Raw genomic sequence first — 60,948 nt, forward strand, 5'->3', positions numbered from 1 at the left:
ACCCCTTGGCAATTGGTTTCCTTCCTGGAGGGATATCTGGCTATTTCAATGTTTTGGGGCTCCACTGACTTTTTTTTTTTTTGCACTTTCCTTAGTTATAAAGATTTTAGGAAAAGTGGGTGCTAACCAATATGGTGCCCTTGACACGGTCACAGAGGTTGTCACAAAGACTTAAGCTAGAGCTACACATTGTCAAACAACCAAAATATTTGTGCAACTATTATACTTGTGATCTAGCAGGTGTTTGACGCAGGCCCGAGACGCGACGTCTCAGGTCCACTCAGCCACTCAGTGAAAGAGGCGGGATCTGAGCGGACTTGAAACGGATCCCGCCTCCTTCACTGTGTGGCTGAGCGGACCTGAGACGTCACATCTCAGGCCCGCGTCAGACACCCGGAAGCAGCACTGTAACAGATGGGAGATGCTGGTGCCTGATATGCACTCCAGCAGTCTTATACAGTACAGGATGGGAGATGGTGGTGCACTGACTGTGCTACCATTGTACTGTATTTGCACTCCAGCATTCTTATACAGTGCTGTACTGTATGTGAAGCCTCCCCAGTGCTAAACTCACCAGGTACAACCCACCATCCACGCTCGCAAAAACGTTCAGTACGTCAAGACTGGGGACCAAAAGAGTCTTTGAAAACCGAGCAAGAGTTTGAGAACCAAAGCAAACTCTCCTTGAAAATACAGTTCGAGTTCCAAGCAGTTTAAGAACCGAGCAGTATGAGAACCGAGGTACCACTGTAGAAGTAAATTACAAATCTATATAAAACTTTCTGAAACCAGTTGATTTGAAAGAAAAAGATGTTCGCCGGAGTGTCCCTTTAATTACGGTATGGACTAGCACCCCAGCTATGAGACACGTTTCACCCAGAGTGCTAATAGGTAGAGGGAGTATTTATCTTTTGCTGCAGCTTGGCTTAACAGCTGAATGGGGAGAAAAGTTCGGGATGTAGATAGTATAACCTGATACACACATTTATGGTAGGTTGTGTCTGGCACTGCAAAATTTCAATAAAAAGTACCAAACCACAATACCAGATTCAGACAAAATGGACGATTGCAAATTAATTGTACAAGAAATGCAATGTCTTCATTTAGCAGATTAAGAGTAATGCAAAACCAACAGATTAAAAAAATCCAGTTTAAGGGTGGGTTCACATGTAATGGATTTGCAGCGGATTTCACATTGCAAGTTCGCAACAAAATCCGCTGCGAATCTCTTACAGTCATCTTCAATAGGATTACATACTTACATAACTTTAATCCCACTGAGAGTATGTAAACACCGTACCGGTGTCCCAGCATCCTGCTCAGCCATTCAGTGGCTGTGGCAGGGCAGCGCACTGATTGGCTGAGCGGGACATCAGGATGTCGGGACTCCCCGAAGCAAGCCAGAGCGTGGACTGGTAACGCATACACAGGGCTTCCAGGGGTTAAGGAGGGTGGCATTTACATATTTGCAGGGGGATGAAAATTCTGCTGCGAGTATGTAATCCTGATCAGACTGACAGTAAGGGATTTGCAGCGGATCCGTTACGTGTGAACCCACCCTTAAAGAGACTGTGTTCTCCACATGTCCAACCCCCACCCCAAAGATATTATTAAATTATTTCAGATGCTAATTCTGAATCTGCACTTTTTACCTTTTAAATACTTTAGTTTAGGGCTGTTACATTGCAAACTGCTGACACTGGTCAAGAAGACAAGTTACCTTTTAAATATCCAGATGATGGAGAATGTGAGAAAATTCTTTTATTCTCCAGTGCAGAGTGTCAGAGCGGCTTTCCCAAGCTCCTGATCTTCTAAGGGCTGTAACATCTCCTCCCCTCCCTTCCCTTACCCTGCTTGTTTGATTGACAGTTAGCTGCAAGCTGAGCCCCAAGCAAAGTAAAGGAATGGGAGAGGAGCACTTTGGACTATGGAATAAAATCATTTTTATACATTATGAAAGATCTAACAGTGTCAGCAGTTTAAAAGGTGGATTGCAGCTGACAGATTCATTTTGGAGCCTATGTCCATCTTCACAACCATTTGTGTATTGCTTCTTTATATCTCCTGTGCGTCTATAGCCTTTTAATGAATAAATTCATCTCATGTTAAATTATTCCTAGAACTTCAACTGTAAAAGCTTGTAGGACCTTACAATGGGTTATTCCGGTCTGTGAAGGCCTGTTCACATCACATTCAATTTTATTTTCAAGCACTTATTTATTTATATTAACAGTTTGGTTAACAGATCCACACATTTTCAATAGACAACCCCAAGACGGCACAATTATGTTCTACTATTCTGTCACTACACACATTTTGAATGTGTTGTTCAATGTAGGTTCCAACATGGAAAACCATGGTATGGACAGTGTTGCTGTGACATTAAAACTTTATTGCTTAAATCAGAAATAGTTTTACCGCACGAAAGGAGTTTAGGATTGCTTTTATATTAAACATTATATAAAATATTCTCTGTGCAGTATGACTAAGTAACTTGATTCAATACCTCTCAGCCAAGATGGAAAGCATGGTTCTCAAATTCAACATAATAGCAAAGTGGCATTAGTAAAGGGGTATTCCCATTTTGTTAGGTGGGCTTTCTTGGCACTTGCTTGCTGCTGATAAAGGGGGCCAGGAACCTGAAAACCAGGGCAGCAGTTTTACATAACTTGCATAACTCCCATGAAAGTTAACAGGAGTTACACAAATTGTGTAAAACAGCCAGCAGTTTCCTCCTTCACAAACTCCTCTGACAGCCACAAGCAGGTCGGAGGGGGATGGGAGCCCACCTAAGGAGAGGGGACCACCGCTTTAAATGTAGATTATGACAAACACTATTTACCACTTGTAATTTTGCTGCTATTTTCCTTCAAGACGTTTGACAGATAAATCAATAAAAAGTATAAAACTCTGTATATACATAGTCTTACCAAGGAGTTTTCAACAAATGCATATATAGATACATTAGAAGCAGAGTATCAAAGCACTTTTACACTTTGTAAGGGCAAAGAAAAGGGAATTGTCTTTACACAGGATCTTCAGTTAAGTCAAGTGACTGAACCTTGAATTTCAGCCTCCTAAACTTCTGCTGGGTGATCTTCAGCCTCCTTTTCACATTGTGAAGGCTGTTTAAAGCTTCATCGAGCCTCTTTTTTAGAGCCTTAGGACTGTCTGTAATACAATAGTCATGTTCCACTGTAACACGTTTGTCAGCCGACTCTGGAGTAGGGATCTTCTCTGGAAGCAAAGGAGGTGGAATGGAAAACTTGTCCTCAACATCTTCAAACACTGGAGCACAGATGTGCGATTTTCGATCCTGCAAGGGGTAAACACATATACAGTGTCTGTGTGTCAAGTCCAGAAACCAGAATGCATATTACAATGCTTAAAGTGGTACAGTCACTTTATACTTTGAAGTTTTAATTGGTCAGGGTCTCACTCCCTTGCTTGCTGCTCGATCTGGCCTGTTGCAGGGTACAGGCTCTAGCTCATCTGCAATTCTGCAAGTCAGCCACATGCTTCTTCTAGCTACGGTATATCGTGTAATTGGTGAGGGTCTCAGCAGAGAAAACTTTAAACGTGTGACATGTCAAAAAGTAACAGTAAGGCTTTAAGGTTAGCAAAAGATTATCATTTTCTATACATAGGACAAATAGCTTTTTAAAGTATCTCTCCTTTTTTTAATATACCTAACAGTTTGTACATGTATATGTGTATTAAATGGGCTGTTGGCATTACTACCAACATACTTTACTTCATTAGCAAGAAAATATTAAACAGGTACATTAATGGGGTTGTCCAATGTAGAAAATTTAGTTTCGTACATTCTTTTTAGGTATTTTGGGTTAATAGGAAAGGGTCCCTTGTTCAGGATCCATATATCTTGGTAGGTAAACATAGGCATACACCTTCAGCTAAACATTATCTCTCCAATCTTCTCCCCATCCTACCCATGTATAAGCACGTTCAGCATGGTTAAGTGTGCCTGTATTCTCTATGGGGAGGACTAAGCAACAGCCAGACAGCTCTGGTTGCAGCTTACCTCTCCAAGAATAAAGGCGTGGTTTGTGCAGATGGGTCGTTCCAGGCCTAAAACTATGCTGATACTTTCTGTTCTGTTTGTGATGATAAGGAGGAGACTGCTGGCAAGTGATCTGTACAGCAATAGGTCAAAAGGTCACACCAGTAGATAGAGATTTCAATACAGGATGCTCACCCTCCTCGTACCTGTGTAATGAACTCTTTAATGGTCACAGAGCATGCTAAGTAATGTTTCCTATTCATGTAAATGGGACAGGTTATGTCTATCTTACTCTTTGTACATGAGGCTAGCCAAAAAGCATATCTTTAAAGGAGACCTGTCACCCCCCCGTTACAGCCCCCTATACTCACCTGATCCCGCCGGGTCCCGCTTCCTGATCCGGCCGTGTCATGGAGATATGAGCGCTCGAACCCCGGCGCGCACGCTCATAGAGAATGAATGGGGAGTCCGATGCTCCATCATTCTCTATGGGCATCGGACTCTCCTGTGAGTGCGCGCCGGGCTTCGGGCGCTCATATCTCCGTGACCCGACCGAATCAGGAAGCGGGACCCGGCGGGATCAGGTGAGTATAGGGGTCTGTAGCGGTGGGGGGTCGGGAGCCTCTTTAAGTGGCTGTACAATTGTGCAGCTCCCAACACAAACATTGGTGGCAGCAGAGAGGCCCGTGTTGCCCCTTACTGCTGTCACTCAAAAAATTTATAAAGGAAATAAATATATAAAGGAAAAAGGACCCAATTTTTCCCTGCACTTCATACTGCATCAAGGCTTCACTTCCTGGATAACATGGTGATGTCATGACCCGACTCCCAGAGCTGTGCGGGCTGTGGCTGCTGGAGAGGATGATGGCAGGGGGACACTGAGGGACACAGGGCACTGGAGGGACACTGAGCATCCCTCTGCCATCATCTTCTCCAGCAGCCACAGCCCACACAGCTCTGGGAGTCGGGTAGTGACCTCACCATTTTATCCAGGAAGTGAAGCCTTGATGCAGGAATAAGTGCAGGGAAAAAAGCACTTTATAAGCATTTCCTGTAATAAGTGAATGTTGGTGATTTGTATAACTTTTGAGGGGCAATACAATACTTTAATAAAAATTTTTTACCGGACTTCTCCTTTGAGGGGATGGAGATCATAATATTTTAGAAATACACACCTTTCTTGTTTTCCCAGGAAAAGCAAACACTGTTGGCACAGCATCTACCCTCAGCCGAATAGTCTGACCAGTCCGGTCGAAGCAGCATTCCTCAAAATGGTCAGAGCACAGCACTGCTTTAGAAGATGGTTTAAAGGTATCACGACGCATGTTTGTTACCCATTTTTTCAGAATTTCTGGTCGTCCATGTGGAAACCTTTAAAAAAATAAAAAAATTATTAATAAAAATAATATTATTATTGTTTAGTCACAGAAGTATAGAGGTTCTGCAGATTTAAAAGACAAAAAAAACAGACAACATATTAAAATAGACTACAGCTTTGAAAACTGAGCTTAAAGGGAACCATTCACCCCGTGGCCCCCGGCAGAAACTGACATACAGTGACATAAAGGTCAATATACTTACCACATCGCTCCTGGTCCCGTCCCGGATCCCGTTGTTGACACGGAGAAATCGCCGATTCTTCTTCTAGCGCCCATTATGGTAATGAGCGCTGCCGGGCCCGAAGTCCAGCCTTCTCCCCACCTCAGACACTTGATTGACGCCGGGTCCTCTTTCTCCTCGTCTTCTTTCTTCTTGCCGGGTCCCGCGCAGGCGCCGTGACAGTCGTTTTCGGCGCATGCGCAGTTCACAATTGAAGCCGCTCCGCAGCTTCACTGTTTACTGCGCGTGCGCCGATTGTCCCGATCAGGTATCCTGTTTACCGCTCAGGCGCAGAAGAGGTGACGAGACCATCGCAACAGCGCCTGCGCGGGAATTCGTCAGAAGACTGAAGACGTCAATCAAGTTCCAGGAGGCGTGGATGGGCGGCAACGAGAAGAGGACCTCATGAATAAGTTGGACTCGTCCGTCGTTTCCTATGGACGTTGGACTCATCTCAGCTCATTACCATAATGGGCGGAGAAGAAGAATCAGCCATTTCTCCGTGTCAACAACGGGATCCGGGTATGTCAGTTTCTGCCGGGGCCACGGGGTGAATGGTTCCCTTTAAGGGCCCATTCACACTACGGAATCAGCCCCAAAATTCTGTGCCGCACGCAGACTCTGCGCCAAATCCTGCTTGCTATCTGTTTGAATGGGAGGGCTTGCCCCTCTCCGCTCAAAGAGTCGACAAGTCAGGAGCTGATGCCATAGTGTGAACAGGCCCTAAGGGTGGACGTTTAAGAAAAATAAATTAAATTTGGCGCATGTCATTTTGTGGGTCACAAATGCTGCAGCCAGATCTTAGTTAATGGGGGAAAAATACAATACTGACAGGACGTTTTGGCTATGGTATTTTTTCCCACAGAAATGTTGGTGCTTATCCCCCAGAGACTTCTATAAGGGGGTATAAATGCCAAAAAAAAATTTCATGTTTATATGTATATTGCTGTTTATTCTGCCCATTTTTTCGCCCAATTCATCATAAGAAAACCTGGAATCACATGAATCAAAGAATCATGACAGTACACCATTTTATCCAGGAAGTAAAGCCTTGATACAGTAGTAAGTGCAGGGAAAAAAGCACTTCATGTGCATTTCCCGTAATAAGTGTATATTGATGATTTGTATAACTTTTGGGGGGCAATACAATACTTTTATAAACATTTTCACTGAACTTCTCCTTTAAAACTGGCATACAGATGTGTTTTGATAAGACCTCCTCCATTCTTTGTGTTTTACAATGTTCAGAAACACAGTAATATATTCATAGAAAATAGTCATTTTGCATGAATGCTACACATACCGGTGAAACGACTTTCCACATCCACGTGTTTGTCGGCTTGTGCAGTTGATGGCAGCACACGCGGGCATTGCTAGATGCCATATAAAGCAACCTGCAGTGTGAATAAAAAACACACTCATCATTTAGGTAACTATTTTTCTTTTTGTATTTGCAAGAATTAACAGTAAAGAAGCTCGTATCAAGGGAAGGCAGCATAACAATAAGCTTGATAAAATGAAAGCTGAGCTGTTATTGGTTGCTATGGGCAACAAAGAACACCCCTACTGTTAAGGTCTCTACTACATAGACAGATTACCGGGCAGATTAATTGCCAGAAACATTCCTTTGGCCAATGTAAACGTGACAGTGATTGGTCGAAGAGCAGGAAAACACCAGATCTTCGGCTGATCACATCTTCTGCACTATAGTACTACATCTAAATGGCTGCACGAATGATGCAGTGATCGTTTGCGTGGCCCGGCCATTTGATTGATCATGCCATCTAAAAAGGCACTAAAAACAAGTGCCGATTTCGCTGATCGGAACTCATTTGTGGCCAAGGACGGGCAAAGATTGATTAATGTAAAAAAGGGACCATAAGACTACTCTATTTACTAGGCGTATAAGATAACCCCCACCTTTTCTAGTTAAAATATAGAGTTTGGGATATACTCGCCAAATAGGACTACCCCTCTTCCAACGCACACCAAATAAAAATTAATTAAAAACACCAGGCAGCAGCAAGATCTGCAAGGGAGAGAAGGAGGTCGGATACAAGGGCGAGAGCCAGACGGGTAAGAGGCGCAGCGCCACACTACCGTATCTCTTTTTTCCATACCCCAGATGTCTGTTCTTCATACGGTTGCCGCATACAGCGGGGATACATCCATTTTTTTAGCTCCCCCTATCGTATGAAGCGAACACAGATTCACCAGTCCGGTTCCAAAGTTTTTCAGCACCCACCCTATAAGAAGACACCTGGCGTATAAGACAACCCCTGACTTTTAAGAAGATCTTCTTGGGTTAAAAAGTATATAGTCTTATACGCAGTAAAATACTTTAATTGATAAATCTTTTCTGGAGTCCATACATGCAGATAATGGCAATGAAGGAGAATAGCTAATGAGGTTAAGACATACTGTCCAGGCCACATAACATGTCTGTAATAAGGTTTACAGACAGAAGGAAGGTAGGTAGCACAGGTCAAAACATGCAACACTGTTACATTTGTCGGTTCAGGGAAGAAAAAGAGTGCTGCACCTCACACCTATGGCTGATACTAGTACCTCTCGGCTGCATAAAAAACATCAGAATTCTGTATGTGAATTGATCAAGCCACACTGCCCCATGTACCTCGTGCAGGTATCTGATACACATGGGTCCCTACACTAAGTCCACACTGTGCCGGTCAGTGACCACCACCCCCGCAGGCGTGCACAGTCAGGGAAGGGAGGCCATGGAACGGCCCTGCAACCCCCATGCCACAGGACCAGACCCAAAAATGCCACACCAAAACCCAGCCAGCACCACCGGCGGAGGAAGCTGCCCCCAAACAGCACAAGTCTGGATAAGGTATTGCACTCACCATAGCTATCAAAGATAGAATGGGACAGACAGGAGGGATTAAAACCATGAGCACTCAGGTGTCTCCTGCTAATTGCGGTCATGTTACATTTGTGACGATTTGCACCAACTACTAAAATCCACTAAAATCCAAAGAATATCTGAAATGGGACCAAGTAGCCCCTATCAAACTCAAAGGTGTTTATTCCTGATGCTATCCATCCTGATGATACTATTAAATGTACTGGCTTACTGGGGGCTCCTTAAAGTAACTCTGTCAGCAGGTTTATGGTGTCCTATCTAAGGCCCCGTTCCCACTGAGCAAAACTATCGGAATTCCGCGGCAGACATGCCGTTAGCCTCCCGCTCATAATGGGAGTCTATGGGAGGCGCGCGCTCCTGCCCTGTCCGCACTGAAGAATGAACATGTTCATTCTACAGCGCGTACAGAGCAGGAGCGCGCGCCTCCCATAGACTGCCATTATGAGCGGGAGGCTAACGGCATTCCGCGGCGGACAATTCCGCCGCGGAATTCCGCTACTTTTGCTCAGTGGGAACGGGGCCTAAGGGTAACAAAGTAGTGTCAAAGAAGCTGAACAGAATGATATATAATTTACATTGTTCTGTGCAGCTGATTCGGAGATCTCCTCCTGAATAACATGGACAATAAGTAGTCCTCTCCATTATGTCCGTGAGCCCAGTAGTCCTGGATATTCATGAGCAGAAAAAAACTCCGCCCACCAGCTGCTGATTGGCAGTTAAATATCCATCCTGTGTATAGAAAGTCAACTATCAATCAGCAGCTGGAAGGCGGGGGAGGGGTGTGCCGAGAATCCTATTCTCCTGCATGTTAGGAGGACGGCTGGACAGAATGATGTAAGTAATACACCGATCTGTTCAGCATTTCTGTCACTAGTTTATGCTGCTCTCATATGCCTAGTGACAGATTCCCTATAAACTCTGCAGCCACAAAATTTAATCAGCCATCATATCACAGTAAGCCCTTCTTACTCTGTTTTATGGGACCAGGAGCCTGAACTGCAATGCTATCTCAAGTAAGCTTTGGACTTGTGAGTGCATGAAGTCATTGTACATCAAATATGGCCCATTGTGCCTATTTTAGAGAGGTAATGAGAAAACCCATGAATCTTGGGTTGTCCATCATCTGGCTATGAGTTCAACAACTGCCTCCTGATGGGTGTAGCACTGTGAGAGCCAATGACTCACTGAATCACTGCTTTCTTCCCATTTATCTTTGACAATTTACAAACTGCACTCCCCCAAATCTAATGCCAGAAACGTCTGTGATAGAAAGTCCATTACACAAACCTCAATGGGGTTGTTGCTGCATCAAACCCCTTTAAGATGTACAGACCAGTCACACAGATTTCTGCAACTTGTGTACTAAACTCTGTGAGACTCTGTAAATTGATATATGACTAAATGAGGTTATTTGACAAATCTATTGTCTTTATAAAGATCAAATACAGCAGTACTAACCTGTAATCTAAGTATTTATCAGTCCCCCTGCTCCTTCCCGAGGCCAGTCATATCTTTTACTACTTCTTTGTTGTTGCGGATAGGCCTGGAAGCTCAGAGCTCATAGAATACTTAAATCATCATCAACAAGTAGGAAAGGTGAAACTTTACAGCACCTGCCAAAATAAAATGCAGACATATAGGGGAAATCCTATCAGAACCAGTACCAAGAAAACGAGGAGGAATTCCCAAACCAACCACATTGCTTCTTTGCTGTTTAAAACAGTCTCTAACATAGAAGTTACCCACTTCCCCTTCCATATCGCAGGTACAACTGAACATTTAGGGGGAGATTTATCAAACATGGTGTAAAGTGAAACTGGCTCATTTGCCCCTAGCAACCAGTGGTGGATTAAATGTACCCTGGGCCCCGGGCTGTCCATCCAACCTGGGCCCCCCCCCCCCCCCCCCCCAATCCTCCCAAACCGCCCACATTATAATCCCCCTCCCCCCGCTGTCCCCAATAAACACTGCCTGCCTCCCCTCCCTGCTGGCCCCAATAAACATAATGTTTGATCCCTTGCTGCTACCCCCAGTAAGCATTGTCCACCCCACCTCCACTGCCCCCAATAAACATATTGCCACCTGGTTTCCTGCTGTTGCCCCCCCCCTCAAGGTCACAGCTGCACAAAGGTTGTCAGGAGAGGAGGGGGATGATCTTAAATGGGAAGTCACAGGGTCACAGCAGCAGAGAGGATGTCAGGAGAGGAGGGTGCTGATCTTATAGGGAAGGTCACAGCAGCACAGAGGATGTCAGGATAGAAGGGTGCTAATCCTATAGGAGAGGTTCCAGCAGCACAGAGGATGTCAGGAGAGGAGGGTGCTGATCTATAGGGGAGGTCACAGCAGCACAGAGGATGTCAGGAGAGGAGGGCGCTGATCTTATAGCTGAGGTCGCAGGGTCCCAGCAGCACAGAGGATGTCAGAAGAGGAGGGTGCTTATCTTATAGGGGAAGTCGCAGGGTCTCAGCAGCGCAGAGGATGTCAGGAGAGGAGGGTGCTGATCTATAGGGGAGGTCACAGCAGCACAGAGGATGTCAGCTGGCCCCCTCTTTCCCCCTTATAGATGGTCCCCCTCTTCCCTATTTCCCTCTTATAGATGGTCCCCCTCTTCACTATTCCCCCTTATAGATGGTCCCCCTCTTCACTATTCCCCCCTTATAGATGGTCCCCCTCTTCACTATTCCCCCCTTATAGATGGTCCCCCTCTTCCCTATTCCCCCCTTATAGATGGTCCCCCTCTGCCCCCCTTATAGATGGTCCCCCTCTGCCCTCCCTTATAGATGGTCCCCCTCTGCCCTCCCTTATAGATGGTCCCCCTCTTCCCCCTTTATAGATGGTCCCCCTCTTCCCCCCTTATAGATGGTCCCCCTCTTCCCCCCTTATAGATGATCCCCCTCTTCCTCCCCTTATAGATGGTCCTCCTCTGCCCCCCCTTATAGATGCCCCCTCTCCCCCCATTATAGATGGTCCCCCTCTTCCCTCTTATAGATGGTCCCCCTCTGCCCCCCCTTATAGATGGTCCTCCTCTTCCCCCCCTGTGCAGATAACACACAAAAAAACACAAAACAACTCACCTGCCATCCGTTCCCCTCTCGCCTCCTGGTCTGTCCCGTCCTATCCCCGGCAGCGCGCGCATCAGAGAGCTCCCCGTGCGCCGGAAGTCACAGCCACAGGCGCACGGGGAGCTCTCTGATGCGTGCGCTGCCGGGGATAGGACGGGACACCCCTGGCTGCTGCGCATTAGCCGTGGCAGTGCAGTGGTGGATTATAATGTGGGCGGCGCGGCATGGGCCCCGGGCGGCCGCCCAAACCACCCATATTATAATCTGCCACTGCTAGCAACCAATCAGATTGCACCTTTCATTTTCCAAAGAGTCTGTGAGGAATGAAAGGTGGAATCTGATTGGGATAAAAATATATCTACCCTAAAGGTAAGACTATGAGGGCAGATTATATAGAACAAGTGATATATATATATATACACATACATACATACATATACACACACACTGTATATATTCCTACGGTGCCCCCATGGGTCCATATTGGGGTACTGCTGAATGTCCCCCCCCCCCTCACTAACACACACTTAGGCCATGATCCAGTGGCGTATTATTTACTGTAAGCCTGGCTGCTTTCCTTGATGAATCTAGTATAGCAAGTTATGGGCACTAGATTACATGTGATAGGACCTTATTCTGACTGTCATATTAGGAGTTGAGAAGGAATTGGTCCCATCACAAACCTGATGGTCTTTACCATGTACCCATCACATCCATTGGACTGCACCTCCATTCACATGTACAGGATCTGCAGCAGATTTGATTTGCTACAGATTTATATGGCATACAGTATGAAACCCGCAGCTTATCCTGGCCATGTGAATGGACCCTTGTAAAGGAGCCACCATAGAAGATGCACTGATGCCCTTCTCCCCTCCACAGACACATGCAGAACTCCTGCTATTGTACAGCTGTCCTACCAGCCATATTACATTGTGTCACTGGCATACATAGAACTTCATGTACAATATTCCCAATGTTATGGCTGCATCCCCCACAGATCCCACTACACAGTGCCTACTTGGCGCCCGCACCTGCCCTCCCCCCGCCACAATAACTCACCTTCGCCACAGCCGCCCCTAATGCAACTCCCGATTTCCTCCTATAATATGACAAGAGGTTACATTTTGGGGAGCCTCGCAGAAGGGTCAGGGTGTACCAAAATGGCGCCCGAGATCAACTAAAAAAGACCTAAACGAGACGGCAATGGCGTTTTCACGTCACTAAAAGAGAACAGCCAATCAGCTTGTTGAAGCGTCGAATGACGTTCCTAAGCAAAATACAACTTTTTTTTTCACCAAACTTTATTTACAAGCACACTACTGGAGTAACGCCCTCCTGATGACGTCAGTAAGCCCTGGGATGGGAACGAGGCTTTGGTGGGCAGTGAGCAGAGGTGAGTCTGTAACATGTAATATGTGAGGGCGCTGACACTAGAGGTTATAGGACTAAGCGTTCTGGGTGTATGCACCGTGTATGTGCGGCGCTGCCGCTGCTCTTAGGGGTCGGAGCTATGTACATACAGTGGTATACTTATACAGGATTTTCTCTGAATAACACCATGTTTAGGGATTCAGTCATGTGAGAATATTATAGCCTTATGGTGCGTTCACACCTACAGGATCTGCAGCTGATTTTCTGCAGCAGATTTCAGTTAAATAACTGAACACAGCATCAGATTTGATGCTGTGTTCAGTTATTTAACTGAAATCTGCTGCAGAAAATCAGCTGCAGATCCTGTAGGTGTGAACGCACCCTTAAAGGGTTATTTCACTGCACGTGTCTGTGTTATAGTAGGCTATGTGTGTCGTGCTTCCTGTGGGGAAACCATAGAGTATCCCTACAACCAATCAGATTCCAGCTCTTGTTTTCAGGGGCAGGTTGGCAAGTGAAAGTTTCAACCTGATTGGTTGATTTTAGCCACTCCTTCAGGTGACCTCAGTGGTAATACACAAGACCAGTGTGTCACCATGTATGGAGCAAGGACACCTGCTCCCCAAATGGAGGGCACCTAGCAGGGAGGGAGAGAGGTGCCAGTGCATCTAACTACCTCCTCCCGCCCTCCTTGCTTGCTGCAGTGGGACAGACACTACTACTCCTCCCATCATCTGCTCATAGTATGAGCAGATGATGGGAGGAGTAGTACCAGCGAGATCTCCAGCACCAAGACCCCCCCCCCCCCCCCTCAGCAGACATCCGCCACACACCTGCCACCGCCGGTAACATCCCGGGGGGGCGGCAGTGAAGTAAGTAGGACGTACGGCGGTGGGGTAGGCTGGGGCATTGCTTAAACTTGTACTAGTGCATACATTTACACTTTGTTATTACAACTATTGTTATAATTGTTATAATAACATTTAATTACATACTTCTGCACAAAATCTTATGTGGCAGACGTGTGGCACCTTGAGGGTACGTTCACACGTACCAGATCTGCTGCGGATCCTCAGCAGATTTCATCTAAATAACTGAACACAGTATCAAATCTGCACCGTCAGATCTGCTGCGGATCCTGTACGTGTGAACGCACCCTGAAGGAGAAGTCCCACAGAAGTACAGAAAATGCAGGCAGACTGGTGGGGGCAGGAAAATAATGAACAACTAAACTCAACCCACCTCTTGCCATTCCAGGGTCTTGTTCACATCAGCCGGTGACTTGCAGCTCTTCTAGCTGCAACGCCACGTCCCCCGCTAAGTGATTGCCCGCCCAGTCACTCAATGGCTGAGCGGGCAATCGCTTAGCTGGGCTGTGACGTTTCAGCTGGAGAAGCCTGGTATGTGACGTACCTGGTTTCCATCTGAATATTACAGCCGGCTGATGTGATCGGGTCCTAGGAGCGGCGCATCAGAGGCATGAGGAGGAGTGAGTTCAGCTGTTTATTATTTTCCTGCCCCCCACCAGCCTGCCTGCAGTTTTTGGACTTCCATTGGACTTTCCTTTAAACTATAAATATGGTGTGATATTTAGTAACCATGCAGCTACCGGAACAGTTTGGAAAGCGTATTTTCACTATGTTTATAAGTTGTACAACAACTCCCACTACTATGGCTACTACTACTCCCAATACTTCTACTCCTATTATCTACACCTCATCTTCTATACCTCTTCTATTACTACACTCTTTATCCACCAAGCCTCTACTACTACAACCATCATAATTAGCAAAAAAAAAATAAATCAAGATTTAATTTTTTGGCCATATAGTCCAGCCTTATGCTGTTGATATGCGAGGGGAGCTGCATCCTAGATCTGTAGGATGCAACTGGGAGCCATATTAGCACAATTGTGCTGATTGGTTCCCTTTAACAATGGGTATAAAGAAAGAAGACAGAATGCTTCAGATGACATAAGGAACAATGACAGAATACTTCCTTAGGCCACGACCACACTGCATATTTTTTGGCCGTTTGGTGGCTGTTTTTTGGACGGTTGCCATTTCACAGCCAAGCAGCGGATGTTATTTCAAAACAGCAGCCGTTGTTTGGCCACAAAATGACAACCGTCTAACAGCCAGTACAGTAAATGCAAGAGGTATTTATTACAGGCGATTGTGGGACATAATACATAGGTAAAAACAGAAGGACTCATTAAAGTGACTGTACCACCAGGCCCAGGCTGAAGCACTGGAGGCGGGCCGACCCACCCTTAGTGGGAGGAAACCCTAGCCCCTCTATGATAGGGTTCCATTGATTCTAATGGAGTCATCTAATGGAGGGGCTGGGGTTTCTTCCCACTGGGGGTGGGTCGGCCCGCCTCCAGTGCTTCTGCCTGGGCCTGGTGGTACAGTCACTTTAACCCCTTGCCTCTAAAGCCTGTCTTGGCCTTAATAACCAAGCCCATTTTTTAAAATCTGACCTGTCTCACTTTATGTGCTTATAGCTCAGTGATGCTTTAACATATGCTAGCGATTCTGAGATTGTTTTTTGTCACATATGGCACTTAATATTATTGGCAAAATTTGGTCACTACTTTATGTATTTTTTGTGAAAAACATCAAAATATCATGAAAAATTTGCATTTTATGAACTTTGAAATTCTCTGCTTCTAAAAAAAGGAAGTCATAGCACATAAATTAGTTACTAAGTCACATTACCAATATGTCCTCTTTATTCTGGCATAATTTGGTAAACATATTTTACTTTTTTAGGGTGTTATTGGGCTTAGAAATTTATTAGCAAATTATCACATTTATGTGAAAGTTTCTAAAACTGATTTTTTTTTAGGGACCAGTTCTTTTTTTTTAAGTGGATTTAGGAGGCTTGTATACTGGAAACCCCCATAAGTGACCCCATTTTGGAAACTAGACACCTGAAAGAATTAATCTAGGGGTATAATGAGCATTTTGACACTACAGGGGCTGGAGGAAAGTATTCACAATTAGGCCGTAAAAAAATGGAAAATTAAAATTTTCCAATAATGTATACGTTTAGATTAAAGTTTCTCATTTTCAAAAGGAACATGAGAAAAAAAGCACTGCAAATTTTGTAACGCAGGTTCTCCTGAGTATAATGGTACCCCATATGTGGGCGTAAACCACTGTATGGGCACACAGAAGGGCTCAGAAGGGAAGGAGCGCCTATTAGCTTTTTAAATGCAGATTTTGCTGAAGAAGTTTCTGAGCACCAGGTGCGTTTGCAGTGCCCCTATAGTGCCAGCAGAGTAAAACCCCCTCATAAGTCACCCCATTTTTGAAAGTACACCCCTCAAAGAATTCATCTTGGGGTAGGATGAGTATTTTGACCACAGGTATTAGAGGAAAGTATTCAAAATTAGACAGCAAAAATGAAAAACCCAAATTTTTCCAATATGTTCGTTTAGTTTTAAATTTCTCAATTTCACGAGAAACAGGAGAAAAAAATTAGCCCAATATATGTAACGCAGGTTCTCCTGAGTAGAACGGTACCCCATATATGGGCATAATCCACTGCATGGGCACACAGCAGGGCTCAGAACGGAAGGAGCGCCAATTAGCATTTTCAGTGCAGATTTTGCTGAAGAAGTTTCTGAGCACCAGGTGCGTTTGCAGCGCCCCTGTAGTGTCAGCAGAATAGAACCCCCCCAAAATTCATCCCATTTTAGAAAGTAAATCCCTCAAAGAAAACATATTGGGGTGTGGTGACCATTTTGACCCCACAGGTATTAGAGGAAAGTATTCAAAAGAAGACAGTAAAAATTAAAAACCCAAATTTTTCCAATAATATGTTAGTTTAGTTTGAAATTTCTCAATTTCACGAGGAACAGGAGAGAAAACGTACCCCAAAATTTTTAACGCAGGTTCTCCTGAGTACAACGGTACCTCATATGTGGGCATAAACCACTGTATGGGCACACAGCAGGGCTCAGAATGGAAGGAGCGCCAATTAGCTTATAACAGTGCAGATTTTGCTGAAGAAGTTTCTGAGCACCAGGTGCGTTTGCAGTGTCCCTGTAGTGCCAGCGGAGTTAAAAAAAAAAAAAAAAAAAAAACAAGTCACCCCATTTTAAAAAGTACACCCTTCAAAGAATTCATCTTGGGGTAGGATGAGCATTTTGACCACACAGGTATTAGAGGAAAGTATTCAAAAGAAGACAGTAAAAATGAGATGGGGGGAGATGAAAGCTGTCGGCGGCGCTGGTAATACCCGTTACCGGCGAATCGCCGCTATAACGGTAATAGCGGCGATCCGCCGGTATCGGGGGAAGGGGGCCGGGGGACATAGGAGAAGTGGCGGCGGGAGGAGGCAACGGAGACACCGAATCTCCCCATAGACGCTGCGGTCGCATTGACCGCAGCGTTTATGGGGTTAACTGCCCTCGGGGAGCACGGCACCCCTCCAGGCAGATGCAGCGTGCTGTGTGACATAGCCTCCTCCCGGATCGGCCCCATTTTGCCCGATTCGGCCGATTATCGTTCGGTGAAATAGAGAGAACTATCAGCCAATGATCGTGTCATCGGCTGATCGTTCATTTAGGGCCAGACCTAAAATCATCGTTCCCCCACCGCGCATCGCTACGGTTGAGTAGCGGTGCGTGGCGGGCGACCGACGATTTGACAAGCAGCAGCATCATACATTACCTGTCCAGGCTTCTTCTCCGCGCTGTCTTCCTCCCCGGGTCCCGCGCGCTCTATCTTCATAATGGCCGGTCAGCTGACGGAGCGCTCAGCTAATCACAGGCCGGGACCGCCGCGAGTGTGGCCTGTCAGCTGACCGGCCATTCTGAAGATAGAGTGCGCGGGACCTGGGGAGGAAGACAGCGCGGAGAAGAAGCCTGGACAGGTAATGTATGATGCTGCAAGGACATCGGTAACGATGTCCCTGCAGCCCTTGCTCAACGATCATCGGGCCGTGGAATAGGCCCAGTAAACGAGGCGCGATCTAGCAGATCGCCGCTTGCTTACATCGTTGATCGGGCCCTCCTCGGCCCGTGGAATAGGGCCCTTAGGGAGAGAGGTGTATGATTACAGTGTGCCTGCCTTGTAATGAATGATGCTACAGAAACAGGAGCTGACGGGAGAGTATATTGCAGCAGGTGCCTTACTGATGTGCAATAGTCTGCAGAGTAATAAGCTTACAGCTGATTAGCCCCCAAGACCTAGATTGACATAAACAGAATAATTTTAAAAAAATTATGAAATTATGGAAAAAAAGAGAGGAAAATCACCTTAGCCACCTGATTTTAGAGTTATCAAGTCATGGGAACTGGTAGCTTGTGAACACCCTACTGGTGGGTGAGGACAAACTTATGCCTTGGTGTAAGTATATAACAGTTTTAAACTTGGGTTTCTTTGGGTCTCCTGTTGTCCCCCCTTTTTGGAATCTCACTCTCCCTACCATATATCACTTACCTGTTTTCATTGTTTCAAATACAGGGAAGATGTTTTCTTTGTGCCTCTCTTATCTGTTTGACTTAGGTACTAGTGACACCTGTTTTCTGATTAAATATACCAAATATAGATATAAGTTAAAGGGGTAGTGCGGCGGTAAAGAATTATTCACAGAATAACACACATTACAAAGTTATACAACTTTGTAATGTATGTTATGTCTGTGAATGGCCCCCTTCCCCGTGTCCCACCATCCCCACCCTTGTACCCGGAAGTGTGGTGCGCTATACATACCTGATCCGTGTCGCGCCCGTCCACCATCTTGTGCCACAACGTCATCTTCGGGCAGCCGGCCGAACATCTCCGACTGTCCCGAGTGCCGGCCGCCCTCTTCAGCATCATCAGATGCTCAGCCGCGATTGGCTGAGCACAGTTTGGCTCAGCCAATCGCGGCTGAGCAGCTGATGACGCGGCCGCGTCATCGGCTGCTCAGCCGCGATTGACTGAGCACAGTTATACTTCCAGGTACACGGGTGGGGGTGGTGGAACACGGGGAAGGGGGCCATTCACAGACATAACATACATTACAAAGTTGTATAACTTTGTAATGTGTGTTATTCTGTGAATAATTCTTTACCGCCGCACTACCCCTTTAATATACTGGTCATGATAAGGTTTTGTCATTATACAAAATAGATTCCACATAAGACGTCAAGTAGCCACACATTTGTTCTAGCTTTACAGATATATGTATCATGATGCCCTAAAATTATTCCAGCAAAATGTACACTAAAATGGTTGTCCTTCCCTCCTGAGCCCTGCTGTGTGTTTATGGTCACATATGGGGTACTGCTGTACTGAGGATAAATTGCATAACAAATTTTGGTGAGCATATACCCATGTATTCTTAAAATTATTTTAGCTAAATGTACGTATTGCTTTCCTTAAACACATGTGGGGTGTAAATGCTCACTCCAAATGTTTTGAGGGTGTAGTTTCCAAAATGGGGTCACCTGTCAGGTGTTTTAACTGTGCTTGTTCCTCAGGGATAATACATATGGGAGATGGTGGCCTAAAACTACTCTAGACAAAGCTGCATTAGAAATTTTGCTCCTTCCCTTCTGAGCTCTACTGTGTGCCCAAACATCAGTATATGGTCACATGGGGTACTGCTGTACTTAGGAGAAAGTGCATAAAGAGTTTTGGGCTGCATATACCCTGTATTTATTCTAAGAGAGTAATTTTGAGATAAATGTACATATTCGAAAAAAAACTTAAAGGGATACTCCTATCTTTCTTACCTTCCTCCTCTGCGCAGTTCCTGTGCCATTAGCAGTACAATCCTCGGTCCAGAGCACATTTAGAAGCACTGCCTCGTCTCCATCATGCAAGCCGGTCCACCACCTCTATTGATTATCATTAGAAAGAGCGGGCTTGCTCACATGATGGGGGTTGGGCAGTGCACCTAATGGTGCTCCGGACGGGAATTACAGTGTTAACAGCACAGAAACTGCGCCCAGGAGCAAGGTAAGAGACCCTCGGCCACAAACATTTTTGACAACACTTTGCTTTGTGAGGGTGAATTTACATGTAGCAGATTTCCTGTAGAAATTTCTGCAACTGAAAATCAGTTTGAAGATATTTCAGATGAATATGACAGCTGCAGTTGCCCCCTCCATGGTGGTACACTGCAATGAGGAAACAGATTGAGGAGCAGTAGAACGGACAGAATGATTTGTAAGTCACATGCCCCTTTATAAGAGGCCATCTTATCAATGGAGGAGCTGTCTAGCCAGCAATGGGTAATAAAGAATGACGCATAGTTAGCAATACTCTTTTAATTATGAAATTTAATTTATTAAAAACAAATAGAAGTTGTATAGCCACCCCCTTTAAGACTGCAATCTGTGGCTTACATGGTGGAGGAAATTGTACAGTATATCTGATATAGCATAAATCCCATTGCACCTCCAAAGAAATCTATATTCCTTTTTCAGCGCTTTTACCTGTTTAGGGAAAAATGTAATAATATAATTCACAGACAAAATATTAATCCAAATATTTCTAATATTTGTGTCCAGTTTAGAGATTCTTACAAAGTGTCTGTGTTAGAAGATGAGTGAGAAAGCAGCAGTGTGATGAAGTGCAGCAGTCTATCACTGTGTATGTGTGAAGTTATAGTTTTGCAACATTTGATATTTTTGGATTGATATGAATATTTTGTCTGTGATTTCTTGTTCTTTTTAAATAGATTTCTTATAAGAGGGTTTTAAAGGGTATTAACCAACAAAACACAGCAATCACTGAGTTCAGGATCTTTTTTTTCACTGATCTCCTTAAGCTCAGTGATTACGGTGTTTTGTTGGTTGATTTGTCATTGCCCCAACTAGCCAGAATCCTGCTCCACACTGACGAAGGGCAAATACCCCGAAACAGCTGTCTGTGGACACAAAAGGGGCCACCCTGTTGTTTCCCTATTTATGTTTCAATACTTGCAACCGAGTGGAACTTAAGAGGTTACGTATCAGGGTGGTTTGGTGTTCTCCCCATCTGGAGGCACCCCGTGGCAACAGGCTAGGGATATCTGGCTATCCCTGTGTTTTGAGACTCGCAACTGAGGCTCCACAGACTCTTTTTTTATTTTTTTTATTTTTTTTATTTGCATGTTTTAAAGGGTATTCCCATATTAGTTTGTTACCCTCTATACACTACATAGGAAAGAGGATAATAAGCTCCTATGCATAGGATAGGGGATAATAAAATGATTGCCGAGGGTCCAACCTATCCTAAGAACAGGGAGGCATTTGTATCTGGTATGAATGGGGCCCGATTGCCATAGAGAATGAATAGAGCACAGGTACAGGCAAGGTAAGCACTCCATTCATTACATGGACGATTGCATCTCCATTCCCTGGATAGGTAGAAGTCCTAGTGGTTGGACCCCCCCCCGCCTGTGATCAGCTTTTCAGTTTTATATAATAAGATAAGATGGGAATATGTCTTTAGCAGTGAAGCGGTAAAAACAGACTATGGAATTCTTTGTCTCACTGTTGAAACCTATGATAACATTAAAATATGTGTTTTGTTTACTACAACAAAGGTATATGATGTATAATATTGCTTATGTAACAAAAATATCTAAATTGTAAATCTTTGCTTTTTTGTAGGTCTTGTGCTTCAAATTTGGGTTCATCTAACTCATTCTCTTAAAATCCGACAAAAACAGTATGGATCCTATGTCTCCAGAAGCACATGGGTGGTCTATTCTGCAGAAACTAAATGAACAGAAATCAATGGGGCTTTTTTGTGATGTTTCCTTGATGGTTGAGGGTAAAATATTTCTTGCCCATAAGAACGTGCTATCAGCTTGTAGTGAGTATTTCTATGCGGCTCTGAGCAGAAATGAGCAGCAACAGTTTTTAGTTCTTGACAATGTTAGCTTGGAGGGTTTTAGTCATCTTCTAGATTTTATATATACATACAAAATCCCTACTTGTCATGTGCAAGACTTTATGCAAGCTGCCCAGCTGTTACAGGTTAGCCTCCCGCTCACGGTTCAAGTGGTCAATGTATCCAGCAGTCCACATAACAATAGTCCAAAAGAAGAAATCTTCATCCCAGATGATGATGATTATAATGTGTCCAATCGGGACTCAGAGTTGAGAGAAATTGAGAGCCAACCAAGACATGAAAGAAGCCGACAGGATAACCTTCAGAATATTAATAACGGACTGTATAAGGGGGACATAAGACTGTTAGACAGCATGACGCAGATAAAAGACAAAGCAAAGATACAGAAAAGGCCTACGTTTTATAAAGAAGCTTATGTTGCTCGAAAGCCTGGATACTTTATGAGGAAACAACTTTCAAAGAATGGAAACTTGGGGAGAGAAAGTCCTGTGGATAACTGTACAGATAACTCCTTTGTACACACTGGTTATTCCAGACAGGTGCCTATCACAATTCACAATGATGGCTCTTCAGAAGAAGCAGATGATGAAGCAGCAGATATTTGCATCAATTTATGTGATGAACCTGACACACCTGATAGTTCAGAACCTATGAATGACTTGACATTACATGGAGACTCACTCAAAGCTAAGATGTATTCAAGTATGGTTGGGTTGGAGAATACTAATGGAATAAAAAGAGTAGATGAGAGTGAAAACCTTGCTGAATTAGTACACAAATGTGACAGATGTGAATTACTATTGACATATCCAGAGTTTCTTAATCACCAGGATGATCCAGGAGTAAATGTCCTCCAGTGCAGCTTTTGTGATAAGCAGTTCATCTACAGGTGAGACCCATGATTATTATTGATTATGTTTTCACACAGTTTTTCATGTTTTTTTTTCTTGGTATTTGTTTCTTTTTTCATGGTTTTTTTTTTTTTTTATCCCAAAAGGCTGCAGCCAGACATTACGTAAAAGTCACTTGTAAAATTTTAAACATGCTACAAACTTTTTTTCTTTGCAACGTACTTTAAATTTTTTGAGTATTTCCTCAAAACTCTGAATGTGTGATCTATGGCGTTTTCCCATTGGCTTCTCTACAGCCTTAGGCTAAGTCCACACAATGCATTTTTTCATTTAATATTTAACCTCTTAAGGACATATGACGTACCCCTACGTCATATGTCCTCACTTGCACTTCAAAGCGGGGCCGCGCGGCGGCCCCGCTTTGAAGTGCCGCGATCCCGGGTGCCACGTGTAGCCCGGGACCGCTGCTATTAGAGGGCACGGTCTGATCGCCGTGCCCGCTAATTAGCTAATCGGAGGCAGCTGTCAAAGTTGACAGCTGCCTCCGATTACCGGAGGCAACGTTTCCCTGGGGTCTAGTGGGGGAGATCGCTCCTCCGGGACCTTGTCCCGGAGGAGCGATCTCCGTTACTGATGCCGGCCGGGGACGCGTCCAAGATGGCGCCGTCCTCGGCTCGGCACTCGTTCGTTTTCGGCTGCAGCAGCCGAAAGCAAACGAGTGCCGATCTCATGGATCTCTGCAGCATATCTATGCTGCAGAGATCTCAATGAGAGATCACAGTGTATATACTAGAAGTCCCCCAGGGGGGCTTCTAGTATATGTGTAAAAAAAAAAAAAAAGTGTTGTTTATAGTAAAAAGCCCCCTCCCCTAATAAAAGTCTGAATCACCCCCCTTTTCCCAGGTTTTAAATAAAAGTAAACAAATAAATAAATAAATAAACATGTTTGCTATCGCCGCGTGCGTAATCGCCCAAACTATTAATTAATCACATTCCTGATCTCGTACGGTAAACGGCGTCAGCGCAAAAAAATCCCAAAGTGCAAAATTGCGCATTTTTGGTCGCATCAAATCCAGAAAAAATTTAATAAAAAGCGATCAAAAAGACGTATATGGGCAATCAAGGTACCGATAGAAAGATCACATCATGGCGCAAAAAATGACACCTCACACAGACCCATAGACCAAAGGATAAAAGCGCTATAAGCCTGGGAATGGAGCGATTTTAAGGAACGTATATTGGTTAACAACGGTTTGAATTTTTTACAGGCCATCAGATACAATATAAGTTATACATGTTATATATCGTTTTAATCGTAACAACTTGAGGAACATGCATAACAAGTCAGTTTTACCCCAGGGCGAATGGCGTAAAAACACATTTCCCCCAAATAAAAGAAATGCTTTTTTTTTTTCAATTTCACCACACTTTGAATTTTTTTCTGGTTTCGCAGTGTACTTTATGCCAAAATTCAGCCTGTAATTGCAAAGTACAATTAGTGACGCAAAAAATAAGGGGTCATGTGGGTTTCTAGGTGGAAAAATGCAAGTGCTATGACCTTTTAAACACAAGGAGGAAAAACCGAAAACGTAAAAACGAAAATGGGCCCCGTCCTTAAAGGGTTAAAGCGTAACTGTCATTTCAGGGTCATTTTTCTGAAAACATTAAATATCAACAGTTCAAGCGATTTTAAGAAACTTTGTAATAGGTTTTATAAACCAAAAGAGTTTCCTTCTGTAGTGAAAAAGCAATCTCCCAGCCTTCCCCCTCACATCAGAAGAAGCAGGATTTCTGTGTCCATTATGTGGCTATGGAGAGGGGAGGGGCTGTTAGGAGTGACTGAGCACGGAGCAGTCCTGCACAGCACAACACCCTGCAATCTTCTCTCAGTAAGTTCATAGATAAGCCCTGACCTTTCTGACACCTGAATTTAGCATTTTAGGTGCCCAGAGAGTCTACAAACAGCTGACCTTCATGTCACCTCTTCCTGCTCCCTCATCTCCCTCGGCCCCTCCCCCCGTCATAGGCTTACAATGGAGAGAGCAGAACCCGTCTTCACTGGCTTCTCTGTAATGAAGACGTGTTTGCCTGATAATGCACAGATAAGAAGTCAGGGGGGGAGGCTGGGAGATTGCTTCTTGAGTACAGAAGGAGGCTTTTTTGGCTGATGAAACCTATTACAGAGTTTTTTAAAATTGCTTATACTACTGATTTCTGCAATAAAAAAAAAACATGACCGTTATGCTTTAAATTTTAACATTTAAATGATAAAATACATTGCATTGATTTCAATAGAATCCCGGCTGGAGTGTACAAAAAATTGACAGTGCTCAGGCCACACTTTACATTGACGGCTGTGGTGAATTAGAACGCGGACACACCCGTATATGCCCACATTCCAATTCAAAAGAAATTAAGTTCATCTGGCCAGTACTCGCCGGGATGAACGTCACCGACAGCGGCTGTTCTGTAAGACACGGCCGCTGTCATACATAGTTTTGAACCCGGCCTATGACTGTATCCATGTTTTCCAGCCAGGCAGCCTTAGGGCCCTATTCCACAGGAACGATAATCTCTATTCCACCAAGTGATAATCGGCCGAATCGGGCCGATTATCGCTCGGTGGAATAGAGAGAACGATCAGCCGATGATCGTGTCATCAGCTGATCGTTCATTTAGGGCCAGGTCTGTGATTGGCTGAGCGCTCCATCACAGGCCGGGACCGCCGCGGCCTGAGATTGGCTGAGTGGCCTGTTAGCTGACAGGCCATTCTGAAGCTAGAGAGTGTGGGACCCGGGGAGGAAGACAGAGCGGAGGAGAAGACCTGACAGGTAATGTATGCTGCAAGGACATCGGTAACTATGTCCCTGCAGCCCTCGCTCAACGATCATCGGGCCGTGAAATAGGCCCAGTAAACTAGCGGCGATCTAGCAGATCGGCACTCATTTACACCATTAATCGGGCCCTTAGGGCTGCATCCAACCTGTTAAGATAACGGAAATTAAATGCCGCATGCTTGGGTTTGTGCTCGAGGCTTGCTCATCTCTAATTATAATCTATGTTATGCTTCCCATATTGTAAAGTGGCCACAATATGAGGGAAAAAAGCTATTTTTTGGGTGTTACAAAGATGCTATAGTTGTAACATTTACTGCCTTTTTTTAGGTACTATGGAGAAACCAATAGGAAAAAAGCCATAGCTTGTGCATTCTGAGTTTTGAGGAAATATTAGTGTCCCCAAAAATACAAAATACTCCACAAACAAAACCAGCATAGTTTGTAGTATGTTAAAAATACTTAGGTTCTCATCTCTAATTAAAACAAATGTTACCTATATTGTAAGCTGAATCAGTACTAGTATTAGTGATCACCTCCAACTTCGCTCCCCTCTAAAGTGCTAGGGTGGCAGGTACTGTCATTCTGTGGACAATGTTAGTAAGTATACCAATGATGTTTTGTGTTCTTATGAACCTACAACTCTGCTGATTTTTGGTTTGAGCTTAGAAAAAGTGGCTATAAAATAAAAATGAAAACATACATGTTGCTTCTTATAGAACCAATCAAAACAAAGTAACCATGTCTGTGGTGGTAAAAATAAAATTATAAACAGCTAATTTACGATGGTGACGGGGCTATGGGAAAATAATAGTGGTGTGTACTTGCCTGTCCTGCTCCACCACAGCTGTTGGTTCCTAGACTGCCCCGTGTCTGCACGTGTCCTCTTCTTTAAAAAGTCAACAGAAGTGCCATGCGGACAGGAAATGACCGCTCAGAATACTGTCAACAATTGTTATGATTCTGCATTTCCTTCCAGTCTTTGTCATATTTTTGGATAAAATATCCATAGCCTTGGGTAACTAATTCTTAATCATACAGTTCCTGAGCGGAGTGACTGAGACTGATTCGGTTACTAAATGTTATTATGGAGTTTAGATGGTAATGGAAAAGTTTATATTGAAGATTTATATTGAAAAATGTATGACGTAATATCTGACCGTGTGGCATACATCATGCACATCTATAAAGTGTTTCTTTTCTTCCCCACTTAAGTTGCCAGCTTTCTTTGCACCAGTCAAGCCACCATGACAAGAAATTTTACCAATGTGACCAATGTGGGAAGGAGCTGTCTACTCTGAAGAAGTTACATGACCACATTGCTTACCACTCTGATGATAGACCTCACAAATGTCATCTTTGTGACAAAGCGTATAAAGTAAAAAGTATGTATACAAAGAGAGCTATATTTATATTTCTGTGGTTGATTACTTGAATCTGGAAGGAGAAATATACAAACAATAGTAAATACATTATTTTGCTGACATATTATTATGTTACAATGATTAACTTTCCACTGATGTTTGGATTATGGAATAGTAATTGACTATTGATTCAAGTGATTCTAGTTTGGGTATTGCTATAGGATGAAAGTTAGATTGTTAGCCATGCATTTATTCCTGTGCTCTGTCTTTATGAAGCCACACAAATCATATTATTATGACCAATTTCTACTTTTGAAGTTGGCAGCACATAGCTCATAAAAGAAGTCACGTTTTGTATATAAGGTGTGAGAGAGGCTTTCTGAACATATTGCTGTCATGGCTAAAAGGGGCCATTTATGAGACTTGCAAAAAGGGATGGTTATTGGCTTTTGGAACTGGCCATTTTGTGAACTATTCGCATACTGATATGGTGAAAGCGTATCATGAGTGGACAAACTATACCATTGTGAGTAACAACTTAGAAACCGCAGAGCACCACATGCTTTTAATAGAGAGGTGAACGTTAGCTACAATGTGAGCGAGAACAGACAGACATGCTACAGTGGAACATCTTAAAACCAGAAATGACCAAGAGGCTAGCAAATGGGTGTCTAAAGCAGTTCAGCAAACCTTACAGCTTATGGATCTCTAAAGCAGACTGATGGTTACTGCACCTCCGCTAATGAAGTTGGAAAAGGCTTAAATTGGCAGTATCGAAATTACAATTATTCCGGTGCAGTTTTGATTGGCAAAGATCCGCCATTTCTGATTAGTCACATTTTGTCCTTCATTGAACAGAGGAATGTTGGTGTATCAACCAAGAAACATCAAAAAACAAACACCTTGCAACCATTGCTGAAAGAACACAGGCTGTCGGAGGCAGCATTATGGTCTGGGGAATGTTATTGCGGCATTCTCTGGGCCCACTCATCCATGTGGACGGCACAATGAATCCATCCTTAAAGGGGTAGTGCGCCAAAAATTTTTTTCTTTCAAATCAACTGCTGCCATGAAGTGTCAGAGATTTGTAATTTATTTCTGTTAAAAAATCTCAAGCCTTCCAGTACTTATCAGCTGCTGTGTGTCCAGCAGGAAGTGGTGTTTTCTTTCCTGTCTGACACAGTGCTCTCTGTTGCCTCCTCTGTCCATGTCAGGAACTGTCCAGAGAAGGAGCAAATCCCCCCCCAAAAAAAACACTGCTCTCCAGGCTGGAAATAATACCACTTCCTGCTGGGCATACAGCAGCTGATAAGTACTGGAAGGCTTGAGATTTTTTAATAGAAGTAAATTACAAATCTCTGGCACTTCATGGCAGCAGTTGATTTGAAAGAATTTTTTTTTGGGTGCACTACCCCTTTAAAGATCCTGTACACCATTCATGCCGATTGTCTTCATTGGGGTTCAGGTCAGATCTTCCAGCAAAACAATGTCACAGAGCTAGTAATGTCTGACATTGTTTGTTTGAAAGAGCATAACCAAGACTTCAAAGTACTACCCTGGTCTTCTAATTCCCCAGTCTTGAACCCAATTAAGCATCTATGGGATCATCTTGATCATTGTGTTCACTCTATCACTCTTCCCCCACACACCCTCCAGCAGCTGTGGGATTCACTTCAGTCAGCATAGCTCCAGATACCTGCGGCAACCTACCAATACCTTATCGAGTCACTTCTAGCTTGTCTACATGGTGTTTGTGCTGCATATGGTGGATATTAGCTGGAGATCATAATAATGTGATTTGACTGCATAGTTAAAGCAACACTATCAGCAGGTTCTTCCTACAGAACCTGCTAATATGCCACAGTAGCAGAGGACCTCAGTAGCAGATTGCCGATAATTACGTTTCTCAGCTCCCCCGCACTGTTTGTTAAATCGGTAATTGCTCTTATGCAAATTACTTGCTTAAGAGCTTTTGGGGCGTTGCTGGCAGGCTCCGAGCACTGAGCACAAGGGAAGGGGACAGAGCCTTAAATGGCCTTAAGGACCGTGACAATTTTCAGTTTAGCATTTTTGTTTTTTCCTCCTCGCCTACTAAGAGCTATAACTCTTATTTTTCCAGCTACAGGGCCATGTGAAATCTTGTTTTCTTTTCAGGAACAACTGTACTTTGTAATGGCACCTGTCAATCTACCATAAAATTAATGACAAAACCCCCCCCCCCAAAAAAAATTTTTTTTTTTTTGGGGGGGGGGGGGGGGGGGGGTGATTCCGCGTTTACGTAATGCACTTTACAGTAAAACTGTCATTTTATCTTTGTTCTATAGGTCGGTCTGATTACAGGGGTATACATGTTTACATAGCTTTACTACTAATAACTACTTAACAGTAAACCTTTTTTTTTGCAAATAGGTATGATTACAATGGCCCTATTGTGACTCTTATAGCGCTTTTATCACCTAAGGGTGTAATTTTTTGCGTCATGATCTCCAGTTTTGATTAGTACCACATTTGTGTAGATGGGACGTATTGATCACTTATTATTAACTTTTTTTATATAAAATGTACTAAAAAAAATTAACAATCCTTGCGTTTTTTTACCACTTTTTGGTCACTGTGCAGAAATAATATTGGTTTATTTTAATAGATCAGACAATTATGCACGCTACGGTATATATAATATGTTAATTAATTCTATTATTTATGTGTGTTTTATTTATAAAATGGGAAGGGGGGGTGATTTTCGACTTTTATTGGGGGAGGGGCTTGGGGCATTTTTAAGAAACTTATTTATTATTTTTTTCACACATTTTTAATCACCATATTGGATTTTTACATACATGCAATATATTGCATTCACTGATCACTGCTATGCCATAGCATAGCAGGGATCGGTGTTATCTGTGATCTTCTGATAATGGGGTTAATGGCGGCTGGCTGCGCGATTGTGGCTGATAGCAGCCAGTTCTCACCCGCTATGAAGCAAGCTCGGCTCCTGAGCTTGATTTACAGCACGGCCCCCCCCGGCAGGGCGTTTGCTTATGCCCTCTTGCGCCAAGGCCTAGGCTGTGGGGGTGTAAATTTACGCCCCTGGTCGTTAAGGGGTTAAAAGGGTTTTCTGAGAATAATGTGTACATTGCCTCCCCATGCATTAAAACAATACATTCTTACCTCTATTTCTTCCAATCCTATGGTTGCTCACCCTATGTGATATTTTGGTCCTAGCTGCAGTCCTTTTCTTCCAGCTTCCACTGATGTCACATTCCCCCACCCAGCAGGGAGCAGGATGTCTTTGGAAGCTGGCTGAACAGGATTGCAGCGGAAGCATCAGGGAAACTTCAGGTAAATTTGAGCCCTGTTATATGTACATTTAAATCTCCCACCACTCCAGCCAACATTCTCCAGTGGTCGCCTTTAGTCTTATTTTCCTGAATTGATGATGAGCCGTACATCACCGGCCATGGGATACTAGCATGTTTGGCGTATGACTGCTGAGGCAAGTTATGGGCTGTAGTGTTTGTGTGGATGTAAGGCATGTCATTGATCAAAATAAAAAAAACAAAGCAAAGACTGTCATGCTTATGTATTAGGGCTAAGGGGAGGTCATCAGTTTTAAAAACATGGATAACCCCTTTTACACATGTAATGCAGTACATGTCACAGTTTATAACAGAAGCTGGAATTTATTTTGCTCATCGAAATCGTCAATAAAATAAAGGGGAAAATATATGTTTATTTATCTGAATTAAGAAAGCATTGAAAGTAAAAGTATTTATATTTTAAAGACTTTTAAGAAATACATAAAATATATTGCACAATATTCAAAATCTGCTATGTCCTTCTGAAGCATAAAGTTGGCATATTAGACTGAAAGACTGGGAATCTTGGGAGATGTCTTGGAGTTTAAGGATTAGTTAAAATGATTTTATAATTAAATTGCCATTCTCTAATGACCGAAGTTTAATTTAGTTCCACTGCATCCCAATAGAACATCTGTGCGATGTTATGAGAAACTCTGTGGCAGTCAGTTCAGTTCTTTCATTTCCATGTAAAAGGATTGCAATGATGGGGAGGCATGATATTGTTGAAATCTTATATTCAAATAATAAAGCAGAGCAATAAAATTGGCTTACTCCACCTCCCCTTCCCTCTGTATGCTGTTTATTTTAATGGGTCTGGTTGACATTTTTTTTTCTGTATAAATGGGGTGGTATAATTTTTCCCCACAACCACTTAATCCATATGTTGTTCTACCCCACTTTGAAGACTAAAGATCCAATAATTAGTTCACACACTTTACTTCTTTGGGTCTTATGCAGTCAACTGGCCCATTCTGCCCAGACTTTTTTTTTCTTTCTGTGCCAAATAAAAAAAATCTGACCTTTACAACCAACAGCAACTTTTTACAGATGAGTGGTCATTCCAATATAGTCCCTGAATAGTCAAATGCGTGAGGACTTCTCCTTTTCTTTTTGATTTGTGCTTTTTGTTGGGAAAGTTTATTTGTTCCAAAAAAACTTTAACAAAAATGCGTGAGGACCCTGTTGCAAAATTGGGGCAATGGGTGGGGGGGGGAGGGTGGATACTAGGCCCAGGGATGTGAGAAGCTTTATAGTAACACCCCCACCCATCCACTGAACATAATTCATATCAATCATATCTCATTTTGCACAACGATTGTTCAGTAAAAAGTCCAGTCAACCAAACTGCAAGCAAACAGTGCCTTTAAAAAGTATTCAGACTCCTTGAACTTTTCCACATTTTTTTAATGTTACACTCACAGACTTAAATGTATTTTATTTGGATGTTATGTGACAGACCAACACAAAGTAGCAAGTCCAATCACAGTAGAGAGATAGTATACCGCGGCACTCACCAGATGCTAATCCTCATGCTTTATTGTAGCCAAAAATACAGGAATTCAATCCGACATTACAGACAGGTGAGGGTGGACGTACATATGGTGCATATCAGGCGACGGACCGTTTTGTGCGCAAGCGTTAACAGTGTTAGCCGTGACGAAGTGCGCTTGCGCACGAAACGGTCCGTCGCCTGATATGCACCATATGTACGTCCTCCCTCACCTGTCTGTAATGTCGGATTGAATTCCTGTATTTTTGGCTACAATAAAGCATGAGGATTAGCATCTGGTGAGTGCCGCGGTATACTATCTCTCTACTGTGATTGCACTTATTGTTTATTTCTCTGCCATTTCCGATCGAGCACCACTCTATTTGCTGCATGACTTCCAGCTTCCAAGAGTCCATCGTAGAGGTGAGCTAAATAGTCTGTGACTTCAGTAGTGCTTACCGCTATTGCTGTTCTATTTTGCTGGACTTTGTACAAAGTAGCAAGTATTTGTGAAGTATAAAAAAAAACGATTCATGCTTTTTAAAATGTTAGTAAAAAAATCTTGTGATGTATATTTGTATTCAGCCCCCTGTACTCTGATATGCATAAATAAAATCCAGTGTGACCAGTCCCCTTTAGAAGTCACCTAATTAGTACATATAGTGCACCTGTGTGTCATTTCTTCTCAGTACAACTACAGCTGTTCTGTGAGGCCTCAGAGGTTTGTTAGAGAACAGTAGTGATCAAACAGTATCCTGAAAACCAAGGAAGACACCAGGCATAAAGTTGTTGAGTAGCTTAAAACAGGGTTAGGTTATACATACAAGGCACTGTATAACTTTCAAACTACTGAGCCTAACAAGAAAGTAAAAACACTGTTAGAATCAGGACACCGTAGACTATAAAATTATATTAGATGACCCATGATGTACTGTTATGGCAAAGGCACCTGTTGTACCGGTATCCCATAGGGTGAGGACTGTGCTGCTGCGATTGTGGCGTTTAAGTGTGGGTGACAGGAGCCGCTTCTGTCACTATCCAATCGGAATGCTGTTGGGTGTCCCGATTGATTTCCATGACTATCGGAGGTATACTGCTTACCTTTGTGCCCTCGGATCCCTGATCTGACTTTGTCAGACTCTATAAGAAGATCACAGGTAAAAAGTGATAACGCCCCAGCTACACAAATTTGATACCAATAAAAACTAGAGATCGTGGCACAAAAAATAACATCTCATACAGCCCCATAGGTGAAAAAATAAGCCATATGGCCATTTTGTTCATAATTATGTGCAAAAAAAGTTTTACTGTAAGAAAAATAGTAAAACATAAAAAAATGATGTAAACATGCATATTGTTGTATTCAGATTGATGTATAGAATTAATATATGATGTCGATTTTACTGTAAAGTGCATTATGGAGATACTGGAACACCCCCCTCCCCTTTTTTTAATTTTACCCCATTAATAATTTATTATTAATGTCATAAATTTATTGGTATATTGAAATACGCCATTACAAAGTACACTTGTTCTTTGGTAAGAGTTATAACTCTTAGAAGGCGAGGAGGAAAAAAACGAAAATGCTAAACTGAAAATTGGGCTGGTCATTTCGACGATTTTGGGCTATTAAGGGTTAAATCAAAACCTCTGTGTCTTTTTTTTTTTTTTTTTTTTTAATCAATAGCTAAACACCAAGTCCAATTTATTGTTTTCTTGGCAGGGATGTAGCAGCACTATAATATATTAAAAAATGGGGTGCAAAATAAAATAAAAAGAGAAAGGAATGAGTGTATAAAATACAGAGAGCAAACAGCTGAGCTTTATGCACACCTAGAATTCCATTTCCTTTCTTCTCTGGATAATCACAGTACAGCATCTACTCCTTTCTGCTATGCCATGGCAAGGTTGGAGGGACGGGGAAGGACATGTTAGTGCAGTGTCCCAGCACATAGGTTCTTTTCTTTATAAGAGTACTCTGTTAGTTTAAGTGCTGGAAAGAGTAATGGACACTGAAAAAGCCTGTCTCATGTTGTGGTTAAGTATGGTATTGTATCTTACTGCTCATGTATATTGATTTAATTATTTTTTAGTCATGTGGTGAAGTGATGCAAGAGGCCTAGTGTCACGTGATCCCCTGCTGCCATAGCAACTCCAATAGCCATCAAGTTTTTGGCTTGGGGCTTAGTTCAGTTCCTCTCTAGTCTTGAAGAGAGAAGGTCGCTTTCTCGCTGTCCTGTGAAGAGAAGGTCCGGTACCGCCAGCCTCGTGGTGCAGACTCTTCGCTACCACTCCTCTGTCAGATATATCTATATACCCGTTCCGGTCCAGTCAAGACCCGCTGTAAACTCCTGTCTACTCCAAGATCTGGGTTCCTTGTCCAATTCTCCATATTCTCCTCATCATCGCTAACTGCAAGTATTCTCCTCATAACCACTATATCCAGCATCTGTATCTCAAGGGAACTATTACTCCCATCCTCAGTAAAGATTCTTCCTAACAAAAGGGACACTTATAGATCACGGCCTATTGCAACATCACCCATCTCTTCAGTTATAACTAATTCTGTCTACTGCCAAGTTGATTATTCCTGGTTGCATCCAGAGACTGTTGCTACTAGAGTTGCAGTTTAAATAAACATACAACTACCGTTGTTTCCCAACCCTGGCATTGGTCTCGTCATTGGTGCCTTGACTAGGGACAACGAAGAATTGGGCTGCGTGATCAGGCTCCCATGGACTAGCCACATACCCTCGTGCCATAACCGTGACCATACCACCTTGCAAGTGGCAACCCGGAGCCTGCTCACCGCATAGCCTTTCGTGGTGCTGAAGCGACCTCTCTTCAAGACTAGAGAGGAACTGAACTGAACCCCAAGCCAAAAACTTGATGGCTATTGGAGTTGCCATGGCAGCAGGGGATCACGTGACACTAGGCCTCTTGCATCACTACACCACATGACTAACAAATAAGTAAATCAATATACATGAGCAGTAAGATACAATACCATACTTAACCACTGGGGGGGGCAACATGAGACAGGCTTTTGCAGTGTCCATTACTCTTTCCAGCACTTAAACTAACAGAATACTCTTATAAAGAAAAGAACCTATGTGCTGGGACACTGCATTAGTACTGACCTTTCCTGTTCCACAGCAGCTGCCAGCTCCCAGGCTGCCTGCTCTCTGCTGCTGTCAGTAATTTCTAAACATCCATTGATGTGCCATTCCCTCTGAAAATAGTAGCACAGCATAGACAGTATAGAATTGATGCCGAGGTTCTATTTCCAGTTGGAGTGGCAAGCAACCGAATGTTTCCAAATCGCTGAAAGCAGCAGAAAGCGGAGGGCCTGGGACCCAGCAGCTGCACTGGAGTAGATAACGATGGATGATGGGTGTCCTTTAAAACCAGACCAGGATCTAAGTTCAAGCTATTGTGCTGCAGAGCTCAAGTTAATTTAAAGGGGAACTAACTGCCAGTTAGAAGCATCTAACCTGCTATGTTCCCATAGTGCATGGGGCACTAAAGATGAAGGTACTTTTCTTACCTCTGTGCTGTTTTCTGGAAATCTTGACTTAATTCAGTAGGCAAATTAGGCACTTTGGTGCACTTGGGGTCGACTACCACCCTCAGCGCACCTATACACCCTCTTAATGAAAATTGGGTTCATAGGGACATAATTCAGGTTAGAGACTCAGTGGTTAGCACTGTAGCCTTGCAGTGGTGCTGGGTTCAAATCCCACCAAGGGCAACTTCTAAAAAGCGTCTGTATGTTCTCTGATAAGTGAATTTAGAATTTTAAGTTTGAGCTGCATATACTTGCCTTTCTCACTTCATCCCATGTAAAGGGCAGAGAAGAGGCCAGCAAGGGAAACGCTTGAAGTGTGCATAGAAAGGATGAGTATCTGTGATGCTTCTTAGGTCCTTGTGACTTAGACATCAGGTGGATGAGTGACATAGACTTTTGTTCACCCGTCTCCCTTACATAGATGTATAGCTGACTAAATATGTACTTAACTGTTAGGTAACAATCAATTGTAAATTACTACAGTTTTATCAGACCATGCCTGAGAACAATGTATATCTATAGTTAGAAAGGAGACTAGAGGTCACGTAGGGTAGCCAGGTTGGGAGCAGCGGTCAGAGAGAGCTTAGATTGATTCCTTGTCATTTGCTTACCCATTACTCTAGATTAAAACAAATAGGGGAAGGGTCCAGAAGTTTTCAATTTCTTTATGCTAGTCTGTGTATTTGGGTTTTCATGGTTCCTTGTTTGCATCTGAGGATGCGGTAGACATGGTTCTGCAGATGATTATCTACTGGCAGAGTTTTAAGGAACTGTCTGTCTTGAAAGCTATGCCAATCACCAGAGAAGCCCTGAAGGGGAAGCATTTTCTGGACTTTGTTTTTAATAGTTACCGTTCGTTAAATTATTTTTCTCTTTGGGAATTTAAGCTTAAATGTCTGATTGTCTATCTATCTACCTACCTATCCTATCATAATTATCCATCTTTACTGATATATCTACAAGTATATATCTGTAAGATGTCAGCAAAGCTTCTCAGTTCTTCTTTTTCTTATGTATAACCTGACAGAAAATGAATAAACATTTGTGGTAATGTGTTAAGACTTCCTCTAAAACTCCCAGTGATTTTGATTTAATGTCTCTGTACTTGTTCTCTGTTCAAGGATTCCCAGGATGCAGAATTGTAATAGATTCGCAGACACACACAGAAAAAACTATTTTACATTGCTTTGGAAAAGCAGTCCAGCTTTACATGGCAAAGGGCAATTAGACACAGTCAAATATTGTCCAGGTTAAAGACTATTTATTTTCCCACATCTGTCACAGTGTAATCTATTTTTTCCCTGCCTATTTAAACAATAATTCATTGTTATACTCCGACTGCTTTTTGATATTTAAGAATTAAATTTGCTTTGGTAATGAACTGAGAAGTTAATAATCATTTTGCATTGCAAAAAAAGGCAATTACAGGCTGTCAAGATGTTTAGTGTCGGAGTTCATCTGAGTACTGCAGATGTCTTAGAAGAACATTTGGTAGGTGAAAGGGTGAATTCTAATTAGAAATAAAAAAGGGGTTTTGCTACAGACATTATAGAGTCACGAAGACAAAGAAAGCTCCTACCCCTCCCCAGTCCATTTGTCAATTGCATGGTATATTCACTTGCCATGAAAGCAGTTTCTTTAAACCTGCAGTTTTGGCATAGGAAGGAATCCAGGCTCAGTGAATTCAGTGTAAATTGTAAAAAGAGCTACCATTCACATGAACTGCCCTTTCTGGTTTTATATGCGCTTCTCATGGGACTTTATGCGACAGCCTCTTCCCGTATTAGGAATGTAAGTTGTTGTTTACATTCTTGAAGATACAACACCCAAATGAAATGCCAAGTGTTTTCTCAATAGCCCAATCTGGATATGTTACTACAAGACTGGGAAAGTTGCCAGCTTTTTGACCCCTTAATACTGGGCAGCTGCCACTAAGAGCCAAGTCTTTTATTGGTACATCTTTGGCATCAAATTTTTAAGTCGAACTATTGTTTTAATAAATAATGGTAAAAGGATGAAGCACGTGTCTCATCACAATTCAGTCTGTGTGTACTGGTCCTGAGAATAGGGTAGAGATGGGGCCTTGTTTACTTACATAGCTGTTACATAGTAGAGTTGAAAAAAGGCACTTGTCCTTCAAGTTCAGCCATGGAAGGGGAGAAGATGTGTGAGAAGAGAAAGGGTATAGGTAACCTTAGACAAAAATTATATACCTCTACATACACAAAAAATAGCACTGCTCCCTTTACTGCTTTTGCTGAGCAGCTCCCTAGGTAGACTGTTCCCAAAGTGACAGTTCTGGGAAGGGGGGCACAAATTTAAACAAGGCTTAGGGCCTTAGGATCACTATAGTAAAGAGCACCGATTTGTTAGATCGGCGGTCTTTTACTGAGCCTATTACACAGCTCTATTATCACGCAGCAATGACGATGTCTGTGCAGCCCTTCATTGAAAATTGTAAAATAATAAAGTTCACACACAACCTCTCCATGTTTCCCAGTGTCTTCCTGTTTTCTCCCGGAAGCCACTGATGCAACTACAGAGACGGTCTCTGAAGTGACAGGCAGCTATTTGCTGGCCGCGGCGTTCCTATCCCAGCCAGTGATTGGCTAAGTGGCTTGTCACTTCAGAGACTGGCTCTGAAGTTGCATCGGCGGCTGACGGGAGAAGACAGGAAGACACCAGGGAGAGTGTGGAGGAGTAATGTATGAACTTTATTATTTTCTTTACAGATTCATCAGCTGCGCACCACTACCATTACATGTAGCGATCCACGATTGGCTGATCATTGTCTTTATTACACTGAACAATAATTTGACGAATTGGCCTGTTGGAGACTTAGTGTGCTTTCTCTATATTTTGGCCTCAGCCTGTGAACTCTACCTGTGCATTCTGCTGTGTTCCTGCCTGCTTCCCACTGCACTTCCCCCACCACACTAGGGGTAGCAACTAGAGATGAGCGAACCTCGAGCATGCTCGAGTCGATCCGAACCCGAACTTTCAGCATTTGATTAGTGGTGGCTGCTGAAGTTGGATAAAGCCCTAAGGCTATGTGGAAATCATGGATATAGTCATTGGCTGTATCCATGTTTTCCAGACAACCTTAGAGCTTTATCCAAGGTCAGCAGCCCCCGCTAATCAAATGCTGATCGTTCGGGTTCAGATCGACTCGAACCCGAACTCTGTTCGCTCATCTCTAGTAGCAACCTGTGGGTTTCCTGCTTCAGAAAACCTAAAGCCTTGCAGTGGGCTCTGGTAACGACCAGCGCCCACTTAGATTCCACTCCCTGGTGCGGCTTACACCATCGCTAGCAGCGAGTCCAATGGATCCATTTTTGTTTTAACTTGTAAGCTCAAGACCGTATGGTAAAACTACTGTAAAGAAGCATATTCAGGAGTTGGGGGCGTCAGGTATTGGAATTAGGTGAAACCTTTTGGGTTAAAAAGTTATATACTGTGATTCAGAAATGTTTAAACCAAATAGGTTGCATTAAAGCGTATTTGCTGTTTCAGGTGACTTAGTGTGTGTACATCAGGATTAGCACTATATGTGACAATATTATCATATCTCACATATGGCATTTTTCTGCAGATTTCTGTTCTGCAAGCTAAATCTGTGATTTTCAGGACTCCCAGAACTGATGGACTTAGCCTAACATTTATGGTTTCTGTACACACAGAGGAGGAGATCCTGTACTGTTTTGTCAGCAGCAGCAGTATGAAAGCCATGATAAAGCTATAGTGAGCACTCTAAAGCCCTGGGTCGAGGTGTTTACAGAGCTGTCTCATAGATGTCTCTCCGCCTGTATACCCAGGCACTACCTCTCCTATCTCCCTCCACCATATCTCCCTCTCCCTCCACCACTTGTCTTGCTTATAACTTGATGCCTGAGCTAGCTGCAGAACAGTATTGGGCTGATTTTTCTAGAAGACTAGAAGGGAGAGGGAAGAAGCTTGATAACAGGTGTAGGAATAATTTTTGTCTGAGATTTATTACAAAATGTTATATATTCTCTTGTGCTATTGATCTATGCAAAGTTTGCTTAAATCTTATTGAATGTCTGTTTATAGTGAAGTGTATTTATAGATTGTTTAGGTACATGCCTTCTGTATGCTACTATTATATAATAGAATGAAGTTATATATTATATGTGTTTTTAATTAGAATAAAAAATAGCAGCACATCTATGCCTCTATTCACACTGCAGGTGGCTTAAGTACAAATAAAAAAACAAAGTGCAACTGCAACCTACAGGTGCAAATGCTTACCGTATATACTCCCCCCGGTGTATACACGATAAAAACTCACTCTGTAGATATTTAAAAATGAGGATCTTGACAAACTATTTGATCAAACAGGGTGTACCATGCCACAACGTTAGGGTGTCCGCAGAGAAAGGGCCCTACTCTAGCATTTTCACTAACAAGCTGAACAAGCCTACAACTGGGCAGATAGGATCCGAATAATCTCTTTTTATAGCACCCTTGGGACATGGGTGGTTTTTATGTTTTTAAATTAGTTTGATGCATCTGACTCTGCATATATAGCTTGACCGATGTTCAATGCTTGTGCGCATGACTAAGGGCACATGACCTCTGAAATGTTACGTGACCCAGCGGTACTATTGAGCGTGTGTTGGTTAACCTCAGCCTATTTTGATGTTACTGTGCTGTAGTGTGGACTCTTAAGAACTAACACAAAAGAAGCACTTTTGAATGAGAAAGAGCATGTATGTCATAAGTTCTTCTTAAGTCTATACAGAATTGATGCAAATCAGGTCAGTTTTCCAGTTTACTCATTACTTGGTTTTTAAAGACATGAAATTTCCTTGGCCTCCTATTAAAAGCCCACAGACATAGCATTTATATCTCTTTGTGTGAACTAAAGTATATGACAGTTCAGTAAAAATGTGTGTGTGTGTGCGTGTGTGTGTGTGTGTATATATATATATATATATATATATATATATATATATATATATATATATATATATCTCTATATCCATCCAAATATGAATATATCTATATCTCAGAAAGAGGGAGAGGGTCTTAGTAACAAATTGAAACCAGGGTTAGAAGTGCAATAGAGACTACAAAAGAGGATTCTCTAGAAGAGGATTTGTGAGGACAGACATGGATGTTAAACAAGAGGGCCTGGCTGTTATTTGTTAATTGGGCTTGAGCTTTGCGTGGGACCGCCAAGTTTTTACACATCAAACTTGCCCAACCTTGCCATGTCCATATACACTTTACTATGTGTATTGGGTACAGTCATTTCAGAACAGAAAAAGGTGTTTTCCAAACTGTTGCTATAATATTGAAAGTGTACCATTGTCCAAAATGTTTTGGCATGCTAAAGCATTAAGATTTCCCTGAACTAAAAGGCCTAGCCTAACCATTGAAAAACGACCCCATAGCAGTTGGCAGTATGCAGTCAGGCGAGCAGAGGTTTCACTACATTTTTTCCAGCAGTAGTTAAAACACTCTGACTCCAGTAAGTATAAAATTTGCAATAAGGCAAATAATACATTGGCATACATATTGTTAAGAGGTCACTATTTTATGTAGGGAAACCATTTCTAGTTTTCCATGCACTAATAGCAAATTTAGGCATTTTCTAAAGAAAGTGCCCTACACATGTTAAGATATTACCAACAATACTACTACATTATGCCTAAATAATACCACCAGACCAGGACCAATATAATTAGCACCAAAGACCATATCGACCTGATAAAAAATTGAAGTGCAGCTACATCCAGTGACTTACAGGGGGTGTCTTATCTGATCTAAGTTCGCTTTTCCTTTCTTCTCCATCCAGCCCAGGCGATTTCTTCCAGCCAAAATTCATCTCTCCAGAATCTGCTAAACATCTTAGACTCTGCATTTTTTCAGCTCCTTACTTATCGGACCCCATCTAAAGTGACCCTAATGATAATAATGTCCCCTTGGTGTCACACACATTAAAGTGGGTAGGTAAGTGGGCTGGGGGGTCCCCCTATAAGGTCGGTAAGTTGGTCACTCCAGTAGATAAGTGCACCTAGAAGCCAATTTTCCCTATTATGGAGGTCCCCCAGGAGCTAGACTTCCTTGGTAGCTAGGTGTCCCCTGAAGGTAATTTCCCTAATGAATAAGGTCCCTTCTTGCGTAATTTCCCCATTAGCAAGGTCCTCCGTAGTGAGTGACGTCACCATGTGTATCTCTGCTGGAGCAGGGGAAGGAAGAGATACTCCTGGCAGCTCACGCAGGATACATTTTTTCACAGCTCCAGAGTACAGTGGTAAGATGCTTTACACAACTCCATTCAGGTTTTTGTGCTGATTTTAATGCCAGATGAGGTTTGGAATTCTGCAGTCGAGTCAGCAGAGGTTGAATTGCTGTAGTTTCTAAATGCTTCCATTTTTTAGTAAGGGCTCAGCTACACTAGCGTTTTTCTTTGTTTCGAACGGATCCGTCCATATTAATTTAAACGGATGAGCATAAACTGATGAGCAGACTGATGCAAACTGATTGCAAAATGTTCATTTTTTTTAATGGTCCGTTTGTATTTTGGCTTTAAAAAACTGACTTTTGTACATCAGTTTGCATCCGTTTGCATCAGTCAGCATCCGTTTTTCTATCCATTTATTTTTCTTCTTTGGCTTCTTGTGATCAGTGCAGAAACGGATGAAAAAAAACCCCGATGTGAACGGAAATACCTTCCGTTTTAGATCCGCTCTCATTGACTACAATGTAAAAAAAAAAAAAAAAAAACCGGAAGTGCACTTTCCGTTAGTGATCCGTTTTTTTAAGCGGAAAGAAAAATACTGCAAACACTATTTTTTCTGTAGAAGCTTAGTAAAGCGAAACAGCTGTCACCTGTTATCATCATGAAGTGTTGGCGTCTTACCTGCTAAGAAAATTTGTTTGCCATTTATGGACGAATAAAAAAGCACCGATTTTTTTTGCACGTATACAGTGGTGAGTGCCGCTTCATTTCTACTTTTCTATGTATGAATTGTGACTATTTTTTCTTCCGTTCATAAAAACGGATCTTGAACGGATTGCATGCAAACGGAGCACAATTAGGGCAAACGGAGCACACTTAAATATCATGGGAATCTATGGGGATTTTAACGGATCCGACAGTTTCCGTTTTGCTTACTCCAAAACGGAAAAGGTAGACGGAATGGTGCCAGATGGTCAAACGCTGATGTGAACGTAGCCTAATACTGTTAATCATGGAAGGGCAAAATTTCTAACTTGACTTGTTGCAACAGTCACATCCTATTACAGTACCCTACCACACTTGAAATCATTGCAAAAAGTCAGTTCATAAAGTGTTGCATTTGCTGCACTGCACTTTACAAGATTACAGACTATAATTTATTTTTATAAAAATTAGCTGTAATTTGTGTATAATATTTTTTTTCATGTTTTTATTTGTCCAGATGATCTCACTCAACATATTCGAGCAAAGCACATGGAGGCCTCAACTGGAAAACCACCACTGCTCCAACTTTGTGAATTTTGTGGCCAAGCTGTGAAGCATTACAAAAGCCACAAAATCTTTTGCAGGTACTGGTCAATAGTAGGGATGAGCGAACCGGCCGAGGTTCGGGTTTGTATGAACCTGAACTATCGGCTTCTGATTCCCACTCCACGGAGCGGGCAGACATCGGGAATCAAAAGCAGATAGTTCAGGTTCATACGAACCAGAACCTTGGCCGGTTCGCTCATCCCTAGTCAATAAGTTAAATTGTATTTAGTGTATTGTGTGAATATAGAATATAATATACAATTGTAAAACAATGTATACCACTGAATGAAAAAAATATACATATGCACACATAATGGTGTCAGGTGATAATTATGGCCCTTATTTAAAGAAGGAGGGTAGCAAATGTTGTACCTGCTGGCTTTAGCCCTTGTAACGAAGAAGTAAGAACTTGGATCAAGAAGTTAATTGGAGAGTGAAAAAGCTGTGTGTGGTAGCTCAACCCCATTTAATTCATTACTGATCTGCAGTACAATGCATAACCCGCTGACAGGTGTAGCACTGTTTCTGGAAGAAAATAGCCCCCAAAAAGTAGCAATGTTATTCAAACCCTGAACATCCCAGGGGTGGCCTGACATCTGATAGTCCCGCCAAACAGCAAAAGGGCATTGGCATTCCATAGAATGTGCAGAGGATGTAGAATGCACAGATTATGTTACCCTGGAACCTGGTAGGGTTACGTCATGGAAGTCTGTCCCCAGACGACCCATGACGTAACCTTACGTCCTGGGTGTTTTTCCCGCTATGAAGCGCGCTCCGGAGCGGAGCGCGCTTCATAGCAGGTGGGGGCCGGCTGCAATCAGCAGCCGGGACCTCACCGGTAATGACACGCTGCAGCGATCGCGCTGCCGCGTGTCATTAACCCCTTAAACGCCGCGATCGCGGCGTTTAAGTGTAAGTGACAGGGGGAGTCCCCTGTCACTTACCGATCGGGACCCCCGCAGTGTGACTGCGGGGGTCCCGATCGTTGAAACGGACTGCTGGAGGTCTCTTACCTGCCTCCGTGCGGTCCGATCGGCGATCTGCTACACTGAGCCTGCACAGGCAGGCTCAATGAGCAGATCGCCGATAACACTGATCAATGCTATGCCTATGGCATAGCATTCATCAGTGTAGAAATCAAAGTACTGTATGTAGAAGTCCCCCAAAGGGACTTCAAAAGTGTAAAAAAAAAAAAGTTCAAAACACTAACACACTACCCCAAAACCCCGCCCCCAATAAAAGTCTAAATCACCCCCCTTTCCCATTATATAAATAAAACATATAAAAATGAATAAATAGATAAACATATAATATACCGTAGCGTGCGTAATTGTCCGATCTATTAAAATATAACAAGCGTCATTGCGACCGGTAAACGGCGTACACGAAAAGAGGGGAAAAAGTGTGCAGATTACCGATTTTGTTACATTATATATTTAAAAAAATCAATAAAAAGTGATCAAAACGTCCGATCTTCACAAATATGATATTAATAAAAACTAGAGATCATGGCGGAAAAAATTACACCCCATACAGCCCCGTAGGTGAAAAAATAAAACCGTTATAAGCGTCACAATAGGCCCATTTTATTAATATTTAATTGCCAAAAAAAAGGATTTCATAAAAAAGATACATATATAACATTAGAGAATCTGTGTAACCTGCATATGGTTGTGTTCGGACTGACCTATAGAATAATAGTGTCATGTCGCTGTTACCATATAGTGCATTACGTAGACACAGGAACCCCCCAAACGTTACCATATTGCATTCTTTCTTACGATTTCACCTATTTATATCTTCATAAATAATATATTTGGAATTCCATCATACATGTTATGGTAAAATGAAAGACGCCATTACACAGTACAACTATTCCTGTAAAAAACAAGCACTTACATGGCTTGTAGATAGAAAACTGAGTGTGCTGGAGCTCTTAGAAGGGGAGGAGGGAAAAACGAAAGCACTAAGATCAAAATTTGCGCGGTCCACTGGGTCATTTTGGGCCTGGTCCTCAAAGGGTTAACCCCTAGACGACCCTGGACGTAGGGTTACGTCATGGAAGTCTGTCCCCAGACGACCCATGACGTAACCTTACGTCATGGGTGTTATTCCCGCTATGAAGCGCGCTCCGGAGCGGAGCGCGCTTCATAGGAGGTGGGGGCCGGCTGCAGTGAACAGCCGGGACCTCACCGGTAATGACACGCTGCAGCGATCGCGCTGCCGCGTGTCATTAACCCCTTAAACGCCGCAATGGCGGCGCGACCGCAGCGTTTAAGTGTAAGTGACAGGGGGAGTCCCCTGTCACTTACCGATCGGGACCCCCGCAGTGTGACTGCGGGGGTCCCGATCGTTGAAACGGACTGCTGGAGGTCTCTTACCTGCCTCCATGCGGTCCGATCGGCGATCTGCTGCACTGAGCCTGCACAGGCAGGCTCAATGAGCAGATCGCCGATAACACTGATCAATGCTATGCCTATGGCATAGCATTCATCAGTGTATAAATCAAAGTAATGTATGTACAAGTCCCCCAAAGGGACTTCAAATGTGTAAAAAAAAAAAAAAGTTCAAAACACTATTACACTACCCCAAAGCCCCTCCCCCAATAAAAGTCTAAATCACCCCCCTTTCCCATTATATAAATAAAACATATAAAAATGAATAAATAGATAAACATATAATATACCATAGCGTGCGTAATTGTCCGATCTATTAAAATATAACAAGCGTCATTGCGACCGGTAAACGGCGTACACGAAAAGAGAGGAAAAAGTGAGCAGATTACCGATTTTATGTTACATTATATATTTAAAAAAATCAATAAAAAGTGATCAAAACGTCCGATCTTCACAAATATGGTATTAATAAAAACTAGAGATCATGGCGGAAAAAATGACACCCCATACAGCCCCGTAGGTGAAAAAATAAAACTGTTATAAGCGTCACAATAGGCCCATTTTATTAATATTTAATTGCCAAAAAAAAAGGATTTCATAAAAAAGATACATATATAACATTAGAGAATCTGTGTAACCTGCATATGGTTGTGTTCGGGCTGACCTATAGAATAATAGTGTCATGTCGCTGTTACCATATAGTGCATTACGTAGACACAGGAACCCCCCAAACGTTACCATATTGCATTCTTTCTTACGATTTCACCTATTTATATCTTCATAAATAATATATTTGGAATTCCATCATACATGTTATGGTAAAATGAATGACGCCATTACAAAGTACAACTATTCCTGTAAAAAACAAGCACTTACATGGCTTGTAGATAGAAAACTGAAAGTGCTAGAGCTCTTAGAAGGGGAGGAGGGAAAAACGGAAACACTAAGATCAAAATTTGCGCGGTCCACTGGGTCATTTTGGGCCTGGTCCTCAAAGGGTTAAAGTGTCACGGTCGTTAAAATCTTTTTTTGCAGAAATCAATAGTCCAGGCGATTTTAAGAAACTTTGTAATTGGGTTTATTAGCCAAATCTGCCATTATCTGCATGTAAAAAGCCTTTTCCCAGGTCCCCCCCTCCTCTCCTTTCTGCTGTCCACTCCTCAGAATCAGGAAATCTCGACTGTTTTTTCATCTCTTTCATCAGTCCGATCCTGTCTGGTCTATGAAGAGGGGAGGGGGAAGGAGTAGTGGGCAGCTGAGAGCCAAGAACAAAGGATTGCTCAGCGGGGGAGCTATTCAGAACCCTAATTAGAGGTCAGATAGCTCAGTGTTGATGTCAGAGGAGAGAGCCCGGGATGTGAATGTAAGTTAAGTCCTGTTTTGATTCTTTTACTTTCTTCATAGGAAAACCATTAAGACAGGGGGGAGAGCTTCAAACTGCTTTTTCATGATAAAAATTCATTTTTCGGCTAATAAACCCAATTACAAAGTTTCTTAAAATTGCCTGTACTATTGATTTATGCAATAAAACTTTTACAACAGTGACCCTTTAACCTCTTAAGGACATATGACGTACCCCTACGTCATATGTCCTCACTTGCACTTCAAAGCGGGGCCGCGCGGCGGCCCCGCTTTGAAGTGCCGCGATCCCGGGTGCCGCGTGTAGCGGTCTGATCGCCGTGCCCGCTAATTAGCTAATCGGAGGCAGCTGTCAAAGTTGACAGCTGCCTCCGATTACCGGAGGCAACGTTTCCCTGGTGTCTATTGGGGGAGATCGCTCCTCCGGGACCTTGTCCCGGAGGAGCGATCTCCGTTACTGATGCCGGCCGGGGACGCGTCCAAGATGGCGCCGTCCTCGGCTCGGCACTCATTCGTTTTCGGCTGCAGCAGCCGAAAGCAAACGAGTGCCGATCTCATGGATCTCTGCAGCATATCTATGCTGCAGAGATCTCAATGAGAGATCCAAGTGTATATACTAGAAGTCCCCTAGGGGGGCTTCTAGTATATGAGTAAAAAAAAAAAAAAAAAGTGTTGTTAATAGTAAAAAGCCCCCTCCCCTAATAAAAGTCTGAATCACCCCCCTTTTCCCAGGTTTTAAATAAAAGTAAACAAATAAATAAATAAATAAACATGTTTGCTATCGCCGCATGCGTAATCGCCCGAACTATTAATTAATCACATTCCTGATCTCGTACGGTAAACGGCGTCAGCGCAAAAAAATCCCAAAGTGCAAAATTGCGCATTTTTGGTCGCATCAAATCCAGAAAAAATGTAATATAAAGCGATCAAAAAGTCGTATATGCGCAATCAAGGTACCGATAGAAAGATCACATCATGGCGCAAAAAATGACACCTCGCACAGCCCCATAGACCAAAGGATAAAAGTGCTATAAGCCTGGGAATGGAGCGATTTTAAGGCACGTATATTGGTTAACAACGGTTTGAATTTTTTACAGGCCATCAGATACAATATAAGTTATACATGTTATATATCGTTTTAATCGTAACGACTTGAGGAACATGCATAACAAGTCAGTTTTACCACAGGGCGAATGGCGTAAAAACACATTTCCCCCAAATAAAAGAAATGCGTTTTTTTTTTTCAATTTCACCACACTTTGAATTTTTTTCTGGTTTCGCAGTGTACTTTATGCAAAAATTCAGCCTGTAATTGCAAAGTACAATTAGTGAAGCAAAAAATAAGGGGTCATGTGGGTTTCTAGGTGGAAAAATGCAAGTGCTATGACCTTTTAAACACAAGGAGGAAAAACCGAAAACGTAAAAACGAAAATGGGCCATGTCCTTAAAGGGTTAAACCCTTTCACATTTTTCACATTTAATGTTGCAGCCTTATGCTAACATAAAAAGTCATGTTTCTCATCATTCTGTGTTAAGTATCCCATTGTGAGAATGGGATAACAGAATGTAAAAAAAAAAAAAAAAACTTTGTTAAATTAAAGGGGTTGGCCACTTTATAGTAAAATAGTTCAGTGTACAGTATTAGTAAGTGTACTCATTGCACTTAAGGCTCTATTCCACGGAATGATAATCGTTCATAAACTCGCTCCAACGACCGCTCGTTAACTATCACTAACCAATTTTTTTTTTAAGCGAACGATAACACAACACATGTGGGAACGTGAGCGATATATGTAGTGTAACGATTATTTTGCGGTCGTTACATTGTCGTTTAAAACGTTCGGCGCGGTGATCATGACTATATGACACACCTACTTTTTTTAAACCTTTTTACGAATGACTGAAAGATTTCTAATTTTACGAACTGATTAGCTAATTATCTTTCAAAGACCAATGATTTTTTTTCGACATGCTGAAAAACAATTTTGATCGACAATATAGCGATTTCGCCTTTGTCGTTCGCTCGTTTACACCAATTCCACAAAGTGATTATCGTTAACGAGCGGATGTTGGAGCGAGTTTATGAACGATAATCGTTCCGTGGAATAGGGCCTTTACTGACAGCAGCTCCCTGTGTACCTCACAGAGCTAAAATCAGACTCCCTCCTCCAGGGTGCGCTGCCCTGCTCTGGTGAGTCTGTCCATAAGATGGCCGACATGGAGGAGCATGTTACTATGCCCCACCCCTCAGTGTCCACCGCTTAGCTTGTGTAACAAATATATTATTGTTATTGTATAGGCTGAATGAATTGCTGTCATCGTTTTTGGAAGCTTATTTATTTTTTTCTTTTGATCTGCTATACAGTGGTGTGAAGAAATTTAAGTGTGACTTTTGTGTACAGTCATTCCATCGAATCTCAGAGTTAAAACGTCACACATGGACACACACTGGGGAACTTCCATATCGCTGTAAAGTAAGTAAGCTAAGTAGAGAACATTGACAACATTATGTGCAAATTTGTCTTCTGTTAAACATTTTAAGTGGTAAGAGGTCAGAATTCTGTTTATCTGATAAACATTAGTGTACCTGTCACAGTGTATGCACTGCCCTTACATAGGAAGGACACATTCATTCACACACTGTCACAGATCTAGCTTGCTTTTCATTATGCTGACAGACTTTAATAATATTGACTTACCACGCAGAATGGAAAGAGTGGAATCTATAGTCACCTTCCACCCACTACCGGCTGGCACCACACAACATACAGTATGATGAAACCAGTAGATCTTCTGACTGATTCCTCCACCTTGTCACCAGAGGATCTGACCTTGCCCAAGTACTGCATCAATTCCTTAGCACGCTCAACAAAGGCTCCACTAAATAATAACAATGTAACAAGACCTGGCGAAACACTTAAAAAATCATGCCCAACAAGTTAATCTCAGGATTAGGAGCTGCCTTAACACTTACAGACTTAACAGACTTACAGGCCACGGTCACAGCCTTTTTGCAAGAATTGGAACCAAACGCTGCTTTGAGTACATCTGGTGCGATTCTTTTATGTATTGAAAACCTCCACCCTGCCTAATAACACTATCTTGCTAGCTGCAATATTGGGGATCCCTAAACCAGCAGATCATAGGCAAATCTTGGAAGAAACAACCCCTCTTACATCTACATCCAGCAGCAAGTGAACAACTGCATGTTCATGAAAAGCTAACTGCTCCATCATGGGGCATCCTTAAAGGGACTCTGTCATCTCCGAAACCCCCTTAAAACATGTACAATAGTTCAAAAGATGTGATTTTAAATCTATAATTTTTATGTTTCTACTCGCATTTCTATGCTATAGGCCCAGAAACTTAGTAGTCTAAATAGTTCTCTACATTGTGTCGCTGAGCTTTGTATGCTTCATGTATCTACATGAAAAATTAACCCTGGATACGATTGACTAGAGGGATAAAAACACATTAAATGAGTGTTTTTTCAACTATTTATGGATTACTGTATTTTGGAGGGTTTTGGAGGTTCTTAAATTAATCCTTGGTTGGCCATGTTTTTATATGATGTTTTACAAAAGTATAGCAGTGAGAGTCTCTGACGCTGTTATAATAATAGTAATGCCTACTTGGTCCCTGCAGTTGGATGGCTTCTCCATCCATACATTGCTGCTTGTGGAGGAGCAGGTGACTGTATACATAACTCTACCTCCTCTTTAGCGGTACACTGTGCTTAACCAAAGAATGCAGGTACAGTGGAGGAGGCACAGTGACGTGTATTATCACCCACTCCTCCATCGGCAGCCATATATAAACAGAAATGCTGCATTCAGAGCTCAGACAAAGTGGGGTGGATTGGCATAATTATTGTGAGAGGTAAAGATGAGCGAGTAGTAAAATATTCGAAAGCTTGAAATTCGATCTGAATAGACCTTGATGTTCGACTATTTGATCGAATATCAAACCCCATTAAAGTCAATGGGAAAAAAAAAATGCTTGTTTCTTGGAAACCTAAATTCGACCAGTTGGAGGTCACCAAGTCCATAATGACACCTTATGAAAATGATGCAAACAATATATATTTAAAATAGCAAATTTACGTTCTAATATTGATATTTTTCATTTTCAATAGCAAAATTAGCCCCCAACAGGCTATAAGTTTGTTTAGATTAAAATTTTCGATCGGATACTCGGATCGAAAACAAATCTTTCGAGTAGTGCAATACTCGATCAAATCGCTACTTAATCGAGTATTGCTCGCTCATCTCTAGTAAATGGTAATAATGCAGTAAGTTAGCAGTTGTAAAAAAAAACAAAAAAACTAACACCTGGCTACATCTGTATAACAATATTTGAGAAACATGAAGAACCTACATCTTTCTAGTCACTTGCAAGTCCTTCTCACTCAGGGGTAATATTAACAACTCTGATAGCGTGGCCTGAGTGCCTTTCCACTACCCCCACTTTGTGAATCAACACTGGTTTTTAAACCCCAACACATCCAACCATGGCAGTGGATAGATAAATAACCTAGTTTGTATGTATTTTAATATTGCAGATCTGCGGGAAGGGATGCAGACATCCAAGTAACATGAAGAAGCACATTCGTACTGTGCACAAAGCAGATATGCGGGTGCAAATCAACAGAGAGCATGCATCTCCGCGATTCTTCAAGAATAGGAGACCAGCAGTAAAATTTCCAGGGCATGTACTATCACAGGGTCTGCCATCTAATCATTCCTTGCCAAATTCTGTATCTACTGGAGAGCGCAGCATCCAAACAGACTCCTCAGTATCTCCTGTATCACTTTCCTTCATCTCCATCGCTACAGGTGATGAACCAGCAACTAATGATTTTACTTTGCATGATTTACAGAATACATCCCCTCAGACTGGCAGGTCTCAGTAACCTTACTGTAAATTTCTGATTGCTTATGTCTATGAAAAATGTTTATTTGGAGGACGTCTTTTTACATTGATTAGAGGACATTACCCTGCTGCTCACTTTCAAAGGAAGTGTTTTTATTGTGGTTAAAGAGAAAGGATACTACCAAATAATATGTGCACCTTTGTGATAGAAATTTTATTTCTGCTAATGACTGTTACAGTAAGTATGTGGTGGTGGTGAACTTTCTTAATCAGGTTATATCATCCACGGTGTATGTAAACTGCTAAATAGTTTTCAATGGTGAACATAAGTGACTGTAAAATTATACATGTTCAAGTTTTATTGAACCTCAAAGAAGTTTTATTTTGGTTTAATTTTCATACTCATTAAAGTGTTCCAACCCAAAGGCTGGGTTTACAGTGCAGTATTTTGGTAACCAAAACCAGAAGTAGGTCTAAAACAGGGAAGAGGTACAAATCTTTCTATTTTAGTGTTTCTCTGTGTAGGTTCCACTCCTACCTAATACTGATGTAAAATACTGCTGTGTAAAACCAGTCTAATAGAACTTCTCATCAGAAGTTGAGGATCTGTGAACCTGGACTATTACACTGATCCATTGCCTCTCTTGGCTTCATTTAAAAAATAATAATGTTTTTTATAATTAAAATCTGGTGGCATGCATGTGTATTTAGCCCATTTTACTCTGATCCCCCTAATAAAATCCAGTGTCCATCAAGTTCAACCTACAGAAACCCTACCGTGTTGAATCAGAGGAAGGCAAAACCCTCATGAGACAGATGCCAATTGCCCCATCACAGGGATAAAATTCCTTCCTGACTCCAGTATGGCAATCAGAATAAATCTCTGGATCAATGTCCTATCACATGAAATCTAGTGCCTAGAACTTGTAATCTTGTTTTCAAGAAAAGCATCCAGACCTCCCTTGAATGTATTTAATGAATTGGCCATGACAACATCATGTGGCAGAGAGTTCCACAGTCTTACCGCTCGTACAGTAAAGAATCTGCGTCGATGCTGATGGTGAAATCTTCTTTCCTCTAGAAGTAGTGGATGCCCCTTCGTCATGGTTACAGGAGTAGGAGTCTTTTTACCTAGGAGTAAAAAGATCACTACAAACATCTCCGTACTGTCCATTCATATATTTGTACATTGTGATCAGATCGCCCTTAAGACGTCATTTTTCTAAGCTTTATACTAAGCTTTGGTACTGTAACCCACCCATTCCCTTAATGACCTTTGTTGCCCTCCTCTGTACTTGCTCAAGTTCCCCTATATCCTTTTTATATACCGGTACCCAAAATTATAAATAGTATTCCATGTGTGGTGGATCTCACATGTGGTGCGGTCCGACCAGTGATTTGTAAAGAGGCAAAACTATGGGGAGAGTTATCAAAGCGTGTAAAATATATAGTGGCATAAACTGCCCAGAGCAACCAATTACATTTAGGCTTTAAGGTCTGGTAAAATGAAAAAGTAGCTGTGATGCCCTTTTGATGCATTCCATAATTTTATTAGCCTTGGAAGCCCCTGCCTGGCACTTATCACTAAAGTTGAGATTACTGTCCTTTTCAGAAGCAGTTTTACCCACTGTTTTATTATAGCACATACTTGTACGTATTATTTCATTTTTCCGCATTAAACTTAATTTGTAATTTCTCTGCCCAAGCGTCCAGCTTCCCCAAATCCCTCTGTAATATTATTTTATGCTCCTTTTTGGTAATTACTTTACCCAGTTTAGTATCATCTGCAAGTACAGAAATTCTAGTCTGTAGCCCCCCTACAAATTAATTAATAAACTTTATAAGAAGTGGACCCAATACTAAGACCTGCAGTACCCCACTTGCAACTGAGACCCAATAGGCGTGTGTTCTGTCAATAACTGTTCCTATCACACAGCCAGTTACTTAAACAATTTACATATATTTTCCCCTAGTCCCATCATCCTAATTTTATAGACCAACCTTACATGTGGCACATTATCAAATGCCTTTAAAAAGTCCAGATACACAACGTCCACAGTGTCACCAAGGTCCAGTCTATAACCACCACTGATCAGATTAGTCTGGCAGGACTGATCCCTCATAAACCCATAATGGTTTTGTGTTATGTTTAAGGCGGTACCGCAGAAGGCATTTAGTAGATTCGCCTTTTCCTCATCCCCCTCCACCATTACACCCAAATTATTATTAGGGAACCAACATTTTTAGTTTTATGTAGGTGAAAACTATTTTACTTTTTACTCTCTGTGGCAATTCTTCTTTCTGTTGCAGATTTTTGCTTCTTTTATTACATTTTTTTTACACAATTTATTCTTCTGTCTTTAATTGTTCAATTCTTTCCCACTACCACCTTGTTTTAGTAGACTGAATGCCTGTGTTTTTTTTAATCATTTATTGCATTCATGACAGTTGTAGTTAACCATATTGGTTTTCTCCTGATTCTACTATGTTTATTCCCATAGTGTAGATCTTGTGTCATTCACAAGATCTACCTACGATTCTCTCAAAGGGGTTGTCCAGCAAAAATCTTTTTCTTTCAAATCAACTGGTGTCAGAAAGTTTTATATAGATTTGGAATTTACTTCTATTTAAAAATCTCTAATTTTTCCATACTTATAAGCTACTATATATCCTGCAGGAAGTGTTGTTTTATTTTCAGTCTGACACAGTACTCTTTGCTGGCATCTCCGGCCCAGACAGGAACTCTCTAATGTAGGAAAGGTTTTTTATGGGGATTCTTGCTGGAAAACCCCTTTAAAAAGTCCAATTTCTCTTGTGTATTTTTTATTTCTGAGGGCAATGTTAAAATCAGGTCCAGAAGTGCCCCCCCCTCTTGTTGGTTCCTGTACTAGTTGGGAAAGGTAATTGAAACCTGCTTAATTTGCCTAAGCTGCAGGTTTCTGCTTTCCAGTTTATATTGGGGTACTTAAAGTCCCCTTTTATAATGAGTTCACTCTGCTTCGCTGCCTTATCTATTGGTCTTATCTAGGGATTATCATCTGATGCCATTATACTTGGAAACTTATAACAAACTTAAATCAGTAGTTATCACTCCTACTCTCTCCCCTTATTTCCACTCAAAGAGACTCCACTTTATCATCACATATATCTTTTCGCAGAATGGGCTTAAGACAGGATTTAACGTAAAGGCAGATCTCCTCCCCCTTTTCTTATTTGTGCAGTCATTTTTGAAATGGTTATAACCCTACAGATTGACCACCTAGTCATAGCTATCATCCAGCCTTATCCTGCTTATCCCACTATATGATAGTTCTCTTCCACCTTAATTAGTTCTAATTCGTTTGTTTTATTAGTGAGGCTTCTTGCATTAGTATACTTACACAAATCTTATCGCCTTTCCTCTTATCACTAGTAACTGTTCTATTTCCACCCGAAGCTCCACCCTGAATTCCTAAACAGCTCTAGCTCTCCATCTACTCTGTCCTCGCCTTCTATTTGTAGTTGCCCTCCCCCAGTCTCTAGTTTAAACTCTCCTACAACCTCTTAGCCATCTTCTCCCCCAGCACATGTGCACGCTCCCCATTCAGATGCAGCCTGTCCCTACCAAAGAGCCTGTAACCGACAGAGAAGTTGGCCCAGTCCTCCATGAACCCAGACCCGTCTTTTCTACACCAGCTCTTGAGCCGCTTATTTACCTCCGTATTGTCCCACTGCCTCTCTTGCGTTGCATGGAGTAGAGGCAATAGTTCAAATTGTGAAAATATTACCTTGGAGGTCCTTGGCCTAAGCTTACTGCCTAAGTCCTTAAAATAGTTTTTAGGGACCCTCTACCTACCTCTATGTCATTGGTGCCAATGTGCATCATGACCTCACCATGACTGCTGGGTCTTTGCCAGCCCCTCACAGTCATATGTCAATCTGATCTGCAATGTGAAGATCCACAATGTGTGGTCAAGTACTCCACATATGTGGCCTTTATGGAAGAGTGGCAAGAAGGCCATCTTTAAAGCAAGTCATAAGAAATTCTGTTTGCCACAGGTCAGGTAGAGGATACAGCAAATATGCGAAAAAAGGTTCCCTGGCCAGATATGACCACAGTTAAACTTTTTGGTCCAAATGAAAATGCTATCTGTGGTGGAAAACTAATGCTGCACATCACCCATGAAACATGGTGGCAGCACAATGCTTTGGGGATGCTTTTCTTCAGCAGGGACAGTGAAGCTGGTCAGAGTTGATGGGAAGATAGATGGAGCTAAATCTAGGGCAATTTTGAAGGAGAACCTGTTAGAGGCTGCAAAAGACTTGAGACTGGGGTGGAGGTTCCACTTCCAGCAGCACAACAGACCTAAAATACTTGAAGCTGTTATTGCAGCAAAGTGTGGTACTGCAAACTATTGACTTTCAAGTTTTATCTGTCAGTATAATTTTCAAAATCTAAATGAACAGGCATTGTGAAATAAAGCAAGTTTGCAATTTAGATTATTATTCTTGTTAGTTATCATGCTTTAAAACAAAGCTATAATTACTTGTACCCAGGTCCATGGACTTCAAGCGTTTGGTCTCTTTCTTCAACCAGCACAAGACTAAAAAGTTGCCTTCCAAAATAAAAAAAATAAAATAATGAATGTAAATTGCAGACATGCTTTATATCACATCTACTGTTAATTTAGATTTTGGAAGTTATAACTACAGTGCACATTTAAAGGAGACCTGTCACCCTGTCTGCCGGGGTGAAGGACGTCCTACCCCCCGGGCGGTGGTGGTCAGGCCTTCACCCCGGCAGCCGGGGGGACAGGTCTCCTTTAAATGTGCACTGTAGTTATAACTTCCAAAATCTAAATTAACAGTAGATGTGATATAAAGCATGTCTGCAATTTACATTCATTATTTTATTTTTTTTTCATTTTTATTTTTTTTATTTCCAGGTATCCTGAAAAATTCTGTGCTGTAAACTTCTAAGCTCCCTGTAGTGGTTCCTGCAGGTATAATATGTATTATAAAATAAAATACTTAATTTTATTCAAATAGTAACAAAATTAGGTTAACCAAGCATTCATTTTAATGGGCAACTATCAGGTGGTTATATGAACCTGCTGATAGCCCGCTATTGCGCAGGAGACACCGAGGATGAATAAGGAATGCCTCTTACCTTCATCCCTGGCGCCGTTCCCGTGCTCTTAGTTGTTTACTCCATGGTTAGGTAAGACTATTAAGAGCACTGGGGCACCTTTGAGAACACTGCCCTGTCCCCATTGCTCTGATCCGTCTCCTTTTTATGATAATCAATGGAGCAGGTCGGCTGGGGGCAAGTGGGATAGGCACTACTGGGTAGTTCTCCTAATAGTCTTATCGGACTGTGGAGTAAACTAAGTGCACAGGAACAGCGCAGAGCATGAAGGTAAGAGACATGCCTTCATCTTTGGTGTCTCCTGCACAATAGGGACATATCGTCTAACCTGCTGATAGTTCCCATTTAAAGAAGCTGTTTCAGCTGTCCGGCACCAAGTTGCCAAGCTTACATCGGTAGAGCTATCTTTCAAAGTGCTGTTATTTGCCTGTTGCAATATCATTTGTATCAAGGTGTCTGCCCACGTGACCTAGTCCCTGACTTTAATCTATAGCTTCTTTGCTGTAGACTGGATGTCACTGTTGCCTAATCTCTATGATACACTGATTGAGGGTCTCATAGCGATACACAGGCAGTAGGGCAGCAGATGAAATTGTCTGATTTTTCTTTCAGAAAAAAAATGCCAAAATACAAGTTCAGAGACACAGGGCCAGATGTATCAATCTATTTCTCCACACCTCTTATAATGTAAGATCTGTGCTGTATGCCCTGGGACAGTTAGTTGGTTGAATCCACATGGATCACACCTAATGCAATTTGCAGCCACAGCATACCCATTATGTTGCGGAATAGAGATGAGCGAACCTGAATAATCTGTATTTGATTAAGTTAAAGAAGTTGGATGCAGCCCTACAGAGTCCTGGAAAACAGGGATTTCGCCATTGGCGACAGTAGTGTTTTCCAGGCAACTATAGAGCCGCATCCAACTTCTTCAGCCACCGGTAATCAAATGCAGAGTGTTCAGGTTCGGATCGTGCTCGAGGCTCTCTCATCTCTATTGTGGATTTGTGAAGAGATCCATGGTAAATCGGCTTTAAAGGGGTAGTGCAGCGGTTATACAACTTTGTAATGTATGTTATGTCTGTGAATGGCCACCTTCCCTGTGTCCCACCACCCCCACCCGTCGTGTACCCGGAAGTGTGGTGCGTCATCAGCTGCTCAGCCGCAATTGGCTGAGCCAAACTGTGCTCAGCCAATCGCGGCTGAGCATCTGATGACGCTGAAGAGTGCGGCCGGCACTCAGGACGCTCGGAGGGATTCGGCCCGGCCGTCCAAAGACGACATCGCTGACTGAAGATCGGAGACGAGTCGGCACGTGACAGGTATGTATAGCGCACCACATTTCCGGGTACACGGATGGGGGTGGTGGGACACTGGGAAGGGGGCCATTCACAGACATAACATACATTACAAAGTTGTATAACTTTGTAATGTGTGTTATTCTGTGAATAATTGTTTACCGCCGCACTACCCCTTTTAAAATCTCCAGGTTTTTGTGGTTTTGGTGCATATTTGTGGCTTATCTGCATGTAAACATTTGACACTTGTGGAATCACCCTAATAAGGTGTATTCAGTCCAAGTGCCTAGGGCAGCATAAGCTGTAGTACGGCCATGGATACACTTTGGCTTTGTTCATACTGCTGTTTTAGTCTCCATTATAACAGAAACAACGCTGGCAATGCCAGATCCATCTTATGACAGACCCCATTTAATAATAATGGGATCTGTGGGAGTCTAGTCATGGTGTCCATTGTCTTGATGGAAATAATGATGTTTTATGCTATTGTTCATTTTCAGTCTGACAGAAGTGGAAACTCAGCTTAAAATATTTGTAAACATTTTTTTAATCATACTTGAAATAATCCCATTTTCTAACCACAGTATTGTAAGTGTGGTAAATTTAAATAGTTTGGTAACACATTGTGGTAATTTATTGCATTTGTGCTCTTTTTCTGGTGAAACAGATTTGGTGATTGTAACTCCATTTTAGAAGATATTTTGTATTTAATCTACCATTAAATTGATATAACTGGATTCAATGTACTTATTTTTATTATTGGAAGCCCTGCAAAAGCTTCATACTAGTATGATGATTTGTAAATGGGAATCACTCAATTATCTTCATACTTTACACTGATTTAATGCTAGGTGTATCTTTTTAATAAATGATCATAGAGTCAAAAGAATTGCATTTTTTATCATATATACAAATTAGTTCAAAAGTATTTACACCCCTACACTATTGTGTTTAAAGCGATTCTGAACCCCCCCAAACCACTTGTACCTTCGGATAGCTGCTTTTAATCCAAGATCTGTCCTGGGGTCCGTTCGGCAGGTAATGCGGTTATTGTCCTAAAAGACAACTTTTAAACTTGCAGCCCCATGCCAAACGGCCGGGGCTTAGAATTTCTATGCATTAGACTGGCACACCCTCTCCATCCCTTCTCCCCGCCCTCCTAATCATTAGGAATGACCCTGGAACATTTTCTCCTGTGTGAACATTGCACAGGTGCCTTAACGATCCAGCCCATGTTCAGTATTCACACAGCTCACAGGTAATGACAATCTGCCTGGAGCATTCCTAATGAAGGAAGGGGAGGAAGGACAGAGAGGTTGTGCCAGCCTAATGCATAGACATTCTAAGCCCCTGCCGTTGGGCATGGGGTTGCAAATTTTAAAAGTTGTTTTTTAGGACAATAACTGCACCTGCTGAACGGACCCCAGGACAGATCTTGGATTAAAAGCAGCTATCCGAAGGTCCAAGCGGTTTGGGGGTACAGAGTCGCTTTAAAGGAGTATTCCCAGTTATAATTTATACCCTTATGTTCCTAAGTAATAAAATATTTCCAAGGCATGCACAGTGATTAACTCAGGAAGCAGACAGAGCTGATGCATGGCACTTGGGGGGAAATATTATTCTCACAAGCAAATGACTGCACAGGAGGACCATTCATTCCGCTGACTAATTACAGGGAGATGACTGAAAGAATATAGAGGGAGGATTTTACTATTGTGGTGGTTCTGATCTGCATGCGCAGTAAATAACCTAGGAAGCAGACACATTGGGGGAGAGTTATCAAACATGGTGTAAAGTGAAACTGTCTCAGTTGCCCCTAGCAACCAATTAGATTCCAGATTGGTTGCTAGGGGCAACTGAGCCAGTTTTACTTTATATCATGTTTGATAAATCTCCCCCATTGAGTACAGGTAGGTGACTAGACACAAAAGAGGCAGAGACATATAAATTGAATTCTGTGTATGTTTTCTTGAGTTAGGAGTGTATTTTGGAAAGAAAGAAAAAAGAAAAGAAAGTGATTGCATAAGCAGCTAAGGACAGCAGTGTCTAAGCTGCAATAATCTAAACCCAAAGGGGGTTATTAACTTTCCTGACCTTAGAAGATACAATGTGGCCAGCCTTTTGAGACACTGTATTGATTGGATACTAGGGCCAATTACGACTCCAATTATGCCCTGGAATGTGGCCTGGATCCTCTTGGTTATTCCCTGCATTACTCCATACCAGATTCTCTGCACTACCCCCGACCTTAGCTTAGCTTACTAATAAAAGACACAGTGGCTACTAAAAGACACAGTGGCTACTTGGAAGATAAATTGTATAAACTGCCTCAACTGATCGAAACTCCTTTTTCCTTGGTGACATCCAGCGTTCACTGGAAAGAGGCAAGTATATGGTACCTTTTCTCATCTGCTCCACTCTCAAGAATGCAGACTGTTCAAGTTCCCTGAGCTGTATGCCAAATACTCTCTACCCAAAAACCAGTTTTAAGATTACTAATCATTGCTTAATTTCTTCAAACAGAAAGATCTTTGGTCTTTAACATGCCCAAAGAAGATGGACCCTATAATTAATAATTATAACAAACATATGAATGTACCCCACAAACAAAATCCACTTTAGGGTATGTTCACATGTACAGGATCCGCAGCCGATTTGCTGCTGTGTTCAGTTATTTAGTCAAATCTGCCGCGGATCTTGTACGTGTGAACGCACCCCTATACTACATGTATTCTAAACTTGGTCATTGAACATCCAACTCACTGAGAGAGGAGCAAACAGTTGTAACAAAACGAAGCGTTTCGCTATGCTCTACTGCCGGATTATCATGCTGCTGCTGTTGAAATCTGCTGCCTTGTATTCTGGGTGCCTGGAGAAGGATTTTAATAGCAACAGCCTGACAAGCCAACAGCCGAGTGTGACAAAATGCTTTGTTTCATTACAACTGTAAATTCGCCCATCTCTAGTCTGAAAATTTAAAGACACTGACATACACAAGGATATTATCAAGGGTTGGGTCACTGTGTCAACTGAGAGTTGGAGGAAATCCTGTTTCAGGCTGGCCAATAGATCTAGCCCTGTGTTTCGAGACTCTTTGATGAGGCTCAACGGGCTCTTCTTTTGCA

The 60,948-nt window shown here is 42.3% G+C and overlaps 2 protein-coding genes across 4 annotated transcripts; one reads left to right on the top strand and one right to left on the bottom strand.

Moving 5' to 3' along the window:
- Positions 1 to 2,197: 2,197 nt before the first annotated feature.
- LOC138785824 (THAP domain-containing protein 2-like) lies at positions 2,198 to 12,811 on the bottom strand. 3 transcript variants are annotated; one of them, XM_069962194.1, is made up of 6 exons: positions 12,632 to 12,811; positions 9,966 to 10,120; positions 7,741 to 7,866; positions 6,924 to 7,014; positions 5,197 to 5,392; positions 2,198 to 3,316 (listed from the first exon to the last, which is right to left on the bottom strand). In XM_069962194.1, exons 4-6 carry the CDS (start codon positions 6,989 to 6,991, stop codon positions 3,026 to 3,028), a joined length of 555 nt encoding a protein of 184 aa, XP_069818295.1. In that variant the 5' UTR covers positions 6,992 to 7,014; positions 7,741 to 7,866; positions 9,966 to 10,120; positions 12,632 to 12,811; the 3' UTR covers positions 2,198 to 3,025. The 3 variants fall into 3 exon arrangements, with proteins under 3 accessions (XP_069818295.1, XP_069818294.1, XP_069818296.1); XM_069962193.1 differs by lacking the exon at positions 7,741 to 7,866 and having other exon boundaries at positions 12,632 to 12,809; XM_069962195.1 differs by lacking the exons at positions 7,741 to 7,866; positions 9,966 to 10,120.
- LOC138785822 (myoneurin-like) lies at positions 12,785 to 56,028 on the top strand. Its single transcript, XM_069962191.1, has 6 exons — positions 12,785 to 12,965; positions 21,543 to 22,675; positions 26,687 to 26,856; positions 42,682 to 42,808; positions 48,891 to 48,999; positions 51,087 to 56,028. Exons 2-6 carry the CDS (start codon positions 21,603 to 21,605, stop codon positions 51,435 to 51,437), a joined length of 1,830 nt encoding a protein of 609 aa, XP_069818292.1. The 5' UTR covers positions 12,785 to 12,965; positions 21,543 to 21,602; the 3' UTR covers positions 51,438 to 56,028.
- The last annotated feature ends 4,920 nt before the right edge of the window (positions 56,029 to 60,948 follow it).

This window comes from Dendropsophus ebraccatus, chromosome 3 (assembly GCF_027789765.1).
Source record: "Dendropsophus ebraccatus isolate aDenEbr1 chromosome 3, aDenEbr1.pat, whole genome shotgun sequence".
In the NCBI taxonomy this organism is placed as follows: domain Eukaryota; kingdom Metazoa; phylum Chordata; class Amphibia; order Anura; family Hylidae; genus Dendropsophus; species Dendropsophus ebraccatus.

Bases quoted from the DNA above. Each gene is read 5' to 3' on its own strand.
- LOC138785824 (XM_069962195.1), bottom strand. From the start codon at position 6,991: ATGCCCGCGTGTGCTGCCATCAACTGCACAAGCCGACAAACACGTGGA. The intron at 5,393-6,923 runs GTATGTGTAGCA...ATTTTTTTAAAG, and splicing joins TGTGGAAAGTCGTTTCACCG to GTTTCCACATGGACGACCAG. The intron at 3,317-5,196 runs GTGTGTATTTCT...TACCCCTTGCAG, and splicing joins TTCCTGGGAAAACAAGAAAG to GATCGAAAATCGCACATCTG.
- LOC138785822 (XM_069962191.1), top strand. From the start codon at position 21,603: ATGGATCCTATGTCTCCAGAAGCACATGGGTGGTCTATTCTGCAGAAA. The intron at 22,676-26,686 runs GTGAGACCCATG...TCCCCACTTAAG, and splicing joins GATAAGCAGTTCATCTACAG to TTGCCAGCTTTCTTTGCACC. The intron at 49,000-51,086 runs GTAAGTAAGCTA...TTAATATTGCAG, and splicing joins AACTTCCATATCGCTGTAAA to ATCTGCGGGAAGGGATGCAG.